The 59,370-nt window shown below is 40.8% G+C and overlaps 2 protein-coding genes across 3 annotated transcripts; both read right to left on the bottom strand.

Annotated features, from left to right (window-relative positions):
* Positions 1-3,376: 3,376 nt before the first annotated feature.
* SNX18 (sorting nexin 18) lies at positions 3,377-33,029 on the bottom strand. Of its 2 annotated transcripts, none has more exons than XM_075078431.1 (2): positions 31,119-33,029; positions 3,377-3,578 (listed from the first exon to the last, which is right to left on the bottom strand). In XM_075078431.1, the coding sequence occupies exons 1-2, from the start codon at positions 32,686-32,688 to the stop codon at positions 3,538-3,540; spliced, it is 1,611 nt and encodes a 536-aa protein (XP_074934532.1). In that variant the 5' UTR covers positions 32,689-33,029; the 3' UTR covers positions 3,377-3,537. The 2 variants fall into 2 exon arrangements, with proteins under 2 accessions (XP_074934532.1, XP_074934531.1); XM_075078430.1 differs by lacking the exon at positions 3,377-3,578 and adding an exon at positions 11,185-14,019 and having other exon boundaries at positions 31,119-33,026.
* Positions 33,030-45,455: 12,426 nt separating this feature from the next.
* On the bottom strand, positions 45,456-46,822 carry HSPB3 (heat shock protein family B (small) member 3). Its single transcript, XM_075078932.1, is given in 3 exon segments — positions 45,456-45,688; positions 46,134-46,665; positions 46,667-46,822. Coding segments are annotated over 2 exon segments (591 nt in total). The 5' UTR covers positions 46,747-46,822; the 3' UTR covers positions 45,456-45,688; positions 46,134-46,154.
* Positions 46,823-59,370: the final 12,548 nt, after the last annotated feature.

Raw genomic sequence — 59,370 nt, forward strand, 5'->3', positions numbered from 1 at the left:
AATAATAAAAATGCAAATATTTATTATTTTTTATAGCTTTCCTTGGAGTTTTGCTCACCCTCCCACTGCTCCTCTGATCCTTCAGGAGCTTTGGACTGCTGGAGAGGGCAACAGTGTTGACCATAAGCCCCTGAAGTCCCGCACTGGGAGGAATGTGATGTTCGTGGTGCTGGATTCTTCTTGTTCCCCTGAGATGCACTTGGGATCATTTTTATATGTCTGTCCACACAGTTTTACACCTTTATTTTTCTTTGCTGGTCTACAGCTCCATGTTACAAATGTATTTATTAGATATGGTAACATTTATATATGTTAGATATTATTTCTTTGTTCTCTCTGTTATCCTTAGAATTGGTTTTGTGCAGCTCTGGGTCCATATTTCTGAAACTGACCTGTGACAAATTGTCTCCAGTGCCTAGCCTGTGCTCCATCTCTTATCACTCCATCCCTGTATGCCTTTAAGATGGACCCTGTGTCTACACTGCTCAAATCCTTGGCTGGCGTACCAGGCCTCTATTTCTCTGCCCAACATCACTGCGTCAGTCTTAAACATCTCATTTTGACATAATATCACTGCTTGCTACTGCCAGCTATATAAAACAAAGGTTGTACCATGCAACGATAAACAAAAGTAGAATAAATTAGCCAGACGCCTGGTAAATTAGACAAATTGCTGTCGCAGCTAAACAAAGTAAAACAGAGCTGTGGACAGGTCAAAAGACGTTCAGATGGAGCACTCCTGACAAGCCTTAGTCCTGAGGTCTTGCAAATCCACTGCAGAGCACACAGCATCTTGCTAGAAGGCAATACTACATTGCAGGCCTACACGGTTACACAGCAAAATGTTGCTGTCTCTAGCGATACTTCTGTTCCCATAATCACTCTCTAATACCAATACATTCACCCAGCACTTGAAACGTTTCACAGAGTGTCATCTTCCAGCACCGATGTGTGTGCAGGGACTGGGAAAGCTCATTGTACTAAAACCCATGCAGTGAATGGCAGAGCTGTGTCTAAGAGGTTAAGCATAGCTCCTATGACCAGAATGACTGTGGGTTAAGATGACCGCAAGCCGTCGTGGTGCTTGTGGTCTGAGATGTCTGGAGGGGCTGCAATACCCCCTGCACAACCTCGTGTCCTAAGTTTACTCCTTTCAATGTTCTTTGCATTTGTCTTGCACATATTTTAGGCCATTGCTTTTGGATGTTTTTTTTTTTTTAGCTAAATAAATAAAAATAAAAATAATAAAAAAAAATATTTTAAGGTCCGTTCACATTGCTTCATCCCTAGCAAGGACAAATAAAAAAGTTTCTAATTCCAGTGGTTTCTCATATGAAAGAAAATTCTATGACTTATTCAGAAAGTATTAAGACCTTGGAGAAGAGGATTTTCGAAGACTGTATGATCAGTTTGCCTGGCCCAGCATCTTTTGGACAATTCATGGGAACAGGGTTTGAAAACTAGAGCTGTGTTTGCTGGCCTTCCCTTGAAACAGCAGCCCTGTCCCTGGTGCCAGCCCAGGTTCTGGTAATTGACCATCTCTGGGCCTGGACAACAGCATGGTTCATTTGCAGACCCTGTAGGAGTCCTCCCAGCCCCGACTCTGCATCCCAGCCCAGCCAGTGGCAATGCCAGGCACTGAGAACTGCTGAGGCTGGGCAGCCAGGCAATGGGAGAGCAGTGTCTGTGCCCTGGGATGCCCATCACTGCCATCACAGGGGGACAGCCAAAATACCTGGTCTGTGTCTTTGATTCTCTTCACCTCTTCTGTTCCTGTTTCAGTTTGGTGTGATAGGATAGTGTGGGACAAAACGCTCTGGAAGGTCATTGCCTGCCCTGGCATCACAGAAATTCCAAAGAAAGGGGAACTGCAGTGCTTTCCAAAATAGTTCCCACCTCTACTCCTCAGTTCAGCTCCTATCTGTATCTTCATCAAATGCAGTACCTACGTTTTCAGGCAGTTGTTTCCATGTCTTAATCATCTTCCAAAAATGTTAAAACAAATTCAAACTCAGCTGTACTTACAATTAGCTTAAATTGTTTTTTTCATACCAAACATATTTAACAGAGGCTGCATTATTTTACACCACATTGGAATTTCAAATTGGCTTGATTTGCTTTCATATTATTCTATTGTTTTGGATGTATTTTATACATGAGTATTTCAGACATGCTGAACATTGCTCACTGTTGCTGAAAAAAACCCTTGTAATTAATAACTAAAAGAAAGAAAAAAACCCTTATAAAATATTTAAAGGCTGCAGTTTTCACATTAGGATACAATATGTGAAAAGACCTCTAAAAAATCCCACATTATAATAGAACTGTATGTACATAAACGTATGTCTATTAAAAAATAACAAATCTGATACTGCCTTGTTACTCCATCTCAGAAGGTTTTGAAAGGTTTCTCACATGCTATAGTTGCCATATAACTACATGCTTTCAATAAATTAATTCAAGAGAGAAAATATAATTTGTTACCCCAGAGTAATATGTAATGTGGTGATTCATCTCATCTAAAAGCAGCTGCTTCCTTTGTCATCTTTGTAAGTAGCATTCATTTTCCTGGCATGAGCACAATTTACAAATCCATCCCTGTCCTCTCAAGGCTCAGACAGGATCATTAGCATATATTTAGCAGTTGCAGACAGTAAGCAGCAGGTACAAATGGCTGGCTGATGAGCTAATATGCTTTGGGCACTTTTCCAGCTTGTATGATAAGAGAAGAAATACACTACTTCAAAGTCTGCCAGTCACAAACCAATTAGCAGAAAAGAGTAATATAATGACCTAAAAATTCAGCACTGAACAGGGGGTATAGGTGTCCTGACGTTGCCTGATGTTTAGAATTCTAGTTAAGACAAGAAATTACCACCTGAGTGAAAAGATGCTTCAGCACATTATTGTCTCATATAAGCCTTTTCGTCATTTCAAACATATAAACTAACTCTCAGGCAGACTGGAAACCTTCTCTCTGGAGGAAACTCTCTGTTGTAAACACTTGAAACTTTCTTTGGTCACTGGTTTCAGAAGTACCTACTGTCTGAGCTAGCACAGTGCAAGATCACCACAATTCATATGTGAAATATTGGGTGCTTTGTAGCTATCGTACTGTACTTGGCAGTTCTAATAATTACCTGCTAACAACTTTGATACTAATGACTTCATTTTACAGGTCTTTTCTCTGGAGCCTAAGAGATGATTTTAAAAAGTCTTAGCCCAAGACTTATCTTGAAGAAGATGAATTGGGAAGGGAGTAAAAAATTGATACAAGTGTTTGATCTCTCAGGACTGAAAGAGTGTAAGCCAACCTCATACTATTAAAGTTCATACAACAGAAGATTTTATTTATTATAAATGCCAAAGTCTTTTTTCCTCTGTTTGGTGAATACAAGCACCTGTGAAGAATCTCCAAAGAAATGCAATGCTTCAGACACCTCTGTATCAGACCTCAGTGTGTCAGGCATGCCCTGTCCATCCTGTGTGCTCATGTAGCGGCTGTAGGCACCCCACCAGTGATGTGTGAGGTTCACTTCAGCCATCATCAGGTCCAAAAAGTGGTTCAAAGCAGAGACCTAAAAACGAGTGGGTTATTTCTTCCTTCAGCAACACCCTGTGATGCCTGTGGTTAGAAACAGAACACAACATGGGCAGATGAGGCAGGTAGCCTAAAAATGTGATTCAAACCCTCAATGCTCAGTGGCTACTGAACCTCAACAGCATGTCAAACCAGCCTCCCTTAAGCCTGCAAGTTCCCAGACCCTCTTTAAATCCACCTGGGATCGGTGAAGCAGGATGCGCTCCCCCAGGTCTGCACAGCATGCACACGCCAACATGTCATTGTGTCACAGTCTCTCTGTTGACCAGGTTGCTTCCTAAGAAGAAAGGAGTCTTGCCATCTACTCACTTTTTTTTTCTTTTTTAAATTTAACATTATTTCTACCTTCAATTCAAAGACAGAATAAAGCAAAACAAATAACCAGCATTTCCAGCTGAGCATGAGTTCAAATGCACCTTGTATTTTGAATTTCCTAGAGAGAGGCTCTAGGCTTAGCTAGTAGGTCTCAGGTCTCACCCTTGGTGTGTCAGTCTTGGGACTTATCCTTCAGAAGCCATGAATTCTCCTCCCAGAGGAAAGTCTGCAGGGTCAATCACAGGAAATTGAACCCTGTTTAGGGTTTCAGTTTCTGGGCACTGTACTCATGCCCAGATGTTTAAAAAATGGTGTGTCAGAGTTCACTTTGCAGGCACTTATGTGCTCTTTAATCTAGACCTTGTTTTCTTTTAGATGGCCTCTAGCACAATCATCACAATTCTAAGAAACTCCGGCAGACAAATGCCCAGTTAATCTGTGCTAGTGAGTTTTAGACACAGGTTAAGCAATGAGCTGCTTGACCCTACAAAGGCCTGAGCAGCCTTGAGGGAGGTGCACCTGAAACAGCCCCAGGAATGTAAACCTGAAAGGATAGGTGGTTAAGGAATTAGGCACTTCCAGGATAGAGCAGTGGCTGATGAAGGTATTTTAAATACCTAATTTGGGACTTAGATGCTAAGTGCCTCCTTGAATGTAGTCCCAAACATTCTTGTTCTGCAGCTTACAGCAGCCTGTATATTGGCTTCATTGCAATCTGGGGACACACCTCTGCTCTGGGCTGCTTGGTGTTCATCGGGACCCTGAGACAGAGAAAGAAAACCCAACCAGGTTATCTCCCTTCTTACTGATAGAGATTAGGTTCCGCTCATTGTCAGACTACTTTCAAATTGCAAACCTTTGAGCAGGAATTAAAAATGAGCCAAGAGTTCAAATTCAACACTGAAACAATATCTCAGTCACAGTTATTCACAAGAGACCAAAAACTATCCGACAGGTAAAATTTTGAAAAAGGTTTTATGAATGTTTAATGCAAGTTCTAAGAACGCAGCCTGCCAAACTGTAGTAAAAAATGAACTTAGAAAAGATATAGGTATGGTAAATTTATACAAAAAGAGAGTTGCCTCAGACAGAACATACCTGATGCACAAAGAATAGGAAAATGTTGAGTCACCCCTATCCACAAGCGTATCTTACTTTGCCACTTGCTACAGATTACAGACCCTACATGCCAGTTTAATTCTACTAGCCCATTTCTGCCTGTTTGTCAGCCATGTTCCTCCTCCAGGCAGCGGGGATGGTGACTGCTCTGTGAGAATGTGGTTCAGCGGAGTCTTGTTAGAAGTATGGCATGGTATGGTGGGAAGGGCAGAAGGCATGTCATGTGAGGCAGCTCACTATGAGGTAGTGTATTTGCAGCAACACTGAGGACTATGAAGGCTTGAAGGGCAGGTACTGAGTGATTGCTACATTTGTTTTCTCCCCCCCTTTTCTGCTTTTGGGATTCCTGTAGATATGCAGCTACAGCTCTTATTGGGAATCTGACATGGACTAGAGCAATGTTAGCCTCTAATCCCAGTTTTGAAAAGATGTTAAGAGTGAGAAAAGGTGTTCAGATTTTGTGTAAATCTCAGAATACATAGCAAACTATTTGGAGGCTTTTCTATGTAGAAATTTTCAGACTAGTGTTCATGTGTCAGCTAGGTAAGGGAATTTAGGTTATTAGAGCTGCATAACTCCCTATGTAAACACTGGGCATTCTTGTTCAGAATTGGACTTAATTTGATTTGCTTGAATTGATTAGCTGGGTAAATTAAGCTAAATGGAAATAACATGAATCCTGAATGACTACATGAACACAAGGCTTTAACATGGTTTAGCTAATCTACTTTAGATCTAATTTAGACAAATTTTCCTGACTCTCCAAGTGGAACAACTGTTTAAGGCTAGAGGCTATAAGGAATGCAGATCCTGTAAGCTAAGCTTAAGGTGCCTGGCTTGCAGTGGGGACCTCTACGTTGGGTGACTTGGCTCCCTGCAGTTTGCCAACACAGTTCCCAGAGAGACAAGCAAAAGGACATCTAGAAGCAGCCAGGGAAGGAATGAGCTCTGGGGTCATGGGCAACACACCTCCTTGGGAGCTCGTATCCTTCCCACACAGTTTCAGATGAACATTTTTATAGCCTGGGCACCTACAGCCCGATGTCCTCTTTGGTGTCTGGGCACCTTCAGTGTGTCCTCTTGAAGAACAGGGTAGAGCTCAGCCCTAACATATGCTGGTGGACTGCCACTGCCTCCTGCACAGTGAAGCAGCTTCACCCATGTGGAGGGGAATTCCAGCTCCTTCAGCCACAGAGGTTCAGATGCATATATCCCAGGAGCACGCATCTGTCATCAGTGTGAGCTAGAGCTCCTCCTTCTCTCATTGTCTCCGAGTGCCAAAGAATGCCAAAGGAGGTTCTGAGATGACCCTGAAGACCACTGCTTTCAGCATTTACTCAAAGTGCAAAGAGCAACTTGGGAGAGGTTCCTCCTCCCAGGGCTGCTCCTGTTACACCAATAAGGGATTTCAAAGAGAAAGTGGCGACAACTGCCTTCTGTGGGATACTTCATCCTTTGCATAGGCACTTGTGACCTCAGAGTGGTCCAGAGGGAAACCTGAAGCACCCTCCAGCTTCCTTCTCTGGCTGCCAACACACAGCTCTGCAGTTTGTGTCCATACTATGAGGAAAGAGACAATTGCTTCCTCCTTCCTTCCCATCCTCCTCCCTCAACGAGTTCCAGACAGGTTTTTCTCACCACATTAGTACACTGAGCAATGCTCCAAGGTGCAGAGTCTGACCTTTATCTGGTTACTGCTGTGAGCAGTTAAATTTCTTTCCTCCCCACCCCCAGGCATGGGGATGCATATTGCTCAACTCTTTTGGCCAAGCACATTCCTTAACCATGGTTCAAAGTGTGAACAATTAGTTCTTGAACTAAGGCACCCTTCTTTATCACTGCATGTGCTGCAGGGGTATGGACAGCTAAGCCTGGAAAATTACCTATTCGAGACACTGAGACATTCAAGATGAAGTATCATTGCTTACAACCACCTGGAGGAAAAGACAGGCAGGACAGGATAATAGCTCCAGCTGCGCACAGTTGCAGAGTGATGCATCAGCCACATTTTTATTGTGTTTAACGTGCATCATCACAACTTCAATTTTCCTTCTGACTTTCATGCCACTCAAAATTCAGCTTACAGGCACCCTGACATGTTGTTCACCTTAATCTAAACAGAGATCCAGGTGCCTTTCAGCACACAGCTTGTCAATGGATGATTCTTATGGAATAGCCCAAACTGCCTGAGAGCAACTGCCTACGCTTATTCACAAGTGAGTCCCGGAGAGACGGTGGGAAGGGGAAAAGAAAAAAAAAGAAAATACATACACTAGATTTTTGAAATTAAAGACTCTGCTGAAGAAGGTAATTGAGCTTGAGTAGACAGACTTTCCTGAGTGTCTGGGAATCCTTCACTGGCACATTCAGTCTTGCTTGCATGAATCTAGTGGACAGACTGTTTCTACACTGTAGCTACGCATGGGCACAACACGGAACTGGTACAACACTGACAGCAGGGACTTTCCCTCTGACACAGCTTGCTTCAGAGATCCTGAACAAGGATGCAATCAAACAAGATGTTTGCTTGCATTCCTAACACTTATTAAGCTCTGAAAAACCCTTCCTATTTTTTCTTAAAATTGTAAGAAGTCTACCCATGATAGGCAAAAACTGTCGCAGGCTTGACAAGGCAATTGAAGCAGCAGCATGGTCCTCAATTTCTTCAACTGTTAGGGGAGTCTTCTTGCCTGCAACATTTCTCTGAGTGAAGTGAAATCAAAGCCACCGAATGTGGCCAAATCCTGCCAGGATGGCGCTGGAGGACTCTGACACTTCTATTTTGCAAGTGATGTTTTGCAACATTGCCTGTGTGTTTGCAACTAGACCAGAAACTGCCTGAGAAACTGAAAGCTTGTGGCTCTTCCCTCTGGTCACCTTAAGAAGCGCTGGGGCAGAGGTGGTGGGTATGGTACCCTTTGAAAGAAAGCAAGCCAGCTGAGTAGAGGTACCCTCAAGGTCAGAGAAGGAACTTAATGTGTCCTACAACTCTTACCTGAGAGCTAGTGATCAAAAATGGAAGGGGGGTGGGAGACCCTTTTAATATTATTTCATTATCTTATTTTTAATGAAAGAACTGACTCTTCTTTTTTTTTTCCAAAAGGAAAGTCTTAAAAAATAGCATGGGATTAACCAGTACCAACTGTGGGAAATATAGCCACTCCAACTCACTACAAATAAAACTTTGTACTGCCTCACCTAGCTCTCTAAATTTTCGTGTATTTATGTTGTGCCCCTCATGTGCAGCATTATTTTGTCAACAAAAACTTAGCTGTTACTGTCAATTATAGGGATCAAAAGAGAAAAAAAGATGGAATAAAATTCCTGATTTTATCTTCTCACAGAATGTCTTCCTGCTCCTTGGAAATGCCTTTTAAGAGTAAAACCAGTAAAAAAAATAATCTCCCTTCCTATTGTTTCAAACGACAATGTCATGTTCCCTAAAACAGCAAGAGTGTATTTTTATTAAAATTACAGGAAGGAGCTTTTTGACAGGCAACTTCAAAATACCATAGGTTAGATTCAATTGTAATCAGCAGTGGAGGGGAATACTCGGACTCAACGCTACTGAACTGATGGAGGGATATAATTTCAACTCGCAGAGCCTGATATTCTTCCCAGTGGATCCAAGCAAAAAAAATTCCCGTTGAATTAAAAGTGGAACCAAATTAAGTGCTTAGTTTTAAATGGAGTTGCTAAGTGGCAAGTCTATCAGGCAGTTGGTATGGGAGATGCCTTTTAACTTGAGAAAGAGTTTTACTGTATCTAAAAGTCACATGTATTGAAACTAACTCAGTGCATGACTGCTCTGCTGCTAACTGCATGAGGCTGAAGTACTCTGAAGTTACATTACTTGTATATATTACACAGTTTAAGTTACTATGTATAGCACGTACTATTCTGCACTATTATACTGAGCAATTACTGAAATTACAAAAGCAGCATCTCAAAACGTAGGGAATGTCAGAAGTAAGGTAACCCATTTCACTGATTCAGCTTCCCTGTGAATATGCGTCAAAAATGGGCTCCAATGACACGATCACCTACGATTTTTCTGGAAATGCCTTTCTTTCTGTTCACTGAAAGAACAGTACCTGACTGAGATTCCTCTAGAGACTTATTTTACCTCGCTGCTCTACTCATGGCCCCATTCCTTATTTCCCAAATAATATTCATACCTCATTCTGAAGATTAAGTATTAATTTCCTTAGAAGTCTTTGAGGTCTTTTTCAAGCCTTAATAAAGCAACACCCGATGACTGTATTTATTTCAAGGAGTTTATATTCGCAACATTCCAGCAAATGAGCTGGGTTTATTATTCCACTTTTAAGGCTAAAAGATTACAAGTGTCTTCTAATTTATGGTGGTCTACTTAAAGAAATGAACTCCTGATATTTTTTTTTTCTAGAGAACTTCGTGTTTTGCAGCATTTCCTCTAAAGCAGAATGTTCACAGCCTTCAGCAAAATCTGTGAATTCCCAGCACTTTTTTCAGAATAAGTCCTGGGTTTAAACTCAAGCCTACACAAAATGGAGATCACACCCTTCACAAAAATTATTTATTTTGCATGGCTTATATTGCATAGAAGAACTTGGATACAGGCAGGGACAGAGTCATGTTCTCTGAGCACCACTCTGCAGGCTGAGGGAGACTGTTACTTGATCTTCTCACTGCCTTTCTTTTTCACAGTGCAGAGTACAACTGATGCTGCAAACAAAGTAAGTATTATACAGAGAACACCCTCCCTGAAAGACCTTAGTTGACTAGAAGAACGCTGAATATCCTGTGCGCTGAATCAGGCAGGGAAGTGGTGGAAAGAGAGTTATGTAACCGTGTCTTACAATGTACCTTGATATATTAGCCACACAGGCAACTTTAATTCTGAAATTTCCTAAATTTTTTTAATGATCAATCTTAGCACTCTTTAATATCCTTTTTTTGTTGTGTGCAACTTCCTAAATTGATTCCCTCTTCCCTCCCCAAGAAAAAAACAGGTAATAGAACATACGGAGCCGTACTGACACCCATGGTGTTGCCTCACAGAGCCTGCACTACATCACCTCCTTCAGCCCTGAAATCCACAGTTTACCAACAAGGTTGAACTTTTCAATAGCCATATCAGACCTTTGACCATGAAGCCAAGAAATTTCTAATGAAAGAAACAAAATGTTGCCATCCTCACCACCAGAAGAACCTGTGTTACCCATTTTGTGCCTGCTCATTATGGCTATTTAGTAAGAGCAAAAGGTCACCAATACTTTGGAAGCCCAAGGTATAAACAGGACAGTAGAAATAGGCTTTTGTAGTCACAGGGCTTTCTGTCCTCACCCTTTTCTGATCTTTGTCCCCATATGTTCCTCCCTGACCACCTCCGACCTCCACCTTGCTGTAGCTGGCAAGCCCAATGTCAAACTTCTTTTTCTGGCTAGTGCTTCTCTCCTCCCATGGCCAGGCTCAAAGAGCAGCCACGCCAGGCCCCACCGACAGCCTCTTTACTCAGCTTCTGGTCTAGGAGGTTCAGCGCCTTCTAGATGAAAGGAAAAACAATTACAGTGAAAATCTCACTTAGCTGCTGCTGACTGAGGTTAGAACCAAGACTGCTTGGAGCAAAGGGGAGCTACAGAAAATTTATATGTCAAACTTGAGCACAGCAGGGCTTAAAGAAACCTTAGTTTAACTTGGAAATACTTGGACAAATTTTCACAGGCAGTGCAGGAGGCATATCTAAGAATGCAAAAGGTAACGAGTCTGCCAAATTTCAAGTCCTTGTTCCAAAATATGAAAGAACTAAAGCTTTTCAGGCAAACAGTTTAGAGAATTTAAGAGGGGGAAAAAGTTCTTTGTTTTTATGATCTCCTTCTGAGAAATAGCTGAACAACTTTCATTTACGTTCCCCAGAAGAATTCAGGCTGGAGCAGACAACCAGCACTGGTGGTGATTCTAAGTAGATATATTCCCCTGATGGGTTCACTCCAGAGTTTCCATTGGATTCAGCACTTTGACAGAAACCAATGCCTCAGCAGATCTTTCTGCAGCTTTCAATTCAATCTCTCCAACCCCCAACAAGTATACCAGACGCTTACTACTTATCAATGCAAAAATTGTTACGCATCAAAAACAAATTACAGGAATGGAATAAAACAAAGGCATTTAACATTACACTATAGAGCTAATTTGCTTTCCTCCAACATTTATTTATTCAAAATGATTCTGTTAAATTTTCTTTGATGCTTCCAAAGTCCCACACAACATACATTCACTTTGCTGTAGAGTACATTTGGATCTCAGACCACACCATCCAGTTGTCCATCAGTCATGAGTGGTCAATGTCATACTCGTTCCAAATAAATTTAAAACCATAGTTCTCACACAGTGTAGTAAGCATTAATGGAGTTCACGCTCCCTACATCAGTTTAACTAGAACTCTATAACGACTCAGTAAAATGGATGATGCTAGTATGTATGCAGATTTGAACCTTTCCAGACTCTGCAACAATTCAGATCCAGGATTCCATTCAAGCATTTTTTGGTCCATCAAGTTTAATCAATTAGCACCCCTACCTTCCCCCTGCCCCAAAAATTCACAAATAAGAAAGTAAGGTGAAGGCCATGACAGTTTATTTGGGAAAACTGTACCTGTCTGATAATGTTGTATGTATACATATCACAGCTTAATTTCCTCCTGGACATGTACATGTCATTAATACTAACCCCCTAGAATACTTTAACCGGACCAAGATCAATTTCTAAACACAAAGAATTAATTTGATTGTAGTCTGATCTAATTACTGCAAAGATACTTAATACAACAGTATCTGGCTTAAGCAAATACAAGCCATGGAACTCAGCTCAAATCTCGCTCATCACTATCTTACATAATTAAGTGACATATGGGAAGCTGGAGTGCTGCTGGGAAGAGCTGTTAGGGGAAGTGGTGAGTTTTGAATGTGGAACGAGACACCATGAGGAAGATAAAGGGCACGTCAGCCCTGTGACTATGGTCTTTACTTTATGGTCAACCTTGTTGTTTGCAGAACTCTTTTAACAGCCTGGAAATTGAGTCCTTCCTCACTGATTGTCCTTTCTTTTACAAATCTTATTTGCTTTGAGTATGTACTAGAAGCACTGCCAAACACAACTTGCACAAAATAGCAATCTCCAAGCATTTCAGGATGAATCTTAAAATCAAAACTACATTCTTACATCTATTCCTCTAAAATGGAGGTATGGGGTTAAGCTACATCACATGATCGACCAGAAGAACCGCATGTTTCTGCTGCATAGGTGAGAAATGATTTGTATTTAAATGTAACCGTTGCTTAACTTCCTTTTCCAGGCCCTTATTTGTTTAAGCTATCTTTGATTAATTTAATTAAAATCAAAAAAGTAAACATTTTGCTTCCTTGGAAGGCTTTGTTATTTTTGTTTAGGAAAAAAATATAGAATAAGTAAAAATCCCCTTTCATACTGACCTATAAGAAGGAAACCAGTAAGTAAGAAACACTGACTCCAGACTTAACTCAAGAGAAATAAGCCAGAAAACTCTTTAAAAGATAGTGTTTACATATATATATATAAATGCACCCTGCCTGTCAAAAATATTTATACAAAAATTAAGACAATTGTTAATTCTTGAGTGTTACAAACAAAAATGCCACCTGTTTTCCAAGTCAGTTCAGCAAAGACTTATTTCAGATAATTTACGTTACTGAACATCCCTGAAAATTTCTAACTTAGTGAAGCAATGAATCACAGTGGAGTTTCAACGCAAACAACTGTAAATGCAAGGCTGAAGTTAAACTGAATCAGCAACTGAACACTGAGCAGGTAATTTCAAACTTAATAAAATGCTCCAGCCATATAGCTTGCATACATATCCCCTTGATATATGGCATTTTTATTAGGCTAGCTCTTCAAATTTCTACTCACAGTAATGGTGTATATTAAAAAAAAACACACATAACAAAACCCTCACTATTACTCATTTCGGAGAAGGAACTGAGTGGTGTTTTTTGTGTATGTGCTTAACATACTAGCACATGTAACAAGTAGCCTCCATTTTCAGGGAGAGGGTGAATAGATTCTCCTTTTTGAGCCAACATTTGTCGTAAGACAGTACGCGCTGTGCAAACTCTATGGCAGCTGAATTTTTTCCAGTCAATGTGAGGTTTCATAATCAGTTCCTGTCATAGGCATCAACCCTTCATTCATTTAATCATAAAAATGTGACTTACTAGAAAAGGAAAAATAGAGTCTAAAGGCACAGAATGACATAGCTGCTCTAGTAGGAGAGTCTGTAAACAGAGAATAATTTGAATTTAAGAAATCCAAATCTAGGAAAGTAAAAAGGCATCTGAAGCAGGCTTTAACCTAGCCAACTTCCTTAAAGACCCAAAAGGTTTTCAGGTCTACAAAGTATGCACTAAAATACCATATTTCAAAAGCAATAAGGCAAATAGTATACTCATTATTTCAAAAAAGTTACAATGGTAGTGTAGGCATACACAATATAACTTAGTTACAATGCGTGGTACTGTTTCTATTACATAGCCCTGTAACTGTTTCCTTTCTACATAATCGGAGATTAAACCGGGGTTCCAGGTGAACACAAAACCATCCTTGTACCACTGTCTACCACTGGCAACAGCTCTTCAGCAGCAGCAGCAGCATTTGCTCTGCTGCCTGGGTCACGTTCATGCTGAGGGAAGTCCACAAACCGAAGTTCAGAGATTAAACACTGTCATACTTGTGAAGAGCTTCTTCTAGCTTTTGTGTCACTTTTTGAAAAAAGAGTATTTGCTGTTGCAAGAAATGCTGCATCTGTGATTTGAAGTCCCTCACACGAATTTTGTGGAAATGATTAATTTCTGCTAGGGTTGCAAAAGAAATAATGTTACAGCGTTCTTGAATGCCCTCAGCTTTTTGGAGCTCCATCTTCCCCTCTTCCACATGCCGCTTACTCTCCTTTACTTTGGTAAGGGCTCCTGCGTAAAGAACAAAACAGAACAGTTGAACTATGAGGACAATGTAGACTTGACTACTGTACTTTAACAAGTGATTTATTAGCAACAAGGATTTGTGTAAGGCTCATTCTAAATGTATTTATATATGTGCCTATATATATACACGAATGAAAAGGAATAAAATCAAGGCTTTTTCATATAAAAACCCACAGAAAAGTGAATCTTGTTTAAAAAAGGGGAAGGGGTCCAAAGAAGGGCCACCAGGATGATCAAAGGACTGGAAAGCTGCCATATGAGGATAGGCTGGGAGAACTGGGTTTGTTCAGCCTTGAGAAAAGGAGGCTTAGAGGGGATCTCATCACCATGTACCAGTACTTAAGGGGTAGCTACAAAGGAGATGAAGACTCCCTTTTTACAAGGAGTCACATGGAGATGTCAAGGGGAAATGGACACAAGTTGCTCTCGGGGAGATTCCGACTGGACACCAGAGGAAAATTTTCCAGTGAGGACAGTCAACCATTGGAATAATCTCCCCAGGGAAGTGGTTGACTCGGCCACGTTGGACACCTTTAAGATTCAGCTGGACAGGGTGCTGGGCCATCTTGTCTAGACTGTGCTCTTCCTAGAAAGGTTGGACTAGATGATCCCTGACGTCCCTTCCAACCTGGGATTCTGTGAAAAAAACCCAACACTTTTTTAAGGCTCTAGCTTGCTAAAGTTACTAAAACATGCCTATTTCACAATCTCAAAAATCAGATGGTGTCATTCAGAGAATAACTGATAAATATACCAGTAGTGAGAAAAAATGAAATCACTAGAGAACTTGTCAGATCAATTTAAGCCTACATAAACACCAGAAAAATTACCTCATTAAGAAACTGGACTTTGTGAAACATCACTTTTCCCAGTTTTTGTGAAACGTCAAAAGGAGATCTAAATACACAAAACCTTACCAATACACCATCCCACTTTTACACTACAGATACCCCAAAATTAATTATTGAGTACCAGAGAATCAAAAAGTTTATTTCAAAGTCACAGGTCCAGGTAGACCTAACACAGTCTTTTAAGAGCTAGAAGAAACAGAGCAAAAGAACTGACAGTCCTTCTCCTAGTAGTTAAAGGACACACACATCCTACAAAAATGAAATATCACCGAAAGCAGACTCATATAATGACAGAGTACCAAGATAAATCTTAAGACATTCATTATCTTGGACTCAATTTCCCATAGAGCAAATTCTTTGCCTTAAATATTACATAGATAGTTTATTCATATAACTAAAACCAATCAGACCAACACAGCTTTTATCTTCTCACAAGATATTAGTGATGGGACATTTTTCACATCCTTTATCATCACGCTTAAGTTACCTGTTCCTTTAACTATTTGTAATGTCTTAACCATCTTTCCTTTCAGATTATACTTCTTACCATACAAGTGACTACAGTTCACTGACAGGACTCCTTTTGCATTGCCTTGAAGAAATACTTTTCTGTACTCCCTGCAGTGACACTAGCCAGCAAGCTAAGGTCTGCCTATGTGTTCCAGGGGGACAACCTCCACTGTATCTGCTGAGGGAGCAGGTTTGTCTTCTCGCCACCTCAAATCCACACACATAGTAAACACCACTGAACAGTAAAAACGCAGTTCATAGTCAGTAATGCTATCTTTCATCCTTACCTTCCTGTGCCTGTTTAACAAACCACTTTGAATGTGACTCCCCCCCAGCCCCAGCACGTCTCTGCAATTCAGATCTGGAGCATGACCTTTTGCACTGATGCATCTGGGTTTGCTGCACGCACAGCAGGTTGGGAGGCAACCAGGGAGCACAGCTGCTGCTCACTGCATTTCTTTCAGGCACTTTTCACATTCCCCTGCCTGCTGCAGTTCATCCCCTGCCCATCTCCAACCCCTCACCAGTCAGACAGAATGGAGGCCAAGGTACACTCTTACTAGAAGGGGGTTAAAATATCATATGATTTGGAAGACTTATGGAAAAAGAGTTTGTTGCATTTTTGAAATGAAATGGGGGTTTTGCTTGCATTATAAATAAAATCTGGAATTCCTAAGATCAGGGAAGCATGCATGACTTTTCTCCATGCAACTTCTAGCAACAACTTGTTAACTGTTGGGGGGGGATGCAAACACTCGGAAAATACTTCCTCTATTATCAGTACTCTTCTACTCTTAAAATTGTATTTTTCGACATAATTTGCATTTAGGCTGGGCTGTACATGGCATCTCCTGTCTGCAGCTCTGGATTGAGCTCTCAGTTGTGAGCATAAGAAATTCCCCTTCAGTGTGACATACTTGCAGAAAGACCAAAGAAAAGATTTTGCTTGTCTTTTTTAAACTGTGTCAGGGAGGTTATTAACAAAGTAAGCACAGACCGCAGGCTGCACAGCCAAGGACGCTGATATCTGCGTGGCAGAGGCCACTCCCTGAACCAGATGCGCCAAAGAGCTGCCCAGAGACCAAGGGCAGCAGCTCTCCCTGGGGGCTGCAAAGTGGTGGCAGGGCCCAGCTCCACACCTTTCTGGTCCCCACAGCCTACCAACATGGTGGCTAAAAGCTTGGTACTGGCTGCTACAGCTGACTGACCTCATCATCTCCAGCCTGGCCCTAAAAATCACCACCAAAAAACCTTTTCCACATGCAGTGGTGCCAGCAGTGGGACTGTGCCAGAAGATCTGTATTTTTCCCCTCTAAGGAGTGAGGAATATGTGGGGTAGGGCACAATCGGAAAAATATATAATCCCCTCTTCTGCAAAAAGGATGTGTCTTTCAACAAACAAAACCAGGCTTAGCAGAAATTTTCTCTGCATTCTGTGGGCATGGCAGGAATGCATGCACGGCTGTGAAAAACTGAAATTTGTGACTTACTGGAAGCCAGATGGAGCTGGTTAAATAAACATGACAACTCTTCAGCTGTGATGTGGGAAACAGCTTTAGATGTTATTTCTAGAATGACCAAACTGGAAGAAAAATACTGAATTTACAGCATCAGCAACTGAAATTATAACTAAGTTCTGGAGCATGCAGAATTTTCAAATTATTTTACATCAGTTAGAAGCATACATTACCAAACACTAAACCCCTCCAGACTACACATATTATGCATTATGTGGGTTTTGCCATTAAAAAAAAATAGGAACAATTTATAATTAGGGAAAGGAATCAGAGGGGAAAACTTGCAACCATTAATACTGTTCCCTTAATGTATACAGATTCGTACTGGTCCTATAGTGGAATTTCCTTTAAATCCTAGGCAGACTACAACCACTGATCAGCAATGTATGACAAGAACTTACACACATGCTTAAGTACAAACTTGCTTGCTTGTGTACATCTTGGCTTGAAAACAATGGTCTTGCTCAGAGATGCCCAAGCAGGGGACAGATGCCATGGCAACGTCTAATACCTCCTAGCCCACAACTCCTAGCTCACCTCACCCCAGGCCATACACCATGAACTCCCCCATGTCCATCCTCACTAATCTATGCATCATCCTCAGCACCTAATCCAGCATCTCCCAGCTCCCGCTGCCCCCCTCACAGGCTGTTGAGGCTGAGCAAGCCCCCTCCGGCCCAAGTAAACCTGCAGCAACATCTCCTGGTTTCTGAATTTAGTGATGTGAACATCTAGTATTGGTTTGGACAATCCAAAAAAGCAAGACATATTTGAAAAACAAAAGCTGAATTGTGGCAGCCCTAGAAAAAGCTAACACGCATTTAGGGAAAAGAAACAGAAGGAGCCACCTTGTAACGCATATTAGCTCAAGGAAACCTCCTGCTGAATACATGTCTGGGATAAATATCTGCCAATGCACTGCTCCTAGAGGGATGGAATATATAAAAATAAATTCTTAGGGTTCTTTAGTTCCAGCTCTTCAGATTCTGTAAAGTCTTGCTCATGCATTTAAAGCTTCTGGTCTGATGAAAAGACCTTTTGTCAGATCACGTACCAGTGATCAGGACTAGCTTTCAAAGATTGAAGAGGGCCTGGATCAGATGCTGTAAGACACTGTGCTACATTTATTTCTGTTCTCAAAGGTGGGGAAAAGCAGATGTGAATGCTGTTTTTCACTGCCCAAAGCCTGATGTTAAACAGACACTGGTGCCCACTGAATGCTGCTAAGGGCTTAAGAGAAACTCACAGGTTTCAGTACTTGTTTTGAAGTATGAGATTAGACAACACAAGATGATACATTTAACAAGGAACACTTATAGTAATGTGCTAGCAGCCAAGAATAGAGTGACAATGTAAAAGTCCTGCTAGAAATAAATATTTCCAAGCTGTAAAACGGTGCTTGGGAGATACCGGGGTGGGGGGGAAGTGTATTGAGTCAGTAAGCTGCCGATGCAAAAATCAGGTTGCAATGAGGCTGCTAGAGTCAAACACATTCAGGAAAATTAATTAAAAACAAAAAGAATTCCTGAACCTGACAGCACTCAGGTTTGGATCAAACATATTTTCACATCACCTGCAGTTTTATTACACTAATAAATGCTTTGGGATTGTGTGAAGAGTCAACTAAGGGTGGTCTTGAATCCATATTTGTAATTGCATTCACTCTCCCTCCACACTGTAAGTATGTGTATATACACGTAAACCCATGCTGATGCATATGTGTCTCCAAGCTCTCCAGCTGCACGGTATCATCAGTGCACTGGCAGCCAGCCCTAGACTGGTTCCTCATACACAGTATACATGACACAAGACCAGGTTGCAGCCTGCAACATGACCAGAAGGCAAAAGTTTTGGGGTTCAGCTTGTGAAGGCTGCAAGCAAGACTGCTCTTCACTCAACTCCTTTGTCTACTTGAAGCCAGGTCTGCTCTGTGCCTGCCAGCGCAGGCGATTGGAAGATGAAGAGTAGTAACTGCTAACGGTGTACCATCTTCCCACTGCCCCATCTCCACCTCTCCTCAAAGTACCCAACATCAGATTTTGAGTGCTGCATACAGCAGTCAGGAACAAAATGTCAGCTGTGTCTGAAGCTACTAATCCAAATAAAGGCAAGCCTAGAGAAAGGGAATTCTCCAAGGCAGGAACCCTTTTTGCTCCGTACTTGCACAGTGCTTACTACAGTGGACATCTGTTTCATGTCTGGGCTTGCTTGATTCTTAAAAAACACAGGCAGTAATTACTGATACTGTTCATAACACTACCAGTATTTCTGAAAAATACTGCATACAGTAATACTGCACATGGGATGAAACACAAAGAAGTATCAGCTCAACACTGCTAGAATACAGCACTTTAAGCAGTGGTAAGTTTCTGTTGAAGTCAGGGAGGTCTGCAATTCAGGAACGTGTATCATCCATTAAGTCACCCATATATCAATGCCTTCAGTATCTCACTCCAAAACACTGAACTTAACTCACACAGCTGGTAGGAGCCAACAAGTTAAATACTTACATGCTATCATGAAAATGCCTTTACCACTGCAGTTATTAAAATATTTCTTTCACTTCAGTGATGAATTATGCTAAAGCACAGCAAACAGATTTCTTTCAGCAGTAGTGAAATAACAGTTTACATGTATGCCAGTTATGATTAGTACAACACTCTTTCAGTGAATACTCATGTTCTTGTTACTCTACTTCATACCTTGAGCTAAGGAATTATTGCAAACCAACTGCAAACGGACTGAAAGAAGACACGGGAGAAAAAAAATTAGTCCTGTGGTTCCCCTTGATATCTTACAAAGAACGCTATTTCCTGAAATAAAGTTTTAATGGAGCTAGGGCAGGGAGAGTGAAACAGTAAGCTGGGTGCCACCTCAACAGCGTGTGCTTCTCCTCACGTGATGGCTCTTTGCCTTTCCCTGGTGGCTCTAGCACTGCCAGGAGGGGGGCGAGCATGGGCCAGCCCACCCCTGGTTGTGCTGCAGGTAAGAAGCAGTAAGTGTTCCAAGGGACAGAAATGGGGCACCTGGTCACCAACTCCTCCAACCATAAACCTGCACTTAATTCTACTTGTAGACTCTATTCATAAATGATACTGTAAAGGACAACACCCATAAAAATGGCAGAATGGAAAAAAACCCAAGGAGGGTGATCATTGTGGCCTTGACATTAGTGGTAACTGTGGCAAAACCAAAGAGCACCATATTCTTGAACACTGCCTTTGAGAAGTCCCTTGGCCAACAGGCTTCAGTGTGACAGCAAGACCTTGTGTCGAAGTCTGAAGGCTCCTCTGAGAGATGACTCCCTCACAGGGAAGGACAGCTGGGGTCAGAAAACTCTGTGATCTTGAAAGAAACTCACAAGTTTGACAAAGAAAATCTCTTGGCAGTTGTACCTTGGAAATCTTGTGAAAATTAAATGCCCCATGCAATAAACAATTTTCATCTTTCTACTATTTATACTTTTATAAAACATAAAATTTGGTGCATTACTTACCAGAAAGTAAAACAACTTATGTTTCCATGCCATTCAGCTGGTCTAACAGTAGGCATGATGTGTCCTTCAAAGCATGCTACTGAAGGGAGGGCTTTGAACTAGTCTAACAACTCCCTTTTCTTTACTTTTATTACAAGACACTGATATGAAACACTATCTCTAAAAGGAAGGGACAAAACAATACATTCATGATGTTGCTTTCAAAGGATACAAAAGCAGAAAATATAACTAGAAATAACTTTTCGTTTTCCTTACCTAATGACTAGGTTATTTAACTACAGCTCTTCCTTTAAAGATTTGAAAAGGCAAACTCTGAGTAGCCCATGTGCACGTAGCAGTTTTGATTTACCTTCCTTCTGAAACAAACAACTGTGGAGGAAACAATATTTTCTCTAATCCAGCAGACTGCTGCCAGAACAAGCCTGTCTACATGGCTGTCCCACTTACACCAGATCTAGCAAAGATGTGGTTACAGGATGATTCAAATGACTAATCCAACAAAAAACTGCATTTGTCCTGGAAGCGAGCAACGGTGGCTCAGTTTTATCAATGGCTTAGCTATGTGATCCAGCTCAGCCTGGGGCTACACAATCATTAGCTTCAAAACAAGGGAAGCTGCAGAAGCACCACAGGAGATTACACATATCATGAAATCCTACTCTGAAAAAAGCCCCCAGACTTCCTTCTCTCAATTCAAAGTGAAACGACAAAATTGCACGTAGCAGGATAGAGATTTTACTATGTTGACAGATTATGTGCTTAAGAACGCCCTGAGCACAGATTAACAAAAGAAGCCCACATTAAGATTCTGCGGATTCTTTACATTGTCTGGCCAAGATGTAGAATGGAAAGAGCATAATGGGAATTTGCCTGAAATTAAAACCAGAAGTCTTCTCCAGTAGGGACTGAACTGTATAAAAGACATGTCACAGGGAAAAAGTACCATTACAGTCATTAATGTAGGAATGACTTGCTACTATAAAATCTGGTTTTACAGTTTTAAACAGAAAAAAGCAAGTGATCTCAACATCAAAAACAAAATTATGAAGTCACTTGTTCTTTTGGAAAGTGCTAGCACAACAATGTTTTGAAAACCAGTCTTTCTAATTCAAATATATTCTTTTCCTTATGGGTCCAAAACTACTTTAGCAATGTTCTATTTTCCGTAATGAAAGTTAGAAATATATATTAAAAATATATAAAATTGCAATTACTTTAGTATTACAAGGGTTTTTTTACAGATACATGAAAACGGCTGTAATATTTTTAGAATCTGCAACCTAAAAATAGTTTAAAAAGTGAGGTTTATTTTTTATTATTTCATTGCCCATTGCTCAAAAAAACACAGACTAAAATAATACTATCCTATAAAACTAGGCTTATAAATCACAATACTATGCTAACATCTAGGTTAACATTGCCTGACTGAAGGATTATTAACGTCAGACAGAATTATTTGTTCTTCCACTTACCCTGTTGCAAAGCTCATCAAAAGCCATCACCCAGAGATGCATTCTTCAGTTCAAAGCACCTTCTAATCTACACAACTCAGGGATCATACACAAATAAAATAGCCTTTGCTAGAGATTTCGGAAACTTGATCAACTCTAATCTCATCTGGCGGTTTTAAGATATACATTGATTTAATCTATGACTGATTAACGATGGTGTTAGAATGCACAATGTCAAATGTCACTCAATTTTTAAGAACTACCAGGGTTAATGGATACTATACATGTCTAACTAACCTTTTTAAAATTTTAAAGAATGGGATATTTAAGACCTGATTAGACTTTTTGTGCCAGCTGGTCTACACACACATAGGAAGACCATACATAGCCAATTTATTTATCCAGATCTACAAGGACTGTAATCATACCTGTGCATGAGGCTCCAAAATGCTCATGCTACTGAAAAGTATTTGAATTATCACATTGGCAATGTACATTTCAGTTCTAGAGTCCCCCAGAGGAATCTATAAGCTTTGGTGTGCAGCACCTCCAGTACGAATGTTTTGCTGGGCCACACTACACCACACTTCTATGTGAGCAACCAGCCATAGTTTACCCTTGAAACAGTTGATAATAGGAGGTGAGAACAAGGTGTCAAAGTAAGTGAAAGAAACATTACAGAATTTCAGTTTATTGCACCTACTGCCCCATATAACCCCACTGAAAAACAAGCCCATAGTGCTAGGTAACCACATGTAAAAACTGTGCAAAATCGGATGGAAATTTTCCATTCAAATCTTGAAATCAGTGAATTTAAAACTAATGGATCTTTAGATGCATTGTACACAAACAGTGTTTTAAGCAAACGACCTTACTTAGGCCACTAAAGCATGTTTAAATTGGGTTCATGAGTAGTTCTGACTTTATAGGTACCTACCAGTGATGACGGGCCTCCTTTCAGACAGGAATTATTCTTATCTTAAAATCCAGCTAAATTGTGTTTATTCCTGTCCATTATCACAAACATAGCATTTTGCACGACAGCCTGAGAGGCAAACACACAGTAACGCCAGTTTTGCCCAACTATAAGGCGGTCTGTACTTTTCAGCACTCACATGTGCTATTTAAGGAGTTTTTCTTTGGCATGGCTTCAGCAGACACTAAGGACTGGGGGGCACAGAAAGAAGTGAAACTTAAGCTAGGCTGGTCACTAGAAACATGGTACACTTATTTGCTGGCTAGAAAGCCAGTCATGTTCTTCAGGATGGTCACACTTGAAAGTTTAAGCAATCACATTTTGCAGAAGTACCAAGGTGAAAACTTATTGATTCAAAGTACTTCTTACTAGCTTACATCTAAACAAGGCATCAAACAGGCTTTACAATAAATCTCTGTTTTCCCCAGAATTTAAGTTGATCTATTACAGTCTAGTCATCATAGGTTCTGAACACTAGTTTCTCGCAATTAGGATGCTAAGAACAGGCACTTTTCTGCTAGAATGATGCCTAGAGACTCTAAACAGCTTTTGTAAATGCCCTCTTCATAATGCTGACGTCAAGAGAACAACCTAAATCAGAAGTTATGCTGTGCATGCATGATATAAATTTATTCTTGGTAAAACTGGTTAACAGTATATGAGCAGAAATGTCTCCTCTGGATCTATAAAGGACGAATATAAGTCACAGCCAAAATGGATGTAAGCATCATTATATGAAATGGTAACTTCTTCAAAATTTTCTTAAGATTCATGGGATGTGGGTGGACAGGAGAAGACACATAACACTGCATATCAATGTCCATATACCATTATTGAGAGAATCAAGTATAAAATGCAGGTTCTACCAACTCATGCATCCCTCTTTATGGGGGTGCTATGGAAGACCTGCTTTTGGATGTGGTCCTCTGTAAAGGCCGAAGGGAAGCAAAAAGGGAGCACAATTTATGGTGTTCACTCGTCCATCATCATCTGCTTAGCTCTGCTACTGTCCTAATACAAGTAAATACAACATGCATGGACAGTTTAACATAAATTTGTAAGAAGAGAGTTGAGATAAAAAAAAAATGCAGATGCTGCTCCACTTTTTCCCTAGTACCCTTTAAATGCTCTTTCATAGAAAACTGAATGCTACAGTATCTCTGTAGGGACAAAAAGAAGTAGACTCCTTATTGCAAGAAAAATATGCAAAGTAAACCATTATTAATGTAACCAATTAAAATATATTATATGATACAAAAGCAGAATATGTGAACTTTATAATAATATAATACAATATTCATACTATAAGAAATGCTATCCAGTATATATTGTTGTATTATAATATATAGATAATATTATAGTTTTATAAAAGCAGATGATGATTGCCCTTTTAGGAGGAAGGGATTTGCCCCTTTGAGTTGGGGCTTACTTAAAACTGCAAAACATAGCTATTTATCCATATAAAGATTCAAAATGATAAGCCTGAATAAACTACAATAGCAAGTTGCTTTTTATCATGGGACAAAAAAAAAAGTAAACTCCCAATCATAGCATCAATCTGCTTTTCACATTGTTACGAAAGAACTGCACATAGGCATAAAAAGTTCAGTTCATCACAATACAGTTGTCCACCCATGTTGTTTACCTACCTAAAACAAAGGCTGAAACCATCGCTCCTTCCTGCTCTGCTATAATAACAACACAAAGTTACTCACAAGAACTGAACAGATTGTTTAAATGTATATATTCTGCGACTGATTTAACGAGATTCCACTCCAAAATTTAAAGCACACTTTTCACTAGTTTTTTTTGTTATATTTAAATCCTCATGGCCTTCATAGAAGATATAAGCAAGATTGTCTAGAAAGCATTTGCCATTTGCTTCCTCCAGTCTCCTAAGACTCATGTTTTGTGGGCTAAGCCAAATGTGGTTTCATTTTCAAATTCTGTGCTATTTGAACCAAGCAATTTAAAAATAAGGTACCAGGTGGATGAGTTTATACAGCCTGCACACATTAACTTGGCATTTTAACTGTTCAAACAAAGTCTAACATGAAGTAATGGAAAGATGCTGGAAAGGCTGAAACATGTCCTTGTCTCAAAGGTGACTTGCAAAATAGAAAAAATCGGCCAGTTTGTTTGTTTTTGATAATGTGCGTACAATGACTTGGAAGAGTTCTGAGAGCTACTTTCTGTTTTCAGTCTACCAATTCTTGTCTTCTGTGTTTTGATGGAAGTCCTTTTAGCAAGACCTGGAGTTCTTTGAGCTGCAAGAGAACCATCTCACCACCTAGATTCTTCATAAGCTTTGAGCTGAAAAGATATTACATAGTCTTTGAAATAAAATTACTTCCTATTCCTACAAAATCATTCTTAATTCTTCAATATCTACACAGTCCTGCTACTCTCTAGCTGCCCACAAAGGTTTCCCACTGGACAGAGCCTTACTGCCTGCAGTGAGCAAGTACCTGTAAGAGCACAAGAGCTGACAATGCACTGCCTGCAGTCAAATCTACTACAGAGCTGAGCTCTAATAAAAACCTCTCCAGCCTGTTGGGACTAAGTGGGCAGCCTGGATAGACCTTCTGGTGTGCCATAACATCTGCTGTCTCTCTCCCACAGGAGGAACAGTTATACTCTACTACCAGCTGGTTTTGAAAAAAAATCACTGGGGTTTTAACAGGTATGAAACATATCTCTGTCATCAAATGTGTATGATATCAGGCTAGCAGGTTTCAAAAGGTAGCAGCAAAGAGAAAGATATCATGACTGCATGAATCTTGGTCCCTTAAAAAGTTAAGGTAAGAAATGATTACAGAGGGAGTGAAAGAGAAAAAAACACAACCCATACTTTAAAATGACTTATGCATCTTTTAGGCAGACATGGCATAGAAGTCCTTTTCTCCCTCTTTCTGATTAATCTTCTTCAAGTAAGGCTATTGCTCAATTTTAGTCTTGTTTATTGTTGTCCTCTGTTTTTACATACACCAAGGAAGTTACAATTTCATGCAGTTTTTAAACACGAAGATTCTTTCACATTTTAGCCATCTAAAAGTCTCAGTTTCCTCCAGGTTACCTTCAAATACTGGGAGGTAATATTGGGTGATTCAGCAGCAAGCAGACAATGCTACATCATCGCTGTAATGGCAACAGAGAGGCAAAAAAACACCAGTCATCCTGGAGCAACCCATCTTTTCTCATCAAAGTCCTTCAACAGATGAAATGTAGCCTCCCATCTCTTTTTACTGTTGTAAGGGTCATCTAGCTAGGATTACATGCCTAGCTTTTAGCCAGTAGCTACCTGAGTTGAACCCCATGCAAAGCGTATGTATCTGAGGGGCGGGGGGAGTGGGGGAGGAAAGGTGGATAAAAGAAAAAACAGGCATTAAAAAACATCTGCACAACAAATTTAAGAGGTTAGAAAGTAAGTGAGAGAAGCACTGCTTTTACACTGTGATACAAAATTTTAGGTGTGAATTTTGACCAGTCTGATTTATTTGTGAACGCACGTATCACTACTTCCACCTGCAAAAGAAAACCGTGCTGAAAACGTTAGAGAGTTCCAGGTTTCAGTGTTGTTTGGAGGGTTTTTTTGATGCATTTCCAGCTGGAATGTTTTTTCACCTAGAATTCTGTAAGATAGTCTAAAAACACACCTCGCACATTCTTCAAAGCCAATATCTGGAATTACATTTGCTTCAGGTAAATAAGATCATTTGCCTTATTTTGCTTTTCACAAACAGTGATCAAGAAGCAAAAAGGTAAATCAGATTTTTTTAAAATAATTCTTTTAAATCTTGGCATGCAGAGGAAACAGAATTGCTGGCTACATCTTATTAGATGATAAATCAGATATTTTAGATATTTAGACCATGTTTGCAAAAATCATAACCAAAAGTCTGCCTAGCCTTTAAAAGAAAGGAGAAATCTGGAAAGCAGAGATGAAACAGCAAGTTAGTCAGTATTTTTCCCCACTTTCAGGAATCACAGAAGACTAATTATAGTAATTCCTCAAACAAAACTTGAACGAAACCTGAAAACCCATAACTTCTCTACTCTCACTAAGCAAATATGAAGATAAGATAGCCAGAGAAGCATAAGCAACAGTACTAGCACACACTATCTAAAATTCTCACATGTGCATAGATTTTCTGAACCTGAACTTGCACGGGCCTGCAGTGAGCATTTTTGTTGAAGATTATTGAAGTGAGAAGATCTCATCAGTTGAGTAAAGCTCTAGCAATAAATATTTAGGAATTATTTTGCCAACAATGCCCAGGGAATTTCCACAAGTAGACCCTAAAAACGCAGAAAAGGCAGCATTATCCATTATAAATGAAGATGGGAGGCTGCTTTCTTTCTCAAAATTAAGGCAAATGAATCTAGTGTTTCCTGAAAGATACACCAGTTCTGCAAAAGAAAATTACAGAAGTGCAGCTTAGTTTTTGAGCCTACAGAACTTAATTTTCTTCTTCCACAAATGTTTTACCAGAGGCTAAAAAAACCTGTGTATAAGTATATCTAACATATTCGGATCTTCCAGTCCAAAACACACAGGTACACGCAGGAATACTTTCACACAAGCACTTCAGAAGCATTTAGCCATGGGGAGTTGAGGGCTAGATGCACACAAGTATTTGGTTGCTCAGATGCTTGAGACACTACTCTGCCACCATCCACCCCTACAGACGCCAGTTTTCTTTTCACCACTCAGTTCTCCAAATAAAACCTACAAAACAAGTTTTTTTTCCTAAGGGATGTATGCCTTGGGGCTGGTACGCTCTGTGCCAGCCTCAGTAGGACTCTCAAACCAAGCATTTCCAGATAGAAACATGGGGTTTCCAACTCAGAGCATTCTTCGCTGCAGGGCTCAATCTAGTGAATCTTCAGACCTGGACTGGAACGCATATGAAACTGGGCAAGGTGTCTCACAAAGCACTGACAAGTTGGTCCTCAACTGGCATGTGGAACAGAGAAGTTCAAATCCTTCCACTGTCTCTTCTGGAGCAGGAACTTTAAGTCCTTAAACACTGGGTGCTCAAGATGAAGGAGGCAGAGGGAAAGGAATCTCTTTAAATCTCCTATTGAAGCTATTACCATTTCAACAAATTCTTACAATATTATTAAGGTAATAAACAGTTTGAAAACATTCCCACAGTCCATTGGTTCACATGTTTTACACAAGTGACCAAAATGACGATCCCTTTCTGCACACTTCAGGTCATGGACGATGTCCTCAGCACAGGAGGCGGAAAGATCTGAACTCCAGAGCAATTAAAAGCACAACAGTTAACACATTTTCCTGCTGATACACAGACAAAACAACAGCAGGGTTTCCATGGCTTTGGTTCATAATTCTATGAGAAAAGACAAAACCCAAATGGAGGGAAATCTTTGTCTCTGGTTTACAGATTCTCTGTCCTCCTTTCTGCAGAAGTTGCAGAAATGATTAAAAACCCCAGAGGTGCAGACTTTTCAGTCTATACCAGAAAACACATTTCCAAATCACATTCAGCAGCTGTTCGACTATCTGCAGTACAGCAAACCCCTAACAGGACAATGCCGTTGAATAGTCTACCCACAGACATGGGCACACTTTGGGCACAGCTTCCTTTATTTTTTGGTCCTTGTCAGGTCCAGGGAAATACAGAAATGGAGTCTAGAAAAGGCCTTGGTTTTTATTCCAAGAGGACAGTGTACTTGTACTGTGTAGAAAACAAAGGAGAGGTACTCCTAACTTCAGAATTAATCTTTTTAAAGGCACGGCCATGTAAGCAATGCATCAATCAGTCAGGCTGCTTTTTCTACCACTTCTAAGGGCACTTTGGGGTCATTTTACTGCACAAACAAGTTGTTCACTAGAAAATAAAACACTTGAAAAACAACACGTCAGCTCTATTTTTCAGATGATCTATTATCACCAATAGATATTTGTTTAGTCTATACAGACAATAATAATTCTGAAAACTGGCAACTATCCCAGACAGTAAAATTAAAAGAAAGCTCTTACGTTGTATGAACACCAAACAGTTCATACTTTCATCTAAAGTTTACATTTGGAATTGAAAAGTTATACCTTGCTACAAGTAACTCTTAAGAGTAATAAAACAGCAATATACTGGGTGTAAAATATATCTGCCTCTCAAGTTTGCCTCCAGTATGCCTGTTTTGTAACAGGAACAAAAACAACAAACACATAACCCGGTTCTAACCCTGTTCCTACCATGAATGTGGGCTCTCAAGACATCAACCTCTCAAGCCCATGCCATTTTCTGATGGCAAGTTTGTACCGGGGGCAATACTCTATTGAAGGCTGTGTTAGCCCAAGAGGTGCTAGGGCATTAACACCTGCACACAGACTGGCCGTACATTTCTCCAACCAGCTCCAGGACAGTGCTCTGGCACAAAATCTACTCTACAGATGTCATGCTCATGTACTGCTCTAGTGGAAGCTGATTTAGATAAGCTTTCCTCAGTTCAGCAAGGTAAACCTAACCAGTAAGCACAAACTCAAATAGAACTATAAAAGCACATATCTTATTATTTCAATTCTCTCTTCAAAGTCTTACCTCCAAAAATACTGCAGTGAAGGACTCTATAGAGCGCTAAACCCTGAGGACATATTATTTAAACAGTATATACAATCTGCTGGGTTTTTCCACCTAACGAAAAAATAAATCTTTCGCTTTATTTACTTCCAGAAGCTTACAGATAATCCTATTATTAGTTGACAACTCACTTTAAAATGCTATACTGCCAATCATGAGGCATCGCCACGGCCACCCTTCCCTCCAAATTTAAAATACTTGAAAGTTGTTAACAGAACACCACCACAGCAGCTAGCAGAACAACTCCTTAACGGTTAGATTGCATACTTCCCTTTTCTCTTCAAAACAGTATTAAGTTTCCTCTCACAATTTTCAAGAGTTGACAGAAGAATGGAAATCTGACTCTGATGCTTGCAATCTTTACAAAAAGCTTACTTTCTTGAATAACAACAAATTGTGCACTTTGTACCAACTCTGTTTCCTCAGGGTTTCCCCAGCAAACATGCATACCTCCCAGAAGCCTGCCTTTTTGATCTGTTGGAAAAATGCTTCCAACTCTTATTATCATCAAACTCAAGGAACTGTTGTAGATGCAGAAACCCTGGAAATATCACATAAGGGCACAAAAGACTGGTTCACTGTGACTGATAATTCAAGCTCTGCCTCTTGGGATGCAGAACACCATTTATTAATCTCCAAAATAGTTTTCAATAAAGCTCATGTGTTTTCTCAGGTAACTGTTACACACGTCCATTTCTGCAGAGCATATGTGATATTTTCTTCCCCTCTTTAGAGCTCCAATCCCCACCCCACCCTGATCCTTGAGTTGAAAACTACAGGTAAGGAATAGAACAGCAAAAAGAATGAATGCTGGGCTAGTCTTCTCACAATGGTGAAGAATATATGAATATCATTAATTTCACAGCAGGAAAACAAACATAGTGCTATAAACTTCTATTTAACTGAATAAGTGTAACTAGTTATATAGGAGATTATTCTTTTTTGGAGTTTCTTTCTCTTTGATGCATCACTAAGCACCACACAATCAGCAATCTGAACCTCAGAAGCTAGAAAGATGATGAAAGTATAACTGGTGAACATCTTTTTATGATAGTAAGGGCAAAGGATGAACAACTCCAACTAAGAACACAGTGGCAGACCATCACTCTTACAAAGGCACCAAGAGAGTTTAATGCATGGCTGAACAGAGAAACCCCAGCAGCTTTAAATGTCTCACCTGACTGTCTTGACACTGCACAATGCACACACCACCACACACACCTCAAACAAGGTGGTCAATTGGAGAAGTACCTGCATCTTCATGTTACTTCATATTTATTATCTACTAGGCCAGATATTTAAGACACCTAATGTACATCAAAGAGTAATAGCTGTTTTCATACTACTTGATCTACAGGGTTTGTAAACAAGCCCATTAACTTTTAACTTATCAGCAGTATAGGCAGATGTGGTTTCTTTCAGAGATACACAGCCAAACGCAACAACCTCTAACCAGTAAAATTCCCAACTATGCCTTGACCTTTGGCACAGAACAAAAATTGCCACTGATGTATTTTTTGTGCTTTTAGCAAGTTTACCTGAGTAAACATGGAAAGATTTAACCCTAGGCCAGCAAGCCAGATGCAGGGCAAATGTAGCCCCTGGTGCCTACATCTATGTGCATACCACTGATACGTAAAATTTTACTATTTCAGAAAACACATAAGGGTGTTACCTTTCTGGACATGGATGATATCTGGAAAGTTAGCCAAATGCCCTTGATACAGCGCTAACAAATCCATCACAGGGTCTAGGTCCTGCCGGGGCTGATCTGCAAAGAGGTCCCCGATGGTGTCATAGGCTTCTGCAGTAAAGGCTATGGCTTGGTTGAGGCCAGCTGAAAAGGCCTGCTGGTCCAGCTCAAACGCCTGACTGAGACACTTAAAGGAGTGCCCCACCTTCTGGTATTCCTTCTTGAAACCAGTGACTTGTTTGCGGGCAAACTCGTTGGCGGTGTGATTAAGCTGCAGGGCGCTCTCGTCCATCTTCTTTGTGAAGGCTTTGAAGCCATCCACCTGGCTTTCCACCTCCTGCAAGTCCAGGCTGGCCCCAGGGCCTGTGGGGACACTGATAGTCAGGAAAAAGTTGGCACCCACCATCTCGTCCTTCTCAGCCTTGCGCTTGCCTTGTTTCCAGGCCTTCTCGTCTGTGCTGGGACAGGTGAGGAAGTGCTGGAAGGCATCGCACTGAGCCAGCACGGGGTGGCTGCACATGTGGTCCATCCACCAGGCCAGGCCTTTGCGACGTTTGGAGATGAAGTCCTCCTCAAAGCGGCCGGTGGCCTGCTTCTCTGGCAAGTGGGGCACGGAGATGACGGGGAACTTCTCAGCCAGCCGCCCATAGAGCCAGTCAAAGTGCTTGTAGCGGCGGTGCACCTGCTGCCCGGTGTGGCTGGGCACCAGCTTGTAGGCGATGTAGCTCTTCATCCCCTTGAACTTGGTCTGCTTGGTGGGGTCCTCGATGGAGCACTGGAAGGGGTAGGGGTTCTCCTGCCACTCAGGGCCCCGGGGGCCCAGCACCACGCACAGCTTGTCCCCGTCCTTCACAAAGCCCGATGCCTCGCCCAGCACGAAGGCCTCCCCACCTGACTTGACAAAGGTGGAGAAGCGGTTGAGGTTGCGGCTCACCGTGGCCGAGCTCTTGGCACCGCCGCCGCCTCCGGGCGGGTGCGGGTGTCCCGCCGGGTGCCCGCCGCCACCGCGGGAGCCCAGGGAGAGCTCAGACCGGGTTGACAGTCGGTAGCGGCCAGAGGACCCGCCGCCCGCCGCCTCACAGTCGGGGTAGGAGCTGCCCAGGGCGCCCGGCTCGTCGGCCACGGTGGAGCTATCGTCCCAGTCATCGTCCCAGTCGTCATCGCTGCCCTGGCTGGGCTGGTAGGGGCCGCCGTAGGGCGCCGGCGGGAATGGGTACCCGCCGGCGGCGGGGGGCAGCGGGAAGGCCTCTGCCGCCGGAGGCGGGGGCTGCTGCGTCGCCGGCTTGAACGCGGCGGGGGTCGGCAGTGGCTCGAAGCCGCCGGCCGGGAGGTTGGCGTAGCGGGCGGGCGGCGGCGGCTCGGCGGCGGGGGCGCGGATCACCTGCACGTAGGAGGCCGGGAAGAGGCCGCGGTCGCCGCGGCTGTTGACGCCCTCCAGCCAGCCCTCGATGTCCTGCTCGCTGCAGAGGCTCAGCACCTCGTGCTCCCGCAGGGAGATCTCCCCCGGGTTCTCCGACCTGAAGTCGTACAGCGCCCGAGCCCGCAGCGCCATGGCCCCGCCGACCGACCGACCGACTACCCGCCCGGGAGAAGGGGAGGCTCCCCGCCGCCGCGGTGCCGCCGCCACCGGGGCTGCGGCAGGAGAGCGCCGCTGCTTGCCTCCCGGCTGAGAGTCCCGCCGGCGGGGACGCTGCGGCGGCCGGCTGCCCGGGCTGCGCTCCGCTGGGCTGCGGGTCCCGGCTTCACCCCGGCGGGCGCGGCGGGGCGCGGGGGCCGGGCCGGCGGCCGTCCCACGTCGCCAGTTTCGCTAATCCAGGGCCGAGAGGCAGGGCGGAGGAGCCGAGCGCAGAGCGGCCGCCCCAACGATGGGCCGGGCCAGCCCCGCCCCTTCCTCCTCCTCCTCCTCCTCCTTCTCCTTCCCCTTCCCCTTCCCCTTCCCCTTCCCGTCCCTTCCTTCCGTTCCCGCCCGGCAGGGCGGCAGCGGGGTCCGGCAGTCCCCGTGGGGCGGCGGCGATCCCAAACCGAGCCGTTTTCAGCGTTTCGTGCTCGGTTTTCCCGGCTGTCACACCCGCACGTTCAGCCTCTTTAAGTCCCGTGGCTGATGTCCCGTAAGCCTCCCCGACCTCTGCCGCCCAAACACATGTCCATCCCTCCCGACCTGACCCCCCCAGAGGCGTTCCTCCCCGCCAGGCCGAGAAGCCCGCCGCCGCCGCCGTGGGTGCCTGGTGTCCTTCCCGCGTGGTGAGCGGGGGGCTCGGTGCTGCCGCTGCTTCAGCCCCTCTGCCGGAGGTGCATCGCGCAGATGCCACGGCGGGCGACACGCTCGCTGTGTCTGGAGGTCCATCTCCGGCTGGCTGTTGCTTACAAAGAAAAGTAAGGTTAGGCTCAGGACAGCATGCATTTTAGTTGTGGATAATGTGTATTTCGGCTCTTTCGAAAAATGTGGTCGTCCTGCTGATTTTGGATTCCTGTGGAACAGCCTCAATCCCATCCCCGATCTTTTTTTCCCCGCCCTGCCCATTCCCCCTTGTAACTCACGCGGTACCTGTCCTGCTGCCTGATCACACAGATCACATCCCACTGATGATATTTTACTCCCCTTTGGATCCCTGGATACTGGATACAAGTTTCTCTCAAGATTTCCACCTGTGCACAAACAATTAGAAAAGCTCTCCAGAGGAGACGTGCCTGCTTGGTTCCCAATTCTTCATGCTTTCCCGCCAGACACGCAGTTCTTGCTTGTTTCTCTGCCATGGTTCAAAGTATATGTTGCTTCTCAAAGCTGTTTGTGACAAATAATTTGTCTTCATCTGGGGGGTGAGCCACTGGAATGCTGCAAGACCAACTACTTCCTTTTGTTTTTGTCTTTGTTTTGTTGATGGTTTTACTGCTTGATACCTGGGTTTTGATTTGTTCACACATTTTTTCTTCTGACCTTCATTTTTCCAATGTTGGCAAACATATTATCTCAGCACTTTTCTGTTACTGTTGTTTGGCTTGTGCACTGAATATTTTTTTAATATATCAGCTCGCCCCAGCCTGACATTTTAACCCCAAATTCCTTTACTGCTTGACACTGGAAGCCTGTTTTAATTAGCCAATACCAATAGTGCCCAAAGAACCACACAGTTCACCACACAACCAGCTCCTTGGAGGCCAGCCCGGTGGAACACATTCATGTTGCATCACCTGTGCTACCATCTCCAGACTTAAGCACTAAATTTGCAGAAGCAAGTTTATGGGGAGCAATTCTGAGTACCAATGTCAGTGCTGAAGTGAGAAGCATGAGTCTCCTCCCGAGAGAGAGAGCTGGCAGCTGCCCTAGTTGGTGCAGCTGAAGACTTTGACTTCAGACAATTCTGTATCGAGGCTTCTGGGTTTCCCCGCCAGCTCATACGGTACCAGTGGAAGCACCCTGACCTTGGCCTCGTCATGGCTGACCCCCACAGCAGGCTTCTCAAGCCCTGTATCAGCATCCACCAGCGCTCTTAGAAATGCTAAAGCTCTTTTTCCTTCAGGCCAGTGATTGTCAGCATTCTGCTGCTGCAGCTGGTGCGCTGTCAGTGTCTGCCTTCAACACAGACGTGGTTCCCTCCTGCCAAATGCAGAGATTGCCACAGTACCCAATCCACAGTCCAGTGTGCTGCCCTCCACTCATGTGGCCAACCTACAGTAAGGACTAAAACCCCGACAGGGGGTAGGTGTGGATCAGTTTTATGTTGGTCTTAGATCTCATCCCAGATTCTGCCTACTGAAAATCAAGATAAGTGGCTGGGGGATTGTATTCCTCCCAAAATTACTAACATTGATCCTGGCAATCTTCTGCATTCATGTGGATCCTCACAGGTTAAACTACAGAAAATTAGCTTCTGATCTCCCTTTTCTATACCACTTATTGGTTTTCTGTATGTTTTACTGCACCTGATTCAACTCCTTTCCCAAAATTGTCAGTCTTATTCATCTTAATTTCAATGTCCTTAATCATTAATGTTGTTTTCTCTGAAATAGTCTTTTTTTCACATGATGTGATCAATACTGGGAATGATGCTGACCTACCTGATTTGTATAAATAGATGCATTTAAGATTTGCTTTCACTGAACAACCTGGAGGGATGAATGAGATGCCTTGAGCCAGTTCAGGAATGGGATTTTGCTGCTCCAAGCGGACGTGCCGATGCCTTTCAGGCTGTGGCTGTCACGGCCAGGGCAGGATTAAGGGACAACATTGAGCTGGGCACCTGCCTGGTTCCCCTGGGTCCAGTGGTGGAGGTGGCAGCTGTCCTGCTTCCCCCTGCCCCTCTTAGTGCATTAGATCTGATGTTTTCTTATTAAGTACCGGCTCAGTATTTGTACCTCAAATGGACACAAGCAAAGGCATCACATTCAACAGGTGACTGCTACCAGGAGAATCTGGAGGCATAAGATCTGTAAAGCTAATGAGAACAAAATTTCTTAAATAAATAAATATAAGCTAGTGAAGTAGTTATTCTCTAAAATCTTCCAGTTTTTTCTTGAGATTTTAACAAAAATTAAGTTAAATTGGGTCGTTGTTTTTCAGGCATTAACACCATTCAGAAGGCAAAATTATGCAAGGAAAATGTGTGTCATTATTTCCCTAGTGGACAAAACTGCAAAGAGAATTTGGAACAAAAACAAGGTTGTAAGTGAAATTTTCCATCTTTTTCCTACCAGTGAGCCAACTCTGATTACCACTGTGTGCAGGCACTGTGTTGTGGATGTTAAAATTAGCATTTTTAAAAACTCAACAATTATTTACAAGGAAAGCAACCTGCAAAATTAGAAGCCACTCTAAAAAAGATCTTTAAAGGGTTTGAAGGAGCAAGCTTCTTAGGCCCTCAGTAACCATCTACGGTGCCAATTAGAAGAGCTGGACTGATTGAGCTTTGTTTCTTGTTTAGACTAGCAAAGGCAAGGATTTCAAAATAAGGACAGCACATATTGACTTACAGCCTTTATGTTGCACAAAGCATGTATCTGAATGCTTTGCTTGGTAGGGAATTTCTACCATCTTCATTGGGAATCGAATTTTCAGAGTCAAAGTGAATGGTATTCTGATCCTATTGAGGCTGATAACTTATAATTCAGTGAAAATGTTTATTTAATGTGTTCCCATGGATTTGTAATTTGGGGGTGAAACTGAAAGCCAGACTAAAGCCAAATGACTACTGGTGTCTATGTATGGGATATCTCATTGTTTTAATTTGGAGTTAGGCTTCTCAAGACCCCTGAGAATATATGCTGAAAGAGCTGTTTGAATGCAGTATGATTTATTTTTCTGCTCAGGGGCAGAAGCTTAAAATATAGAATTTGGGAACATTTTGGGGAAAAGGTAAGGAATTTAGGCTATCTTGAATTAGGAAACAGTGAATTAGTAGGGAGTCTGAAACAAAAAATAATGAAAGTGTGTATCACCCCTGAGTAACTTTGCCCTGAAGGCCCCAAATCTGTCCTTTATTTTGTGAATTTTCCTCTATGCTATAGCTTTGCTGCTTTAATAAGAAAAACAAAGGCATTTTCCCGAGAGAAGATGATGCTCTGGAAGCACTTAGCTTTTTGATTATGATGATGTCCCTTTGCGGACCCTAGAAAAACTGTGTATGGATATTGAACAATGTCCTAGTAGGAAGCACACTGAACAGTGCTTTTGTGTAAATAAATGGCTACAAATAGGTCAATTTTCATTAATATAATTTCTAAGAGCAAACTCAGTCAAATGCTTACTCAGTGTGTGATTTTTTTGTTGTTGTTGCTATTTGTGTTGTATTAGTATGATTTTATTTTCCTGGTTTGTTTTTTTCTGGATTTTGTTTTGTTTTCTCATCATAACTAGAAATGGCTAAAATTTTATTAAACTGTAGAGATGAATAATAAATTTCACTTAAAAGGGGAATAAACTGGTTTTCTTACATTTCTACATCATCTGTAACTGTAGCATCCAGTTCCCAAACCTCCTGGAGCAGCGGTTCTGGATGCCTGGCAGGGCTGCCACTAGAGGGCACAAAATGATTTTAAACACTGAAGTTACCAGACTAAAAACAAGTAAACACTTTGAGCTAGCAAAGCAGTGAAGAAAATGCAATAAATGAGACAAATATGTTATCCTAGGGTTCTTTTTTTCAGCTTCTAAAAGATTGAATATTGTTAGCTTCTAAATGTTTTGTAGAATCATTCTTTAAAACATAAAACAATATCAAAATTTGAGACAATATAGTATGCTGTGGGATTTAGGAAAAGATACACTGGAATTTAGGAGAAAATAAAATATTTTTCAAGGGAGAACATAAATTAAGCAGAAATTGCATTTTTTTTTCAAACTAGGTTGTTTAAAATTGGAATAATTAAGCAGAAACACTGAGGTCCTTTTTTGACCTTTGCAATACGTATTAGCTATCTCAGCCCCAGCCTATGTAATAGATGGCTGCAACTCAGAAATTCTCAACCCTCCATTTAATATTGCTTGGAATACATGTCTGTCTCCGTTCCATGTCTGAAGTGGTAATGTTTCATAACCATCTAAGGATGCTGTCAAGACAAATCCATTACACATGGAGTTCTGTGCTGTGGCAGCAGGGGTATGTGCTAGACAGGCATTCTGGATGGTGCTGAGAGTCTTTTGTGGTTATAGACGGGTGGGCCCAGGTCAACTGCCAGTCCCTTGACATGCGTACAGGCAGAATTCACCTCCTAAATGTAAAGACTGAGACACAGCAAAGGAGGATACATGAGCCTGCTGTGCTTTAGCCCAAGGTGCACAAGTCCTTGAGGAGTAATCTGTCTTACATACCACAATCTAATAGCTTTCATGATAACAAACGTATTATAAAAAGCAAGACTGTGAGCTAAGTGGGTAACTGGTAAGGAAATCCAGACGAGGCCAATGTTATGTCCACGTGTCATAAATGTAACATGAAAATACAGTTATCTCGGCAATAAACCCATTGTATAGAATGAATAAAGTATGGTATAGAAAGAATGAAGAATTGAGCATTCATTCATTTCCCATGCACAGGTATCTCTATCCTCACCCAGGATAGAGAAGTTGCAGAGAGGACCTCCTTAGTGGGTTCTATACCTTTGTTAACTCTGGTCACTCGCACAGGGGTCTATCATGAGAAAATAAATGCTGCTGGGTTCTAGAAATCCATGGGACTTGGGTCCTTTGGGCTGAAGAAGTTCACATCAACCCTGAAGTTGCTGTGGCCTTTTGCAGAGAGAGGTGGCTGGCAGAGGCTGGCCTCAGAGGGAAGGACTAGTCACTCCATTTATATATCACTCCTCAGTTATACCTGTCAAGTGATCAGGATGGTTGAGCCTTAACTCAACTATATGTGTCTATGAGTTTTTACTGTCCATTGTGGAACCTTGAGAGTGACTTCTCAGTCTCAGCCTGGAAACCAGAACAAGTTCTTGCTGACTTAGGCAACAGACTGGTTTTGGTGGCAGTTTGACCATCTGTGTCTTCCATTCTCTCCATGCTTGTGTTTAAGCTGAGACAGTGCATTCTGCTAGATGGAGGCAGTGACATTAAATTCTGAGTGAGATTGTCGTCTTGTCTTCAAGGAGTAAAAATTAACTTCTGTTGTTGCTTGAGGACATGGAGTACAGAAAGGATGGTCAAGGAGTTGCTCATGTTGTCTGTGTCAGCTCAAGATATGAGGATGAGATGAGGAGTTCTAAGAAGCTTGGTGGATGAAAATGGCACTAAGTCACTCTAAGGTAAATGTGTTAGCTTCTGGGTTTTCCTGGTCTTTTAGCAAACATAGAGGCCTGCAAAGGATGAGGTGGTGAAAAAGGTCCCTGCTGTGCTTGGTTTGGGCTGTGTATTGGTGAGAAGGTGAAATCCTTATCACAGGTGGTGCAGCCTGTTGCATCCATATTAAACCCTCGTATCAGAAGGGATTTCAGTGCTGGAGACATACCAGGCTTCCCATACCATTAGTGAAGTGTTAAAAGACCAGAATTTCCTAAGAGAAGCAGTGTCAGAACCTACCTGTGGCCGTTCTGTATGCATTTAGAAGAATGTTTTATTAGTTACCCATGAATAGAGAATTGTATTCATCTAGGCAGAATTATCTGAATTTAAAATATATTGTTATAAAAGGGCAAGTGAAAGTAGAAATTGAAAAATTAAGAAGTTGATAGCAAGCAATAACAATTGACAGTTATGAGAAAAAGCTAAAGGTATATTAAAAATTATATGGCCAGTGGGACAACAGGCAGGACTTATTGAGGAAAAAACAAAATCCTAACAATAGTTTAGATGAGTATGCCATGAAGATGACAAAACTGCCAATGGTGACACAGGAGAGATATTAAATATATCCACAGTTATTCAATATATATTTCTAATTATTTCAGCTCTGTGTGTGGAGAAATAATATTCACAGTTTTTCATGTAAATTAATTCCTTTGTATTTTATTAGTAACTAAAAAGGGTGTTTAGCAGTAGGTATTAAACTTTTATACCTTTGTAATTCACAGCATCAGGATAGTAAAAAGACTGTCCCAAGAGCTGTCCAGTCTATTACTTTTACTTTTGGGTAAAATTTATATCACTATATGAATCTCAGACAGCTAGGGAAAATCTGCTTTTTGTTGGCCACGGTGATTATTAATGCTCAAACAATTTATGGAGGGGTGTGATGCATTTTCCATCAACTGAAGTCTTTAAATGAAGATTTGATGTCTTAAATACGTGTTCTTCTTCAAATATATTATGGGCTTCATGAGGAAATCAGCAAGTGAGATGATGTGGGCTCTATTCAGGGGATCACACAGGGAACCATCACTGATCCTTCTGACCTTTAAATCTATAAATCTGGAAACCTTAACTGTCTCCACACTGTAACCATTTCAAGTTGAAGTTTCTAGAAGGTCTCAGATAAATATTGCTATGGGTAGTATGATAGAATGATTCTCAGAGTTCACATTTCTGCATGTATTTGCCTCAGAGCCTTTGAATCTGCGTTGAGCCCCTATCAGTTTCATTCCAGGATCAAGCCCTAAGGCCTCAAATATACATTAAGACAGAGACTGTAAGGTGCATCTTGTATGGTACATACTGATCATGACACCAGGACTTGGATAATTGTGGTAAAGTTACAAAACTGTACTTGAAATACTGTTAAAATGCATACAGCTGTCATCCCTGCAGGTAGCTCATGAGTTTCTGTCTGCCTTGTAAGACAGAGTAAAAGAATTATGTTTTTATTTGTCAAACCACACTCTGAAAATAATTTCCCTTCATTAATTTTTTATTATAGCCTTGATATAATGTTATCTCTTTCAGTTAAGACTTGGTCTTGTTTAAACCCAACATCCAAATTCAGAATAAGCTCATTCACAGTCAAAAGCTGTGCCTGCTACTAGTGCCTACACCACTACACGGCTGCTGTGTCTGTGCAATAGCTAATTCCAGGGTCCAGGCTAAAACGAGGGCAACTAATAATAAAGGAATTATTGCCACTGGAACACAAAATGTCATCTGATTCCATTTTACCTCTCATGTGGAGCCACACACATGCAGGGAACCACTGATGTACCATTTGGACATCTGAATCAGCTGCAGGAGCAGCCAGCTGAGCTCAGCACTGTATCAGTACTGTGGTGAGAGTGAGCAAGGTGCCATCTGGCCTGGAGGCTGCACTGAAGCTCACCTGAGTGAGGAAGTCCTGCTGGATCAAGACAATTCCATGCAGAGCCAACGAGAGGGGTGACTGCACCTGTTGACTAGTTTACAGTGAATCAGGAAACCAGCTTGAGGTGATGAGGACTTCACTGTGGGTGGCTAGTTCAGACAGGGCACTCACACTTTAACCCCCATATCATCCAACTCTGCTAAGAGCAAATGAAACTTTTGGAGATTCTACTATGCTATCTCTGCTTACATGATGGGAATGTACAATTAATGAATAGGAAAATTGAAGGGGTTTACAATTGGAAAGAAATGTAGCTGAAGATAGTAGGTGACTTATTTTTTCATCGTAGCACACAAAGGATTTTGTCCATGTGTTGTATTCCTTTTCTATGAACAACCTAAATTTGTAAAAATAATTTTGAAATGGCTTTCTCAGCCCTTAAAAATTTATTTATTAATTTTATCAAAAAGTCAAATATTTATTGTAGCAGGTTTAAATATTATGCCTTAAAATCTTTACATTTATATATATGTAGGCCCACCCTGGTCCTACAGTTTTCTGTCTCCTCTCCAGGTTCAGACCTGCCCACTGCTGCATCTGTATTAGCTCACACGGCTCGGGAGCAGGATGCTTTGTCAGCAGAAGAGGGGTACTCGCTGGGGTCAGGGCCAGCCCAAAGCACAATAAACACACCAAGGAGTACAAGAGGAACTGTAAATTATTCTCTACTTGCATCAGTTCTACTTATGCAAGAGGCTACTAGACGTACTTCTCCCTGAAAATGCTGGCATCAGCAGTATTACAATGTGGCTAAAGAGTGTCCTGTTCAGGTTATTGATGGGATTTTTGGTAAGGGTGCAGCCCACTGTGGTGTGAAAAGCAGAGACCCTCACACTAGCACTAATCTGGCTGGGGACCCCTGAGCTGTAGTGCTGTGTTTCTCCTGTCTCTCTGTCTGTGTAAGTATTTTTTTAAAAAGGATGGTTTTGTTTTAGCCTGAACACAGCAATGGACAGTCTGGGTTTTCTGGACCTGAGCTGACACACAGGGACAGTACTTCTGGCCCCAGAGTCAGAACACATGGGGTCAGCTGAGGTATCTCCTGATATCTATGTAACATACAGGTCTAACCTACATTCACAGTGCAGGGCCATTGAGAAGCTGTCCTCTGGATGACAAAGGCCAGCTATTGCCTCTGGTGGTCAGCAAGACAGATATCAGCATCTCTTTCATATAAGAGAAGGTGCACCCAATATTTTCAGAAATGTTCCTACTCCCATTGTGCGGGTTTTGGCTGGGAGAGAGTTAATTTTCTTCATAGTAGCTAATATGGGGCCATGTTTCGGATTTGTGCTGAAAACACTATTGATATTGATAGTACAGGGATGTTTTAGTTACTGCTGAGCAGTGCTTACACAGAGTCAAGGCCTTTTCTGCTCCTCACCCCACCCCACCAGCGAGTGGGCTGGGGCTGCACAAGAAGTTGGGAGGGGACACAGTCGGGACAGCTGACCCCAAATGACCAAAGGGATATTCCACACCAGATGACACCATGCTCAGCGTATGAACTAAGGGGAAAGCTGGCCAGAAGGCTGCCTCTCAGGGACAGGCTTAGCATCAGTCAGTGGGTGGTGAGCAATTGTTTTCATTTGTGTCACTTATCTTTCTTGTGTCTTATTTGTCTCTCTTTTAGTTATTTTCCTTTTGACTGCAATTTATTATTATTATTAATTTATTAAACTGTTCTTATGTCAACCCGTGAGTTTTCTCACTTCTTCCGATTCTCTCCCCCATCCCACCAGGATGGGGAGTGAGCTAGCAGCTGTGTGATGCTTAGCTGCTGTCTGGGGCTAAACCACAACACCCATTAAAAGCCAAATCTTTTAGCGTTACTCAGGTGAAAAAGCACATTTTGATTCTCTGCTATGAGCTAAGTAAGGAACACAAGACCTACCCCTCTTAGAGGGAACATTGCCACCATGATACCCCAGGGGTTTCCTTTTCTCTTTTCTAATGCCCAGGGCTGTAGCTGCATGGTTACTGGGTGACTGATGGGTGTCAGCCTTGGTTCACCACACCACAAGTATCAGATTGTGTAGAGACATCTCAAATGCCCTGGATGCAGCAGAAACTATAAAAAGGCAATGAGTCCAGGCATTTGTGGGCTTTCTGCCCACAGGGATCACATGGAGATGTCTGTTTGTTACCTTGCTTTTGGACATTAATGCTGAGTGATACTGAGATGTTTTCTTCTTCTATGAAAGCATTTTTCACGGTGCTTAAATTCATGCATGAAACCATCTTTATCAATTTGGAGGAGCAGTCTGATCAATTACGAAGGTAATCCTTCAGTGATGGGAACTGAGAAGGCTCCATAGCACTTGCTCTGCAGGGCTTGCACCAGCTTTTATCACTTATTCTGGGCCAAGGTTTCGTATGCATCCAATATCTGCATTCTTAATTTCACCACATCAGCATGTCTTAAACCTGTCTTAAGCTGTAGCTGTTCTCAAATCCTTTGCTGTTGTAAAATTTCTTATTCTGCTGTCCATGAGCAATATTAGCAGTTTTCTCCATGACATTTACATTCCGTTCTAATCAGATTATAAAAGTAAATCATCACATACAATATGTGAAAATGGCTCTTTCCAGACAATTCAGAAACACTCTGCCAAGTACTTTGAGGCTGTTCTGGTAAACACATAAAAAGCATTCATCCAAGAACTTTTGATAAAATGCCACTGAAAAAAAAGGACAGAAGTGCTTTCCCCTGCGTTGGTCTTGGTGCTAAAATGCAGGAAGCCAGCAGTAGGTCCATACTGCAGCATGGTCCCCATTACACTAGCACTCTGGTGCTCCGCTAGGGCAAGTTCCCATTCACCAAGGAGCACACATTAGGCTTATGTAAACAGTACTACAGAAGGTAAAATCCTCCTGGGTACCTCCTTGCCATGCTTGGCTCGGTATGTTCCAGTGGTTTCTAACTGATGGCGTTGTCAGCAAGTACAGACTTGGGCACAGAGTGATGTGAAGAGGCCTGAATACACAACAGCCAAATGCCAAACTACCCATCAGTTTTGTGAGGCAGGCCTGTGTACATAAGTAGGGCTGTGTGTAACCATGGTGTTAACATATATAGAACAGATGATGTGATTTAGGCTGTCTGGTCTAATCCCTTGCCAAGTTTCCAGTAGTTTAATCATAATCTAATTTGAAATAATTAAATCACTTCTAGTTTTTTAGAATTGCTTTTTCATCTCTAGGGCTATGAATACCATCACTGCAATCACAGCTAGATTCATTTTTATAATAACCTAATATTTTAAGGGATCAAATTTACAAAATCTCCTGTAAACAAAAATCACCAAAGCAGATTATTAATTGATGATCCTGAACTTTATCCCATGTGATGTGTAACCATAGGTCTAAACTTGTTTTTATGATGTTGGTGTGTAAAGTTTAAACCTAGACCTGTATCTGAATTCATTTTTTTTGAAATCCATGTTACATCTTCCATCATATTCCTGGCTGAGGAAGCTTCTTGACCTAAAAGTGCTGAAAATCTACATCTGATTTTCTCATGTGATTGTTTATTCTCTTAAACCAATACACAAACTAAACACAGACAATATGAGGGAAAAGTGTGGGATAAGTGGAAATGTAAGGACATACGTTTTATGTTTGGTTTAGTTTGTTAGCAAACATTAGGTTCTTGACTTCTGCTCTATTCAAGAAATAAAACAATTGCACATGATGGAATTTTACAATCCAGACCTTATTCTGCATTTCTTGTACAAGTTCCTTGTGAGTTTTAGCACAAATAATAAATAAAATGCAAAAATTGGACTATCCACTTTTCTAAAGCCCGTTTCTTCAAATATCTTCAAGTCTAAACAACCATGGCATAAGTCATGGCACAAGCTTTTGTATTAAACTAAAGGAACTGTCTGGCTTCAGCTAGTGAGAGCCTGGGTTTTTTAAATCAGATTTTTCTCATATTCTTAAAATTATATTTGTATTCAGTTTCATTTGAATAGGTTTTTGATTGGTCCAAACAGCAGATGGCTATCATAAAGAGCCTGTATTTAACTTGGCACTTTCCATTCCAAATTCCTTTACTATTCATAGCACAGCAGTCATACTCATCTCCAGTACACATAAAAGGAGGCAGCTCGACTTGCAGCTGCAGACCTCTTCAAATGTTTGAGTATTTACAAACTCACTTACAGCATTGTTTTTAATGTTGAGAAGACCAGATACTAGATACAGTGGGTGGATTTATTTTTTCATCTCTACCACTCTCATGAAATGGGAAATACTGTAACAGAAATTAAACCTGTATTTGTAGTAAGGAACTCCCACACTTACAATTAGGTTCATATACAGCCCATGTTGGTACAGGGAGAGTGGGCCTATAAATAGGCAGAAAAATTTGCTCTTGAAGACACAAACTGTCAAGCAACATGGAGAATAAAATATTAATTGAATTATAAAACAAGACTACCTAAAATGTGTAAGAATATAGGCATCTGTGCTAGAGTAATGTCTTTTTATTACTGGGTCTTCACAAGGAGAATTTGATCCTTCTGAATATCTGTAAGCAACATATTTTTCTTCAGTTGCTAATAGATAGCAGAATATCTTAAATAAAACCAATTTTTAAATGTCTTTGAATGGTTTATTTTGAATTACTTTGTCTTTGACAGAAAGTATCATTTCTACTTACTGAGTTTTCAAGCAAATATAGCAATTATTCTTTTTTCTTCTAGTTTCAAACAAGAAACACGCTTCTGAAAAGTATTCTCTCAAGGAATTTTTGTATACAAGCTTGAACTGTGGAAACAGTTTTTTTTTTCTTGACAGTATCCTTCAGTTTGCGTGCTTTTCCAGAGCCTAAGGAAAAAGAATTTAATCTCAAAAATTAGAAAACAGAATTTGTGTTGCGTAAATCAAATTTCCATAAGATTCACAACCTGCCTATTGCTACTTTAATGATTATGACTAAGTACAACAAATGCTTATTCCTTAGAAACACAAGTCCTCGTTCTGAACTCATAAATGTGCTTTATTTTCAATGTTATTAAACAGATATTTTTTTTTTTTCTCTTGCTGTGAGTAGCCTAAATTTTCTACTGTTCAAAAACCCTGGCTTTCCAACACATATGTAGCTGGAAGCAATCAGTCTAACATTTCACATCAAACAATAAACTCAGCATACTGAAAAATATACACAAATATTTTCCTTCACTGTAATATAAATACAGCCACATGCTTAGTACACCCTACAGCATTGCTTGAATGATATTATTTTATTATATTAAGAAAGATTTTATCTCACCAATAAACTATGGACAAGACTCTAATTCTTTCCCACTGAGTTCTTCATTTCAACAACCAAAATGCCATCATGGCAGAAAAGTGCAGACAAGTCTTTGTTCTCCACTCCGTTAGGTAATTTGTATTGTCTGGTAAAGCTTCTGGATATGAAACCATGTTCGTCCATCCTGGGTCCGTGCTGAGCTTTGATGAGGAGCCAGCCTTCGAAAGTCTGAATAATTATGTCTTCAGGGCGGAACTGCACAACGTCCAGCAAGATCTGAAAGCATGTGTTTTCCTCCTCCTGGCTGCTTTTCCTGGTCCCAGCAGTATGTTCTGCGGTACACCTTTTGTTGCTCAGTACAGCTGTAGAAGGGCCCGGCAAAGCATATAAAAAGTGGTCTAGTTTGTGTTCTTCCAGCTCTTGCGCAGCAAACTGCTCTTGATACCGTATGGGAGTTTCCACCCAGTGCCTTATAACAGCTTCTGCCATTGCTGAGGCAGAAGGATAAGTTTCCTTATCGCTTTGGGAAAGCTGCAGAGTCAGAGCAAACTTCCCAGCCGTACGCCTTACCCGCAGACTGGTTTATTGGTTGATGTCGCTTTTCACTTTTAGCACAGGCAGAGATTAACATTTAATAGGGCGTGCTGTGCTCCAGTGCCGGAAGACTTGTTTCATCTTTTATCCACTAACAATAGAGCACTATTTATAGTGCTGGGGTCTTGAGTGGCTTCAACACATGCACAGCTTTCATGCATAAGTAGTAAAAGCAAAATTTTAATGTATCTCCAATTATTGTAATATCGTGCTGCTTGTCATTAATGAGCAGGCAAATAATGTGAAAGATTCTTTGATTTAAATGGAAGTGTAATTATTCTGTTTTTCCAAGGGATCAGTGGCAATAGATACAAACTGTGTATTTTTTTTCTAACTGAAATACAAAGTTACTGAGGGAAAGGATTTATTAGCTTGAGAGTAGGACTAGAGCAGACTTCTGGTTAGGTAAACTATAGAATTATTAAGTGCATTGGACTTTGTTGCAGAAGTTGTGCACAGGTGAAAACCATGTTATTGGTTGGAGGAGGAAACTGTAACCATTTCTGCCCAAAGAAGGGGCGCCTGAAGGGCTGAGTCTGCAATCTTAGTGACCTACAAACACAGCAAAGCCTTCTCCAGCATGTCAGGGAGTCAAATGCAAGAGTGCAGGGAGAATTACAGTGAAAGTCATGTTTCACAGCTTCGGGGAGTGGGCAGAGTTATTTTTCCCCAGCAGAACAGTCACGACAACTCCAAATTCTTAATGCTATCACATTGTCCCAGTAACCTTCATCTTCTTGGGCTTACCAGCTTGAATCTATAACCCCATCTACTGCATGTGTCTGGGGAGCAGGACTTATGACCTCAAAGGCTTTCTGTGATATAATCTTCTTGCTACTCTGTTATCTCAGGGCAAAAAACACCTACAAGTGTTAATAGTTTGGTTAACAAGACAAAAAAGGAAAGTGCAGTGAGAAGGGAAAAGCATTTCCAAATTTTAGTATGTTTGCTAGAAGATCCCTCTAGCTGGGCTGGGTAATGTAAAGCAGAATGCAATATGGCAACTGATGGTGAAAACTGTTTATTTCCCTCAGTTGCACTGATGCTAGAAATAATCAGACAAGGCACTTTTATTCCTTCGTATTTGGCTATTGTTGTTCAGAGCTCTGTCCCTCTCTTGCCCTTATGTCTTCCATTACCATGAAAATGGCAAGCCTGTTTCAATGGGATTTTTGGTTGCTAATGGACTCACGAAGAAAGAGGCATTTGAATTTTGATAGCTATCAGAAATGAACTTCTGTATTGAATCAAAAGCAGAGCAGGATTACCAGACACATCTGTAATTAAAGTTCTAAGGTTGCTATTTTATTTTCAACTCATGAAGGCTGCATCGCAAGGGAAGGAAATTTTTGAAGGTAGATCAAAGATTCAAGGTAACTTACATTAATGGCCAATCATTTGATTAAGTATTGTGGGAAAGGAAAGTTATGCTACTTTATTTAACTATTGGCTCTTCTCCTGTCAAACTGTCCTCCAGAAATAATTTAAAAATGCAATTCCAAATGTGTGGCTTGCTAAAATAGTGATAAAAATAACCTGGAGTGTTGCCCATTATCTGTTCAGCAGCTGGTTTCTGTTTTGTTAGCCAATGATTCACTTGAAGAGGAAACTTTAAACCTGAAGTGAAGCAGTATGCCTGATTGGTTGTGATATTATGCTTTTAGAGATCGCTGAAAGTTATTCCTGTCTCTGTTGAGTTCTATGATGATAGCCTGACTTATTTTACTTCAGTTTTGCACTTCATTAATAAATGTGCTGTGCAGGAATACCACATTCTTTTGTTTTGTATTTTATTTTCATTATTCCCATCTTCTCTGTAAAAAGGTAAACTTGCCTATACTTACATTTTAAATAAAAACAGAAACCACCACCTCAGTGCAGCTCAGTGTGGGACAACTATATCTATTCCCAGAAACAGTTCAATTAGTCTTTCAAATGTCTGTATTAAGCATACTTGGAACTGTCTGTCTGGTCTAATTAGCATGAAAGATGCTTTGAATACCCTTTAAATTTTAATCATGCACAAAGCTCTACAGAAGATTATAGGATCCCTTCCTACTCTGTAGGACAAGGATTTGGAAAAATTTTGGTGATGGAGCAGTGTAGTCTCTTTCTCCTCTCCCATCCTGTTCTCTCCTCAGTCCCAGTCCTCTCTTCTCCCTGTTTGCCACCTAAGGGCTCAGGAACTAGCACCATCTTTCTTATCTCTTTATTAGTAAAATGGAAAATATGTCAACTGGAAAAGGAAACACCCTTGAAATGCAAACACACCACCAATTTAGAATCTATTTTTGGGCTTTCAAATTTAAAAATGGACCTGGTGCTGCCATATTGAGGAACCTTTGATGGTGTGCTGATATACTCTTCAAATATCTAGAGCACACTTCAGTCGAGCAATGCACTTTAAAAACAATTGATTACCAAGGTAATTTTAAACCTTCACAACAGATCCGGCAGGAGCAGGGTCGATGTCCTTAATTGCCAGCTTGGTGCTTTGGTTTTCCTTTCCCGGTTTTTCTGTGCACACGAAGGCCTCAGTCTGTGCTGCACAGTGGGTGGGAAGCAACTGACTGGGGTGGGAAGTATTGCAGAGCTGTTCTTTGCAAAACTAAAGTAAGGCAATTAGTTATCGTGGCCTTGCACTTGTCAGTCCATGCTCTCTTTCGCTGACCGCACATCTTTATGGTCTCAATATCTTTTAGGGATTTTTGAAGGAAAGGAGTAGGATCCATTGGCACTTTGCAACAGTTGGCTGGTGCCAGTATAAATGAGTCACACCGACATCTTGTGGTGAGACGAGAAAATAGCTGCGAAAAGAAAATCGCCGTCTGCTGCGTGCTAATGCCAGGTATCATTACCAGTCTGTGAAATGCTTGTATAGAAAGACAAATCAAAGGAAGAAAACCGCAAGAGTTTAACTTACAACAGGTGATTTTCAAGCTAATATGAGCTTTGTTCTCAGTACGTGGGAGGGTTGGGCAATAAATATTTGATTCATGCTGAACCCATGGAAAATACAGAAAGCAGGCATCCTGGTAAAGCTGTATTGTAAATTGCAAAAACGTAAGGTGCACAAACTCATGAAAATAACACATTTTTGATGCATATTACAGGTGCATCCTGCTTGACACAACCTTAAAATAATAGATTGCCTTATTGCTATTTTGTGCATGCTCAATCCCCCAAACAGAAGTATGTATTTCAACTACCACTGAAATTCAGTAACTGCTGAAAGGGGAAAAAAGTGAAAAGGCTTGCAGGATGAAGTGAACAAAACCTCTTCTAGTAAAAGCTAACAGGCTAAATTTAAATGAGAGCCATGTAATTATCCAAATGAATTTAAGCAGAGCACTGCAACTATTTTTGTGCAAGGATGCCACTTATGATCTACTTCACATGTCATTCAAAAGAGATCCTGTCACTTCAGACTTGGCAATACATAAGAAACATAAGGCAGAGTAGGATTTGGTGGGTTTTACTGGTGCTGGCTCTGTTACATCCAATATGGGAGTTTACGCTTTGTTGTGATATCGCTGAGCTAGACAGTAGAATCAAATGTGAGAATGGAATGTGGGATGGCAGTTATAGAAGCTGGACAGTAAAGAGCTATGGTATGTAATATATTTTTGTAGCATGAGAAAAATAGTGTCTCCTACTTATGTCACTTAGAGTCCATTACTTCTTAGAGCTATGAATTGTCCTTTCAGCTGGGTTGTTAGATCTGGGTATAAGTAAGCTCTGAAGGAATAAAAAATGTAATCACAACTACTGCAAGTGTCTAATTAGCAGACACTAGTTGTTCTGTTTTCAAGAAATATAGAGGGATTCTTTTTTATTAATGTCTCATTCCAATCACATGGTATTTATATTGGTCAGTGAATCACAACATAACTCTTTCTGCAGCAAGACTTCATGCTGTGTTATAAAACCTCTTGCAAGTTGTAAAGGCTGTGTTGTTATACAGCCAGCTTAACTGAAGGAAGGCTTCAGTCCATGGGTCACGTCCTTCAAAACCTGGAAAAGGCTGGATCTGCCCAACCTCTTGGAAAATCTCTCCAGGGCATGATGCTCACTTGTAACTGTAAATCCGATCTCCTAATTTTAGGGGCCTCTAAGAAGTGGAAAACTAATCTCAGCTTTTGCACTAAGAATCAAGCGTTTGCTCATTTGTTAGGAAGCTATGAAAGAAATATAAGGAAGCATAGAAAGGACTATGATTTTGACATGTTACATCCACTACTACAAGAACTTTTTTTGACATGTTGAGATGATAGGACAGATGAAGGATGAGAATGAGGGATGACAGTACCACAGCAGCTGCTGTTGGAGCAACGTCTTTACAGAACAGTGAAGTTATAAAAATGCAACTTGTATAATAATGATTTTAAAATTTCAAGTTACTATAAAAGTTACTTTAAAGTGATCTCTTTACAAGTATTTGATTTGTTATTCACATGGCTTGTTTTCTAAACATTATTTTGTCAGTTATAGGCAAATGCATCTGTGCCTCACAAATTCTTGAGGAACCCGTATAAAAATCAAACTACAGTATTTTATTTAGAGTGATAATAATCTGTTCATTTCTTGTACACAGAACAGTAGAGAGGAAGTGAACAATTAAAAGAGAATAATGTGCTTAATGGCTTGGAAGCTCTGTTTTGCCACTGAAAGGCAAATCTAATCCGCTCTTGCTGTAGAAACAGTCTTACTTTTCACCAGTTAAAAATTAACTAGTGTTCCAAGAAGAATGCCAGTTTTCAGGTTACCTCCTCCTCTGCCTCACTGAAGTCTTGACCTGAGACTTCACAGGAATAACTCAAGGCAGCTGAGTACAGTAAGACTGCTGTATTTATTTTGGATCTGCTTGAACTTCATAGCAAGTGCTCACTTGCTTAGTTAGGATGTGAAACTCCTATTCCATAGATCAGATCTTTAGGTCTGCAGGTTGGCCACTTTAGTAAAAATACTAGAAGTACTGAAGATCTCACCTGTGAGTAGGAATATTTCTGCTGTTTAAAATTAGGTACTCCCTAAGGCATCTAGGGAAGGGCTGGAAAACCTAGGACCTAAATTACACATCAAACATGCTAACCCACAATTACCACAAAATGCCCATGATCTCATTTTGTTTAGTTTTTTCCTAAGAACAAAGTTAAGACTGAAGTTAAATAGGTAGGATGAATTGAAGACTTAGGGTGTAATGATGTTCTGGATATGTTTTTTCAAAATAACTACTTGTCAGAAAACAATTGAACCTACTAAATGAATTCTGAGCTTTAACATTTTCACCATGTTGAAGTGTTGGAAGATACTAAAGGTAAGGCTAAACAAACTTCTTTGCTCAGCTACCATGAAAATATTGTATTATGACATAAGCACTGGAGTAAAACTACATTATAGAATACATAATTCCATGTACCTGGGAAATTTTAGAGCTGTGCGCAATACTTTTTGAGTATTTGCTAGCAATGAAATATCAGCTGAATGGCCCTTGGTATGAAGGTGCTTGTGGCTTTAGCTAAAGTCTGTGACTTCAGCGCTGGATGCTAAATGAAGACACTGATTTAAGGCATCCTGCATCCTTTGTGACTCTGTCTTGTAGGCCCAACTGGAATCAGTGAGATTCTTCTTTGGCATCAAGAATCCATGAAAATTTATCCAAATAACAAAAAGTCACCCACCACCATGCATCACCAAGGTAGGTAAGCTCCTTAGGGCCAAGCAAAGAACCCCGGTCAGTCAGTCCAAAACTTACTGAGTCTGAGAGTCAACACATTGGTCTGGAAGGTGGCCAGCTACGCACTCCAGCGTATAAGCATCTCATCCAGAAAGTCCTTACAGCACAACTGCTGTGATTTCTGAAGGATATACAGGAAGAGTTTGCTATTGTTAATGAACAATTCCTTTCTGGAGTGATATGTGTTGTTTGATGTCAACGTACCTTGGGAATTAACTTATATGATGAGCAACTTTAACTGACCAAGAGCAGTTGGAGCCTGGGTGGGTTGGTAATGGCAATGGAAGGCTTGTCCCAATACAGTAACTGATATGGATTGATTGTGACCCGATGCTGCTGCCTTCATATACTGACTTAGTGGATAGTGTGAAATTCATTGGTAGCCACATCTCCATTCTATGGGCCACCTATTTATATCACAAACCCAGCCTCTCCCTCAGTTTCCAGTCTTAGAAGAAAAGCCAATAATTCATTGGCAAAAATCTTCCCCTTGCCTGTCCACATTGTGAATGCCAACCAAAATCTGACTTCTATGTCAGAACTGTTATTTCCTTCAGTGTTGGAGCTAGAACAATGTTCTCATATTTTCTTAATTTCCTGACTGGCAATACCAGGAAGGCTGCAAAGGTTGTAAAATCTGATGCCATAAATATGTTTTTGTAGATAGAGTTTTCAGTTAAATCTGAGGACCGTATTCTGATATATATACCACATAATCCTTTTATCTTCATTGGAGTTGCATATAGTGTATATCAGTGCAGAATTTACATCCTTAATTTTAACATTATTGTCCATACTAGTTCTGAAATTACATATTCTTTCATATTATGGGTTCAGCTCAGAAGGGACCACTTTTCTTTAAGATTACACATTAAGTTTATGGTGAATCTTGATTTACAAGACTTGGGCAGTTACAGTATTTCACAGACATGAGTAGTGAATGCTTTAATGATGTGTTAGGCCTGAAATTTAAGACTTTTTTATCCTCTCTCTTATTTGACCTTCTGTTCATACATGTTAGTCTTTGAAAAATCTAAAAACATGTTTTCCAGCCTGCTTTGTGCACTTGCCTATATGCGAAGACTCCATGCCATATAGGTTTGAAAAAAATAATGGGAGACTTGCTTTTCTTCTGAAAAAAGCCTTCATATCATGTAACATACTGGCAGAATCTCACTCAGTCTTTACCATACCTTCTAAGCAATGATCTTTGTACATGTAAACATTTATAACATATGACCAAATACCTGGTGAGTAGGTAAGGTAGCACTTTCTTTCCATTCCTACAATAGTTTCTTCCCAATGAATATTTATTGATACGGCTATTTTTTAATAAAATAGAGCAAAATTGCTGTGTGAAATCTACTGCTCGTATGTTGTTCTACTGAAGGTCAGAAGATCCTTTATTAAACTTTACTGTGTTAAGATACGTTTAGATAGCATGTTGTGCAAGAAATAAAATATTTGTAGTGAGATCATGAGAGAGCAATAATGTTTATAATGGCAGATTTAACTCCCATGTTAGAAACTGGTTTATTTTCACAGTAGAAGCTCTTTTACATATTAATCTTTGCTGAACCAAGGAGGTAAATTAAGTCTGTGCAGGCTAATAGGATAGTTCTGTAGTTGTATTTGTAATACTGGACTTTAAAGTGATTACCTATTCTTCGAGAGAATTTTTTAAAAATAATTCAGATATTTACCAGGCATTTTAAGCGTGTTAGCTATTCCATATAGATTGTAGCATTCTCTGGGCCTGGTCGAGACTACTTGCAGATGGCCAAAGACTATGAACTCTGTTATTTATAAAGTGAGGTGGGGCTTTTTTGTGCTAGGGATGAGTAAAGCCACAGGAAGGCCATTCAGAAGAGGCAACCATAAGCAGAACCACAAACCACAGAGAGGGATTTGACAGACAGTCAAAGGAGTTAGTGCTGTTGGCATTTTGTATGAATTCAAAATACATTTGGTTATATGGAGAATGACTGACGGATGGATAAAGAAGTTAGAAGCAGAGGATGAGAGTGGAAGATTAAATGGGTGGAGAGCAGTGTTCTAAAACTGAGGAAATTTGATTACTAGTGTACAAGCAAGCTCTCATTCATCAAAATATACTAAGTGATAGTAGGCAAATGCAGCTGGATCTTGAATAATAAATGATTGTCTGCCCAGTCCACCAGCTCCGTACTTGAACTGCTATTCCCGTAACATTCAGTGGGGATAACAGAGAAGTAAAGGTTGCAGGATTAAACCTTATTCTAGCAACAGTCTAGGAAAGGAAGAACCACCAGACAGTTTCAGATGGACTGCATGCTGTCTCACTGCTATTCATTTCCTATCAGTGCTGGAATTTTGCTGTGGAAACAAATAGCAAAGAAAACAGGATTAAGAACAATGACAGACTATTAAATCACATACCAGTGGTTTACAGCCTATGACTTTTTTTTTCACTGGTGCAATATTAGATTTTCTTTTTGTCAATGGTTTTGATTTTTCTATGTACAACATTTTAAGGTTAAGCACATGACCCAACTGAGGAGAGGATGCCTTCTACTTCTTCTCTACATTGATACAGTCTGTAAGCTGTTTTTGATATAGTTCTCCCACCTAAATTGGAAAGAGGCCCCTTTTCTGCTCAGGAACAAGAATTATGGTCTCAGTTGCCAAACCATGCTTCATTCTTTCTGGGTATAGGGAGCCATAGAGAGCAGTTACCATCAGTGAGCAAACAATAGTAATGACTCTTCTGTGAACCATAATTCTGGAATGGCTAATGTGCACAGACTGCATAGCAATAGAGATTTGGGACCAACATATAAACAACTGGTAATTCTGTAACCCTGGATCTAATCTAGCACCATAGAAAAGCTGCATCCTCTGAGGTTAGGTACCTAAACAGTGCAAGAGCACTCTGCTATTTTGAGAATCAAATGCAATTTCCTGTTCTTATTTTGCTGGTTCCCAGAGTCAGCAATGCATCCAGACAACACTATAAAAAGACCCTAGACTATTCTGCAAGCTGGAAAAGCATTTTTTTTTAAGTTATTCTACTGCTGCAGTTCTACACTCTGATTATGTAAAAACTTAAAGTTAATATTTCTTCTCAGTAGATGTTACATTTCATTAGTCTTTGAAGTCACTTTGCATTCTCTGACAATAATTTGAATTCCCAGATCTAAAATGTCCAGCATTATTTAATGTATTTTAGGCTTATTTTTATCCATATCCAGTTGTGAAGTAGGCATTAGATAGCTAGGTAATGTGGTTACAAAAGATGCTTACTATCTACCAATTACACATCAGGTGCATGACCAGTTGCAAAATTCAGCCCAATTTGAACATGCAAAAGGCATTATGTGTTTCCAGAATGCAGCTGCTACAGTGACTTATCTTCAAGAGTTTGTTACCCTTAAAGTTTACATCTCTTAGGTGAGGGTGACTTCATTAAGGGGTATCTTTTTGCCTCTGAATTGGCTGCCATAAGACACTGCTACATGTCAGCTATGCCTTTTGTACAAACTCATATGCAGTTAATTGCCTGCATTTACAGAATGACTGGATTGATCCCTTGTGTTACTAGATACAACCCCCTGCAGTTAGTATCAGCAGATGTGGGGAGAAAGGCTAGCAGAAATACCTGGCTCCATTAGCCCATGCCTTGCTCGAATACAACAGGTCTGAGCTGGAATGTCAAGTCCTGATCTGCAGCAGTGTTAGGCCCTCAGAGCTGTACTTCCAGGTAATATTAAAAGAGGTCTTGCTGGGATGTGACTTGAAGCTAAATATTGCAGAATCCCGTCTGTCTTATATTAGGTAACCAAAATCAATAGATCCTTTGACCTTTAACTTTGTGTGCCTTATTCCTGCTTCTGGAAGCAAGCAATAATAATACTCTCTTATCTTAAATGATTGTTGTGAAAATGAACCGATTAATATCTATGAAGGACTTAGTAACATAACATGTGCCAAAGCAATTAATAATTCTGTCCTAAGACAGGATTTGGCAAGTAGTGAGTAAATAATACATGGGGCCGCATACAGCAATAATAATAGTAAAGAAAAAGGAAAATTGAATACTAACTAAGACAGTAGTCAAGTGGAAAATATACAGTGGACTTATATAATTGGACAGCACGTCATAATAGACAGGAACATGCAGACTGAATTAAAACTCCACAGGAAATCTGAAATCTAGCATTTTCTTCCAAAATGCCTGATTTCAACAGTGGTTTTAATGTTGCATTTTGAACATTTACTGTACTATAGCCACAACTGTTAGTTTTCTATTCCTCTGCTTGTTTTTCAGCATTATACATAATCTACTGTGAGGGTGTGGCATATGGAAAATAGAATCACATTTAGAAATTTATTCAGATAGTAATGTAAAGTTTTCTAAAACGAAGGTAGATATGACCACACTGTCACTCCCATCTACTTATCCTCCATGAGAATTGTGAATCAGTTGATGAGGTAGATTGAAACCTCTTGGCAGTTCCCTATCTGGAGACCGAATCCAGCTGGTATATTCTGCCCACTGTCCCAGCCAAGATAAACCAGAACTTCCCCATCTGCAGCAGGAATGATATCAGGAAAGGTAGGCAAGACCTCACAGGATCTAGGTTAAAAAGCCTCTATTGGAAGTTTCCATTTGTATCCCACTGAAGTTATTGGGAATTTTGCCAATATCTCTCTGTATGTAGCAATACCTCTTAGAAGTCTGAAAGTTAGATATCAAACAGGGAACATGTGAAAAAAATTACTTTTGCCCAAGGCTAGTTCAGTTCTGAGACACTGCATTAATATGAACTGTTGAACAGGGTGAAAATGAAGAAGTAGTGATCAATACTAATGAAGATCGTTTGCTCTAAACACAAATATACTTTGCTTTTTGCTTTACTTGAAAGATTCTCCCAGTCTCTGGTTATTTTAATACCACTACTTATGATTTTTCATGTGTTCAGAGTAACATTAATCTTTAGCCTTAATTCCCTCAGTAAGTATTAACAGAGTTACCTGTTAATGAATTAACAGACTCACCTTCCTTGTCGTCTTAAGCCCTCCACACAGAAGCAACTGACTAAATTTCATGCTAGTTATACAGAAAGCTTTAGTTTATTATTTAGCCAAGACTACAAAAATCAGATATGATCCAAATCTATCCACCCTTCCTGCTGAAATAAAACAAAATAAAAATAGAATAGGTATTCCTCCTCATATATTCTTCAGATAGATTAAAGACAAGAAGCCTATACTTTTGCTGATGCCTCTCCCTCAAGGGAAAAAGAAAAACATGTTAGTGAGAGCCGAAGGACCCTGTAGAGCATGCTTTGGACTTGCTCCCATAGCTGAAATCTATACAGTTACCACATAGAATACCTAACCCTTAATGAGGTTTCAAAAAACTGGCTATTGTGACCTGTTTTCCTGATCTGAGATTCACTTTGGCTGAGAGGTCTGTCAGCATCTTTGAAATTATGATTGCCTTCATTCCATGGCCAGCTACTTGCCAATTTTTCCCATCCTCAAGACTATGTGGAGGATACTCAAAGGCAAATGTAGTTTATTCCTAACCAAGAATTCTTCAAGGTGGACTCACAATATTCACAGCCTTCTCTTGCTTTCCCCCACTTTTGGAGCTGTAATTGCATGTAGGATAGTTGAAAGAAATGCACAGTGGCTGGATTGACATTCTGTCTTTAGACCCTCATCCCCAAAACACATAGGAACAGGGGGAGAAGGGAGACAGTGCTAGTGTAAAGTTCCTACCCACACAGTAAGTTGCCCACGTGGAAATGCATTTCCAAGCATGCATGCCCTCTGTTTTTTTATTCCTGCACCCTTGAGTGTAATGCAGCTGAGCTGCTTGGCTGCGTAAGCCTGCTCCCTAGCACGTCTGCAGTGTTATTGGGCTCGTGCTGTTCAGTCATCACCAACTGGTTTTATTACTCATGAAAGAGGTTTATAATCCAGCTGCCAAGACATTAGCAAGAAAGGATGGCTGGACTTGTGATTAGAGCACTGACTTGGGAGGTAAGAAATCCAGTCTTGGTTCTTGGCTCGCCTGCAGGCTTTTCTCTGTGAATTCTGGCAAACCACAGTCTTTCTGTTCCATCCAAAGAGTAGGGGAAGAGGTATCTGGATCCTAGCCCTTTTTGGATTATCGAGCTTTTCAGGAGAGACAGTATCTTATAATGCATGTATGCAAAATTTCTTACAGAGAGACAAGATAGCATATGAGGCCTTCAGAGGAAAAAAGAGCAAACAAGGATCATTAGAATTTTAAGTATGAAGGTATATCACTAGTGAAAAGATGAAACTGAATTCAATGGGAATACACCTTTAATATTCCTGATGAAAGCAAAGAACAGCTTGCTGACTCAGGTATAAGAGGTGGACTTACTGGACAGGCTAAGCCCTTCCCCCTCCTCTATAAAGGCACGAAGTATGTCACTTGCCTCATAGCATGTGATAACATCGCAGTGGATGATTTCTTCCAGTGCTACAAACAGGGGCATCATTATAATGCAACAGAAAATACAGGGTACAGAAAAGGTTCTGTTTTATTCACTAGTAGAATATTAATTTGCAAAGAAAACACAAAAAAGTGCCCATTCTAGGCTTACCACACTACAGTACGATTAATGGATTTTGCCTACAAAGAGCTTTTAAAGGATGAAATTGCTTGAGTTCAATTTAAAATTAACAGTTGTATGTTCACCGTTCAGACCTCTCTTGGGCAAAGTTCACATTGAAATTGAATTTTCTGTGCATAAGGACTGAAAAGGAGCAAAGGCACAAAAAGATTAAATATTTATTTTTTAAATACCTGTATTGTAGAAAGAGAAAAAAAAAGCCCCAGAGACTTGTTGGACATTAGTATGAGAAAATGTTGCAGTGATAATAATGTGAGATAAATCGTTGTAT

Source organism: Phalacrocorax aristotelis, chromosome Z (genome assembly GCF_949628215.1).
Source record: "Phalacrocorax aristotelis chromosome Z, bGulAri2.1, whole genome shotgun sequence".
NCBI lineage: Eukaryota > Metazoa > Chordata > Aves > Suliformes > Phalacrocoracidae > Phalacrocorax > Phalacrocorax aristotelis.

Coding starts and splice junctions, on each gene's coding strand:
- SNX18 (XM_075078430.1), bottom strand. CDS start 32,688: ATGGCGCTGCGGGCTCGGGCGCTGTACGACTTCAGGTCGGAGAACCCG. Junction 14,020..31,118: donor TATCATCCATGTCCAGAAAG/GTAACACCCTTA, acceptor TTCTTTACGCAG/GAGCCCTTACCAAAGTAAAG.